Here is a 72,089-nt window from a genome sequence, read left to right on the forward strand (position 1 = left end):
TTGTTATGTGCTTATGTGTTATCCGTTATGACGGAGAACGCACGCACGTTTCACGAACTTGTATGCATGTGTGGAAGGGGTCCTTGGCAGTTCTTGAATAAGGTCATCGTCACCGCGATAAGAGAGCACCAGCAGCTCGACATGATTTGTTATCGGATTTGTTCGTGATCGCGGCTACGAACAATATAGGTGTAGTGAAATGCGAGGTATAGTAGAGCTGGTTGAAACCGCAGACGGCTGTTGCGAACAAATGATCTGTGATGCATCCTGTCCTGGACGTGGCACAGAGGCCTTGGTATGCCCTGTCCACATCCAAGCCGTCTTTTATGCCGTCTAAGAACCAGGCGTTGTTGGGTTTTATAAATCAATGCTGAAGTCACTGGTAATCATGAGGGACATGGTCCTCTCAGTAGGGTTATTGTAGGAAGCATTGACCTCGGTTTTTGCGTAATCCACGTGGTCGACGTTGCGGACCAAATGGAAGAGTGGATGGTAGACCAGCGTCTTCCAGGAGTGCTCTGTCTTCAGTTCCCTTACATTTCTTGCGTTCACCGCTGTGGTGTAGTGGTTCCGGTACTCGGCTGTTGACCCGAAGGTCGCGGGTGCGATCCCGGCCGCGGCGGTCGCATTTCGATGGGGGCGAAATGCTAGAAGCCCGTGTACTGTGCAATGTCCGTATACGGTAAGTAATACCAGATGGTCAAAATTTCCGGAGCCCTTCACTACAGCGTCTCTCATAACCATATTGTGGTTTTGGGAGGTAGAACCACACCAATTACTATTATTATCACTTTCGTTCCGTGACAGTGTGTATGTTCGCGGCAGCGCCTCCTCTATTTTTCTGTGCCTGGGCGAAGGAGCGGAGCGCAATGGGAACCGACCGTCGGCGTTAGTGCGGCTTTTAGCCGCCGGGCGCCGCCACCGTAGTAGACCAGCCCTCGCGTCGTCGCTCGCGGAAACGAATGCCGTGGCTGCATTCGAAGCTGCTGTATGGTTCAGTTTTCGGCTGTATTCGCGTTGTTTAAAGTATAATGAAAACTTGTAAACTGGAATCATGAAGCACTTGTCGTTTTGGGCAGCCAGCCCATTTCGAAGGCATGTGTCTTTCGCGGCTATTTGATCGAGACGCTCGCGCGTCGTCTGCTAGCCCGATTCCAGAGAGCGCATGCCAGTGATGCGCGGAAAATTGTTTTGTCAACGTTATGTTCGCTTGACTGAGAGTCGGTTATAGACTGTCTGAAAGTCGATTTTCGAAAACAGCGTTTGCCAAGAGCTAATACTAAAAGCTTGGGCGCTTAAAGTTCCCCGATGCGTGCTACCGTCTACTGCTGCAGCACACTATACGCAAGCCATGAGTTCATGCGCTAAATAGCATGAAATGTCATTAAGCTGCTTCCAGTGACAATGTACATAATGATTGTAGGTTGTTTCGCCGGTAGCGCATGTAGTGTCCATGGGCTCCGATTCTTCAGCTTCGGGACCTAATGTCAGCGCTGCATGCACATGGCGGCGATTGCGAGGCAGCGTTGCTACTGGTACTACATGCATTCGTTGGCTGTTCGGACGCAACACGGTCACGTTTAGGGATACTTGCCATGCTTGGTTCAGTTGTTGCCTTGGGCTGCAAGCGTGAAGGGTAGTCTGCAAAAAGTGACGCTACTGCATCCTTCGTAAGCCGCCGCTTCTTATATTCTATGAAATCTTCGCGTCGTAAACAACGGCTGCATATTCTAGTGTAGTTTCAAGATGTATTAGGATACCAATTATCCCGCCTAATTACTGCAAGCCACCTCTACCGAACACCAGTGGCAGCTGGAATTTCATGGAAGAACAGCCGAACAGAGTATTAAGGCGAAAGCCTTAGATGCCTCATCAAACGCGAAAATTGACCGTCGGCGGCGTCAGCACGAGTGATGCAACAAATAATTACGTGATGACGTCATCATATGAAGTCGCAGATCATGACGTCGTCATATAACACCTTCGCTTGGTCAAAATGGGCCGATCACGGAAGCAGTGCATGCCTCCGCTGATGTGCAGAAAGCTTGCACTGCCTCCGATCCTTGACGCTGTAAGAATTCAAATCACGTTAGGCAAAGAAATATGACGGAGGGAGGCAGGAAATGTTCAATACATTGACTAGAAGAAAAAGAAGAAGATGGCTTTCGCTTTTCAGTCGTCTTAGGTGAATGCATCAAGGACCCTAGCTGTGACATTTTCTTCTTTATCAATAATGGGAAATAAAAAGACAATCGTGATTTTTTTCAGTTCCATTTGCAGAGTGGAACACAACAGTATGACATACTAAGGCATTGGGGCGGTTGCAAGAGACTGAAATAGAAAATAAAACGCGAATACTATCAAACTCGAGTTCAAGTATCGTACCGGCAGCACGGCCTGACAGTCTGCCTGCGGAATACTTACAGCGGGGATGGAAAGACAGGCGAACATGCGGCATCTGCATTCTTTGCTGTTTCGCATCAATTTTCAAGTGCTTATAGCCTCGATGATTGATGAGAGCACGACGTCATCCATGACACAATAAAAGACCATCTAACATCTTTTTATTGCCACCACGGTTAGAGCGTAATGAAAACAGCGCGCCGCTATGTTCGCGTTTCTTTCCATCCCCCTGTACCTGTGAAAGCCTGCAAAAAGCAGAAATGCAATTAAACTCGGATGCAAACACGACTTCGTGAGCTTCGTGTTACGCGCGGCCGTTCAGCGCCAGCTTCCCGTAGTCTACTTGCACAGCGCCACCACGCGGCAGCGGTGAGCGGACGCGGAGCGCGCGCTCGACGGCCCGAGGAGAGCGTTCGCCCAGGCACTGAAAAATAGAGGAGGCGCTGGTTCGCGGTCGCTGCATTGATTGAGACTATGTTATCACCTGAGAGAGAGAGAGAGAGTACAACTTTATTGAGAGTCCAGTGCAGACGCAGAGGTTGCCCCGCGCCACCCGGATACTCCCACGTTGGGACCGGCAGGTCTAGCCTAACGGACCTGAGGCACATACCCACATAACATGAACTCTGGTATACGGGTATGTGCCACACGTGACTGAGGGAAAGGATTTCATGACGTACGCGACAGGTATTTTGCGTTATTCACGTCATGACCAGTGAATCGTGTTTGTTATACACTCATCCAATGCTGTGGAAATTTTGGTATATTACAAACCGTGGAGACGACCAGGAGAGCGCCCAGACGTAGGCGGCTAGATAGATAGATAGATAGATAGATAGATAGATAGATAGATAGATAGATAGATAGATAGATAGATAGATAGATAGATAGATAGATAGATAGATAGATAGATAGATAGATAGAAACGCCCAAAGTGCCAGAGGTTCGCTAAGAAATGCTTCGCATTTAAAAGTCCGAAAAACTGCGCATTCACAACGCTTCCACTTACAAGAACTCGTCAGGGCACAACTGCGTCGTCCTTGGATGCCAAAACAATGAACGCAAAAGAAGAATATTAGCGCAGTCTGCGATTAGCATAGCACACCACGGGAATCACGCCAGTGTGGCGTTTGCGACTTGCAATCACTTCCATCCGCAACAGAAAATGTCGAGCTTAGCGCCACTGAATAATTGCACTGAACAGGAAAAAAGTTTCTTTCTCGTAATGCAATGCTCCCTCCTAACGTATGCGATAAGTTTTATTACAATTAGCAGCCGTCCGCAACACTCTTTTTGGGAGGAATAAGCGTGGTGTCTCTCATGTCCTTTTCAGCGTTCTTCAGCCTGTAGAAGCGTCATACGATAGGACCATCATGCAATGATGGAAACACGTGTTAGGAATTCAACTTTCTCGGTAATAATAATACTAATAATTGGTGGTAAACGTCCCAAAACCACCATATAATTATGAGAGACGTCGTAGTGCATTGCTCCGGAAATTTAGACAACCTGAGGTTATTTAACGTGCACATAAATGTAAGTACACGGGCCTCAAGCATTTTCGCCTGCATGGAAAATGTGGCCGCTGCGGCCAGTATTCCATCCCGCGACCTGCGGGTCAGCAGTTCAGCAGCTTAACCACTAGACAACCGTGGCTGGTTCAACTTACTCGGAGTCGTAATTTTTCTCAAATATGGAACTCCCGATATCGACCTCAGCATATCGCTTTTAGTACGCCAGCAGGAAATATAAATGAAGTGAAGTGTAGTGCTTTCCAATTGTTTTTAACACGAAAGTTTTATGCCGGGCTCCACCAAGACGTCACATACGTCATTTCCGCCACAGAAGCGACGCCAGTAAAACAAGCAAGAGGCGCCAAAGAAAAGCTACAAGAAAAGTTCCACTCTGTGGGAAACAAACCTAACCTTCGTGGTCGACGATTGGTGCGTGGTGCTCTAACCCCCACGCCACCGGCAGACGCACGTGGATATACACAAACGCGTCCTATATCGCTCACACCTGCTTCGTTTCACTGCGCTTTTGATTGGCTGGAGAGGTGGCGCCATCCAGGAGCGGTGAAGCAAATGACTGCATCGTGACCATGGCCTACGAGACTCAGATCTCCAAATCTCGGAGGCCATATGATGACACTAACGAGCGCCGCCAGAAGAGCGTTTCGATAGTCTTCGAGCAGCGGTGGCTATCGGTGGACCGCCGTGCACGCAGCAATATCATTTGGTGGTTTCACTTTGTTACGTGCTTTGAATTTCGCGTGGTATTAGCGCGCGACGCCTTGAAACCTGGGTGGTGCAGCTGGCACATGCACCAACGAGGCGCGGAGCGCCTTCAGGCGTTCACACCTCAAGCTATCAACCCCACCGTTCGCGTTCCTGAAGGCGAGTGCGTTGCAACACAACAGGCTGCGATAATTAAGGTCGCACCTTAGCCGAAGCATGGGACGAAGCTACCTAGCGGCAGAACACCGCTCGCCAATACGACGTCGCGCGATATATAAGAGGTACTCATCGGCCCACATTTCTTGAATGACGTAGATGAGGTCAGAAGCGGCCAAGCGGTAGGTCATTGTCGTCGATGTTAGTGTTCGGAATGGAGATGTGCCACCTGGCGTCAGCGTGGTTGCATGCATTTCAATCGGCGCCATTCCGGTATGACACCGTTTGCACAGTATATGCCAGAGCCCTGTGTACTGTTTCAGTACACGGCCCTCTGTTTCAGTATATCAGTTCGCGTTCAAGAACACCAGATTGTAGATATTTTACAGCTCTGAAGTGCGCCGTACTTTATAATAATATCGTGGTTGGTTTTCGCACGCAAACCCCAGATGTTGTAAGGTATATGGGGATTGGGAAATCGCTGACGCTTAACACTAAAAACGAAACGAGTACCGGTCACTGTCTTCAGAGGAGTATTTTGTTGTCCTATATTTACCTTCCTTTTCCAGAGTAAATCACCTACTTTTGAGCCGAGTATAGTGCTGCCCCCAGGCAGGGTTATCGCACACCAGCTCAACAGAGTAACATGACTCTTGCCAAAAAAGAGTAGCAGGACAGCACCAAAATGAGTAGCAGTACACCTCCAGAAAAAATGGCTGATCTCGAGCCAATTTAGGCTTTAAAATTTCTTCTAACAGTTTTCATAATGTACATGTGGTAATTAAGACTAAATAACGAGCACTATGAAAAACGCAAAAAAATAATGTGAGCGAAAGAGATTTGAACTAACGTCTTTTCACGCTCGTTAGATTGCGAGTATCACACCACACCACATTAAAGAATAAAGTGTCGTTTTTTTTCTTCAGATATGAGTGCCTCCGTACATCCGGCGACCGAATAGAATGTAGTTATTTTTGTTATTTGTTGCATGATGTTCGTTTTTTATTATTGGCTGCCCGGGATCACAACATCTATCCGGCACATGTTACAGTAAACAAGACTATCGTAACCGGAGATGAGTGCGGTATTCGCACTGACTGGCTAAGCGGTTAGTCATTTCAATATAGGAAACACCGTACTTCGGAACTGCACATTGAACACACCAGTTTTCGTCATCCGCTTCGACATATTTTCGGTCATTCTTGTTTACGTTCCGCGAATACCGCAGTGATTGTTCGATCTATAGCTGCACCGACCTGTTATGCTTAGGGAAATAGACAAATGCTCCGAAATACTGACTTGGAAAAGAGAGCCTACTTTTAGAGCGCAGGTCTAAGGTGCCCATTCCTGCGTTGAGCGGCGTCGCCGTTGGTGTAACCGATAGAGCGAATGAGGACGAAAGAGAGCGAACGCGGTGCGCAGCGAGCCGCTGTGTTAGCGTCTGCCATGCCTCTTGCCTTCTCGCGTTTCTTGAGACAGCGCAACGCATGCCTCTTGCGCAAGGACACGAGAAAGTGGGTTTACCCTGCGAGGTTTGGGAGAAGGAGACGTGCATTGGTTGAAGGGACGCTTTGTGTATGGAACGCTCTAGCGCACTCTTAGATTTTGCGTCTAGTTTTCCGGGCGCAAGTTCGCCCATAATGAACAAGTTTCAAAGCGCAGTTCTTAGGTGCCCGTTCCTGCACTGAGCGACGTCGGCGTCGTCGTAACCATCACAGCGAACGAGGACGAAAGAGACCGAATGGGGAGCGCAGCGGAGGACGAAAGACGACGATAATGAGGACAGCGCGAAGGGGACGGAGCGACAATGGCGAGACGACAGGTTCGACGGCACCCCCCACCCGCGGCGCCACAGTAGTGTGCGGTCACCGCCTTCGTGCGGTCACCGATGACGTCGTCACTAACGTATGCGACGATGGCGTTAACCGATCCATGTATAGAAATAAAGCGCTGCATGAACGGTGGCCTGTCGGCGGCGGCTGTTGTGGAACGCGCCCACGCGCTGCCTTCAGCGGTCTGCCGGTTAGCGAGGCAGTCGCGCTTCAGCTATCGTAAACCACCACACCTAAAAAGCTACGCTCAGAATTTGCATTAGACAGTATCATAATCGTTGGTGAATTTTGTATTGACCTTTTAGGTGTGCACTAAGAAACGTAGCATAGCGAGAGCTCTAGCATGCTTTGTCGTGTCTATGAAACAATGTTCAAAACCTATCTGCTGTCAAGCGAATATTAGACTGAATTCGCTATGCAAGCTCAAGAAGGTTACCTGTATCTCACGAGCTTTCTTACGGTACGAGGCCAAGTGCCTGAAAAAAAAAAACGTTTGAAAAGCGATATGCAATAGATATTATTAGTCCGTATTATAAAGGACGTATTTCTAGGCGCATGTGAGCATTATAAAGCAAGTCCTATTTTTGGTTGACTTTTTCTTAATTAAAATTTCATTAAAAGTGGGCCTTACGCGAGCATTTCCAACTCAAATTTCACTCAGTTAAAAAAACTCGGCAGATCCCACGCCTTGTAGGAATCGGTTTCAAGCGAAGCAGTCTGCGAGTACTTCTATACTGTATTTTATGGCATTGAGCCAAGCGTTACGAGGTGGATCGACGTGTTATTGTAAGTGTAGTAGCACGTCGACAACACTGGCATTTAAAGGGTAACCTATGGTGCGACGTAACGTCAGCTTTCACGTTAGACCCCATACGTCAGTATTATCGAAACTAAGCGCACGTTATGGTGCAGTCATCTGAATATCATACGTCACTTTCGTTCATGCATTCCTCCGGGGTCGAGCAATGCTTCACTATAGCTTGCTGATCACAGGAATACAAATGTAATGCTTATGAGACTGCTATAAAAGCGGACCCAACATGGAACCGCGGAGGTTAATCTGATATGGCGCCTGTATCGTAGGAATACAAATGTAGTGTTTATTGCCTTCTTGTGAAATTACATAGCCAGCACCACAAGAACAATTGACGTTGCACTGCCATTACGCCTGCATAGGCTGTTTATTCAAACAAGTTTATAGACCTGGCGTGGCTCTGTGGTAGAATACCTAATTGCCACGCAGAATGATTGGGTTCGGTTCCTGCTGGGATACTAATATTTATTATTTCCATTCGTGGGGTCAGCGCTGCCGGTGTCGGTTTTTCTTAACGCTCTGTCATTTAAATTACCAATGTCTGTTCTCGCCGTTCCTGGTAGATATAAACTGTCATTCACTTGTGGCGCATATCCGTACACCGCGGCCCGTGGTATACGGGTATGTGCCACACGTGTCTGGTGGAAAGGGCTTGACGACGTACGCGACAGGCTTTAACCCTTTGCGGTCCGTTGTCGGGCAGCGCCCGACAACGCAACACGGCCGTAGCGGTCCGCTGTCGGGCCCCGCCCGACAAGGGTGTTCGTGGTTTAAATTTTGCTGTTTTCTCACCGCGAGTCGCGCGCATTTTTTGTATACATGAAGGGCCATCTCTTGAGGAATAAGTGAGCTTTGTTTGTTGAGGTTTTACTTTTTTGACACTAGGGTGCAGCACTATGATCAGCACGGGGCCTAGAGCGTACCCACTCGCGCGCGCGGTTCGCTGAGAAGCATGGCCACGTTTTCACCGCGTGCGTTTTACGGCGGTGCTTTTAGCGAAAGCGAGGATGACTTTAGTGAGGAAGAGAATTACGTGCCTCCACCAGACAGTGATGACAGTGATTCGACAGAAGTGAGTGACGAAGACGACGACGGCGGCGGTGGAAACCTGCAGTAATAACCCTGGCCTGCACACAGGGGAATGCTTTGAGCGGTATCATACGTTGCCCAAATATCACTAAAAGAGTTGCCTGCAGAATGCAGGAGCAAAAATAAATATCCTGTGCGTTTCTCTTCCACAGCTTGTGTTTTTATTCGCGGCGCCAGAAACTGGCGAAATAGTTTCGGACCGCTAGAGCCGGAAAGTGGGTAAAGGTTTTGGACCGCAAAGGGTTAAATGCGAAGCATTTCTTAGCCATCCCCAGCCACTTTGGCCATTTCTATCTATCTATCTATCTATCTATCTATCTATCTATCTATCTATCTATCTATCTATCTATCTATCTATCTATCTATCTATCTATCTATCTATCTATCTATCTATCTATCTATCTATCTATCTATCTATCCATCCATCTATCTATCTATCTATCTATCTATCTATCTATCTATCTATCTATCTATCTATCTATCTATCTATCTATCTATCTATCTATCTATCTATCTATCTATCTATCTATCTATCTATCCGCCTACGTCTGGGCGCTCTCCTGGTCGTCTCCATAACTTGTAACATACCAAAATCGGCATAGCAGGGGAACAGTGTATGACGAACACGATTCACTGGTCAAGACATGCATAGCGCAAAATACCTGCCGCTGACGTCATGAAACCTTTTCTCTCAATCACGTGTGCCACATACCCCCATACCAAAGTTCATGTTATGCGGGTATGTATCACAGGTGATACAGTGTCTCAACCAGCACAGTAATGGCGAACACATACATTGACATGCAAGGAAAGTGATTAATACATTAACTGTTGGGGTTTTATGCCCCAAAACCATGATCTGATTGCAAGAGACCCCATGGCAAAGGGCTCCGGCAATTTTGACCATCTGGTATTCGTTAACGTGGACCGAGATAGCACAGTACACGGGCATCTAGCATTCTGCGTCCATTTTAATGCGACTGCCGCGGCCGGGATCGAATCCGCGACCTTGGGGTCAGCAGCCGAGCACTGAAACCACTGCAACACCACGGCCGACGCAAGGAAAGTGAGGGATCTGAAGACATAACAGGCCTGGAAGACGCTCAACTACCATCCACTCGTCCACGTGGTCCGCAACGTGGACTACGTGGATTATAGTACAACCGGGGTTCATGCTTCCCTACAATAAATCTGCCGAGAGAACCAGGGCTCTCACCATTATCGGTGGCTTCGACATTGACTTATCAAGACTCAAAAACGCCTGGTCCTATACTACGACAAAAGCGGCTTGAATGTGGACAGGATGCGTCAAAAGACCTCATCAAAAGACCTCGCTACCACGTCCAGGACAGGAGGCATCATAGATCATTTCATCGTAATAGGCATCCCGGATTACCACCAGCTGCACTGTACCTTGCACTTCACTACAATTGACCCCTCGCAGCCGCGATCACGAACGGATGCCATAACAAGTCCGTTCCAGTTGCTGGTGCTCACTGATCACGGTGATGATGACCTTGTTCAAGAACTGTGAAGAGCTCCTCCTACACGTACACTTAGGTTCGTGAAAGGTGCATTCGTTCTGCGTCATAATAGACAAGTATAAGCATAACAACTGTAACCCGAGTGTAACAACTGCAACTGTGACTGTAACGTACGTGCAGTGCGCCTCCGCGTGTCACTCGGCCGCGTACCATATACCTTGGGAAACTTTCATTAATGAAGCTAAGTGGCGAGTAACGCCAGTCCTGTGCATCTGTGTTCCTTCTTTGTCCTGTTCGGATTCGCGCCATCCATTATTGAAGAACATATAAGCACTACATATCAGCTTACCGCGTCTGGTGCAGGTAACACTCATGTTGCTGTTCGCATCGTTACGCAACACTAAACAACTGGTTATATAATCCATATGCGACTCTTCGACACATTAGTGTGCGTATACCACTTCCACATATCTCTAGCGTCATTCCGTAACGTTTCGCTCAATGTGAAACATTACTCCACGGTCACCATCCTGCGCATGCTTCGCGTAAAATTCCCACGGTACATGGGATCTGCCGAATTTTTTGACGTTATTTATGTCATGACTCAGCAGTCATGTTCTTCAATTCCTCTTACCCTCCGATGCCAATTTTGGTCTACTCCAAGTTAAGGAGGCGATCATCAGAGCACCCAGACGTAGGGGACTGCATAGATAGATACGTAGGTAGAAACGCTCAAAGTGGCAAAGGTTCGCTAAGAAATTTTTCGGATTTAAAAACCTAATTTTTACATAAACAGCGACATAAAAGAAGCTTTAGCTAGTGCAATTGACCGAGTCAAATGAGATCAGATGAATATTAACAACATAGTGATCAAATAACTAAAAGAATATGCACTAGCACTAGGGGCACCTTTGTATAACAGGTAGCCATAATAAATCTTGCGGCACAAGTTTGCTTCTTGAGGTTCATTGCACACCTACTAGTGTGATAAGAAGGTGTGTCGTGTTTGAAATAATTATCTTTATTAGCAAAAAAATGATGATTGTTCGCGTACAAAAAAATACTAAATATTCAAGTTCTCAGAAAACCAGCAAAAATATTTGAAACAGGTGCATCGCTTACACAAGGTGATCAGGATCTAGTTCCGTCCTGGACCTTACTCTTTTGTGTGTTTGCTCGGGCGACAACTGGCTATTTTTTTCTAGATTGCTTTGCAACATCAATGCCGTGAAGGGATGCTTTCGCGATACGGTGCCCATCATTTGTGAGGTAATCTTTTGCAGTGTAGATTACAGACGCGATGCCAACTTGCTTAAAAATATCAAAATATGCTTCTGTTGCCATTATTGAAATGACACCAAGCGTCCTACAAAGCAAATTTGATAATTGACAGCTTCACATACGCGTCCTTCAGCGTAAAAAACACAAGTACGACGTTGCGCTTCTACCTGGTGAGAAATTTATGACTTTTATGATTAAAAAATGATGTGTTCAGAATGCTATTACAGCATTGTTATGTGTTCGTACTTAATATGATTGCTATAGAACCAACAAAATTCTACATATCAAGCTGATGTTATGATGCCCCAAATATCGCATTTTCAGTTTCGGTTTCGTAGACGATGGGTGGTGTAATATTTATGCTTGTATCTTTTGAAACAAACTGCATAGACGGAAACTTTATGCGTCAAAATGCTGGGAAATACATTGCGCATTTAGCGTAACCAAAAACAAGAAAATTATGGTTGATCCCTTTGTCATAGGAATCGGTATAACACGAAAGTAAGACGTGTCTTCACAGACATAGTTGAGCGTTTGTTGTGTATTGTTTCGCCCCCTAGGGCGATAATACGGAAAAGCGGGCTAGTTGGTTTTGCTGCATATTTGAACTTTAGCGCACACACACGAGGACACACAAGAAAGAACACACGGACCAGCGCAGACTATCAACTGATTTTTTATTCACCAGGAAACCATCATATATACTCAATTTCCGCCCTCATGAACACTGCGCATGAGCAAATTGGCATTGTACAATTTTTCACAAAAATAAAACCTTTACAAAGGATGACGTAATCTTACATCTTGTTCAACAATTCTATTTCTTTATCATGCAGCAATACTGAAGGGTGACTAACGCACATGTCCTTAAGTCTAGAAATGTGCCACGCCTCCACTATTTCTCTTGTCTTCTGATTGGGGTTTACATACATAACTTCAGTTCTATCAAACAACGGGTTACACGACCTAGAAGAACACCGCGCGCAATGCATAGCCAGATGTGTTTCTGGCCTTCCCTTCAAATTGTTCAAATGTTCTTTTAATCTCACATTCAAGCATCGGCCCGTTTGACCTACATAACAGTGGCCACAATTGAACGGAATTTTATACACTACATTTCTTTTGCATTCTACTACCCGGTGATCTTCACGTTTGGAACATTTAGTACCGATATCCTTAGGCCTTTCTTCGTACAAATTATTCACAGCCGAACACACTGTTCGGCTGTGAATAATTTGTACGAAGAAAGGCCTAATGATATCGGTACTAAATGTTCCAAACGTGAAGATCACCGGGTAGTAGAATGCAAAAGAAATGTAGTGTATAAAATTCCGTTCAATTGTGGCCACTGTTATGTAGGTCAAACGGGCCGATGCTTGAATGTGAGATTAAAAGAACATTTGAACAATTTGAAGGGAAGGCCAGAAACACATCTGGCTATGCATTGCGCGCGGTGTTCTTCTAGGTCGTGTAACCCGTTGTTTGATAGAACTGAAGTTATGTATGTAAACCCCAATCAGAAGACAAGAGAAATAGTGGAGGCGTGGCACATTTCTAGACTTAAGGACATGTGCGTTAGTCACCCATCAGTATTGCTGCATGATAAGGAAATAGAATTGTTGAACAAGATGTAAGATTACGTCATCCTTTGTAAAGCTTTTATTTTTGTGAAAAATTGTACGATGCCAATTTGCTCATGCGCAGTGTTCATGAGGGCGGAAATTGAGTATATATGATGGTTTCCTGGTGAATAAAAAATCAGTTGATAGTCTGCGCTGGTCCGTGTGTTCTTTCTTGTGTGTCCTCGTGTGTGTGCGCTAAAGTTCCAATATGCCCTAGGGCGAAGGAATGAATGCTATAGCAACAAGTTGTAATGTCACGCGAAGAACGGCAAGCAGCTCGAAACTTCCAAAGCGTTGCTCAAGCAGGAAGGACGCATGGAACGAACATACACAGGATGAACGCGAACTAACAACTGTCACAGCTCGACAGTTAAAGCGCGCTGGTCAAACACGAAGGAGGATGCACGAAACGAACGCACAAGTATACACACGATGAGCGCGAACTGTCACAGTTGTAACATTTGTTTGTGAGCAGCGCGCTCCTTTCGCAAAAGCGGCCGCTGCAGTGAGCGAAATGACCTTCGTGCTCTCTGTAACTTGAACGCAAACTTGCGGTGAGAGCACAAGACGTACAAGATAAGCGCGCGCGCAGGAGCGACCACGCCCTGTAGAGACGCACGCTCATCTCAACGCGGGGGCGACGACAATTAAAGCGCGCTCTTCGAGCCCTTCGCGCCATCTCGCTAGTGATAACGAAAACACGCTGATGTACCCTGATCTCTAAGTACCGCCACTGGCAAGTGGTGTATACAAATAGCACGCCGTTAGTATGACGAATGAGATGCCGTTTGTGGCGGAGTCGTTTCGCGCTGCGTGCTGGTGATCGAGAGGTCGCGAGTTCGATTCCAGGTGACGGAACTTCTTCTTTCTATTTTTTTCTTTGCCGTATGTTAGTCTTTATATTTTACAACGTCATATCCGTGACGGAAATGCGTCAGTGGCGCCGTGGTGGACCCCGGCATAAAACACTTTCGTGTTAAAAAATGACATTTTGGAAAAAGTTCGCTTTTTCCACTTGGCCTCATATCTTAAGTAACCTCGTGTCTACGCCCAAGAGAACTGAGCAGTTATGAAAGTCAAGTTTACAACATTTCAAATGAAACAAAGCTAGCGTCTACTTTCTAACTTTTTTCGGTTATCGCATTTAGCAAAAGCGAAAAGTAAATAGGCGACTGCCTTTTTTGTACTTCGTAAGAAGCTTGAAATTCATGACTTTCATGAGGTATTTGCGTCACGGAAATACGTCAGCCAAATGAACGCCATCAGATGGCAAAGAAAAAACTATACGAAAAAGTTCTGTTCACAGGAGTCGAACCCACGACCGCTCGGCCTGGGACCATGGCTGACGGGCGTTTAGCCCACTGAGCTACCGCCAAACGCATTACGCAGGCTACATGGACGCGCCTTTAATCTTTCACATTATCCTCTCTCAGTACCCTCGGATGACTAGATAGATGCTATGAGCGTCCCTTTTATAACGGAGCAGTAACATGTGTGCCCCCAGGCTCCATAAAAAAGCTTCTTTGCCTCCGCAATTACCTCCGGTAACGCGCCGTTGCTACGACCGTCCCAATAGGCGCGTTTCCAGTAGAAGTGTCATTTCGTCAACGCTTTAACACACCGCTAGGCGGCGGCTTTAGCCCAAGCGAAGAAAGCAAGGAAGCATCGCTCATAGCATCCATCCATGTCGAAAAATAACTCTCCGACATTCGCCTGGCTGTCGCACTGCGATCCCGCTCGCCCTGTGAGAATTAAAGGACAGGCTAGAGGAAGGGAGGCCACTCGTCGCGTTTTTATTCGCGTTTCACGACGCTTTGAAGGAGTGCGCATAGAGTATCAATGTTTGCTATGTGATTGTTGACGCCATCTTTGCGCGGCATTCACCATATGTGGTGTCCAAGTATATCTTGACAACTTCAGCTACCGCAATGTTTAAATCATGATCATGGGCGTTAGTCGTCGGTATGGAGATGTTTCCTTCTGTTTCTAGTATGTGAAACGGTAAGCGAATTTTTAAAATACATAAATATTTCCACTCATCGTATGTGACCTGTTCTGCTTAAAGTTACTCGGTAAGACAAATGGCATCTCTTAGTTAAATGTCGTGTGGCTCTATGGGTCAAACGCAGCAAGGCAGGCCATGTTACGCTTATACTAAATTCGAGTTATGAAATAATTCAGAAGAGACGCTCGGACAAAGAGCGAAGCAAAATGGGTCATGTGACAAATAAAACTATGGGCGAGGCTACTGGAGATCCGAATGAGGAAGTAAAAAAAATATGGCGATTGCAAATTCATTCGCAGTAGACCTTGTTCGAAAGAAACGCTTGGATTATTTGTCAACTATCGCTGAGGCCATGAGATCTCGCAGTTTCTCTGCACGACGGACACAAACGAAATATTAATGGAGGAGGCGGCTAAGAAACATACGTAGCTCGGTACCAAAACATGGAGACGCATAAATAAAACTCGTAAAAGCTAGTAGTGGTACTCCGGTAAAAATTCCAGAATGCCATATATACGGCATCACTACACATTGCTCTGCACATCTGCACACACATGCTCACGGGGACACGATTGTATGCAACAGGGGCTTGCTGCTTGCTGTAAAGCGAGCTAAGGCGCAGAACCATAGGGTCTCGGCGTGTAGGCGCGCATCGTGCATCGTCGTAGGCTGTCGTGACGATTCATTTGCTTGAGCGCAAGAGAGCGCGCCACCGCCTCAGCGCTCGACGTGTGGCGAGAGACAGCGAATGGCACGTGTTGACTATTAAAACACTCTTTCTGCGATGAACGCTGAAATACCAGCTCGCAAGGTACGAAAACGCGCCCTCGCCCTCGAGAGACAACGCCAACGCAAGCAGCGTCTGCTAGCGACTATCTTTTTAGAAAAAGCCGACTGCTCGCGCTGCACAACCGTTCACTGTCCACCCAGTATAATATAGGCACTGGGTCTTGATATTCAATGTAGTGCCGGTGGGAGATTTCTCTTGTGCGTAGTTCAACAAAGAAATGGCTGATCCCTCCGTCATAGGAATCGGTATAACACGAAAGTGAAACGTGTCTTCACAGAAGTTGTGCTTATCGTGTAATGATATATGAGAGCTTCTACAAGGTCTATTGGTGTTTGGCAGCTATAGCACCGTTTGACGTCGATGCACCCATGTTGACGCTTAGTAGCATGTCTCCATCGCGACTACTAACGCCTATGATCATGATTAAACCGTTGCGGTAGCTGAAGTTGTGAACATATGTTTGGAATCAGCGAATCGTGAATCGCGCGTAAAGATGACATCAACAAGCTCATAATCAACACTAGTACCCGATATGCACTTCTTCAAAACGTCGTCAATTAAGGAGAGAAGCGGCACGGTGTGCGCTTACTAGTAATGGGTTACCGACGAATGCGTTCATGCATGCACTACCACACTGCACTTCAGCAACACGGGAGGCAGAGGATCGTAGCTTGAACCGCACGCGCGTGCGTCTTTCTGGCCTCTGTCTCGCTCCACCAAGGCACGACATTCGCCCGTCGAAATCGCGCCCTTTTTGCAACGCGTATTGCAGCAGTTTTGTTAGTCGGTGCTCTCGCAATCGAAGCAGTCGGCGGCGGAGAAACCCCGTTGGTGCACGTGGAACTTGCACTAATCCGATGAGACGGCGCAGGTTAACACCAGAGCCGTATATTCCCTTTGGGAGAGTTCGGCGCTCTTTTGATCTCGCCGCCAGTCTGGCAACAGCGCGCTTCCGCGCCGCCGACACCATTTCGTGCCGAGGTTTCTCGTGATGCTGTACCCGTGACGTCGCTGTCGGCATTTATGCTTCCTCTGTGACCGACCTGGTGTGTCTTTGCTGCTGATCGTGCACGTGTCGGCTGCGTGGAACATCGTGGACCTGCACGGACGTCGCAATGGGGGCTTGCAGCGCGGTCGCTGAAGAAAGGGTTCGCCAGAGACGGAGCGTTGCGGGCGCACGCCAACGCGAGCTTACAGTGCCGCGGCACAAAATGGCGGACTGCGCCGCGCCGCCGCTAAATTTGGATGGTTGTTGGCTCCGCCCCTCCGCCGAACTCTCCGAAGGACAATACGGCTCTGGTTAACACGAAGCGAAAGGCAAAGAACTTAACTGCGTCTAGGTACTCTCGGCGACGCCAGCGCGGCAAGTGTTCCTCGCGGGTATCGAGACGCGTTAACCATGACCTCGGATAACACGCGCAATCTCGGAGTAAGCGCTAGTAAATGTCGATCGTGACGCATTACTTCTTTTTACCTCTCACAGACGGCGGCACCGCCCCGCTCCGCCTACCTACACCGCGAACAGAGAGCACCGTGCGAGAGAGAATGTGTGTGAAAGATATAAGGCGCGTTCATGGAGTGTCCGTCACCTACAAAGTTGGCTTAGTCGGTTGAGCGTAGGGCGCTTACCATCGCGGCCGCAAAGTCGTAGGTTCGATTCCCAGCGGCGGATGTTTTAAGTGCGAATGCACTTTATAAGCGACCCTGAATCCGCCGTCCCATAGCAACGGCGCGAGGAGCGGAGAGGAGCGTCTGTAGCAACGGCGCAGCGACGTCACGCCCCACGTGACTGCGCGCGCTCCTCCCTCCGCTCCGTGGCTGCGCGCGCCCCGCGCATTGCCCGTGGTGATGAAGGCCGGCGGCGAGACGCCGAACGAAAGCGTGCGAAGCGAGCCGAGCACCCCGAAGCCGATCTGGCGCGGGGACGCGCGATGCGTGAGCGAGCGCGGGCCCTCGAATTCGATCGGCCGGACGCGCGCTTCAAGCGAGACTTCCTGGACCGCAGCTTCGGATATAGCTGCGCGGTGTGCGATCGACTGTGGTTCGACAACAACCTGAGCCCTATCTCGGCCGTGCGCAGCGCCGCCAACAAGTTGAACGCGTTGCGGGTTCTTTGGAACGAGTTCGGAAGACAGATCATCATCATCAGTAAAAGTGCTTTGCACTTAAAAACGGCCAGACCTCCGTGGGTCGGCTGGCGCGTGCTCTCTCGCTGCCGTCTCCTTCGCTCGGCTCTGCAGTTCAGTCGCGCGAGCCCCCTCATAGCATCACCCCGTCCTTCGCACTTCCTCATACTCCCCTTCGGGGAAATGCGGGTTTTTTTCTAAGTTTTTGCTTTCTTACCCGTTGGCGGGTAAGAAAGTACTTGGTGGACCCCGGCATAAAACATTTTCGTGTTAAAAAAATCACAGCATATCCACGGAGTGAATGATGATGAGTGGGCGAAGCTGCGGAGGTTCATCGGTAAACCGTGAATCTTCCGTGAATTCTGCCCAGTACATCATCACCGACGTGAGATCGGGCGCGTTTATACTAAAGGTTAGATGAGTTATGACGACTTGCAGCTCACTTTAATTTTACATGTACGCTGTGAATTTTCATTGTTTAGAAAACCATTGCTTTCGAAAAACCTGGCGTCTTTCGTTAAGCAGCTGGCGTCTTTTCGTTTTGCTTTAGAAGCATCTGGCGTTCTTTCGTTTCGCTTTTACAAAACATCTGGCGTCTTTCGTTGGTTTATTTCATCAATCAACGGTGTTTTGAACAAAATTTTTATTGTTTAATCACGCACAGGAGAAATCTCACCAGGCACTACCTTGGAGGTAAACAATGGCTGCTAATGGGAATGAGAGACAGAAGAAGTCGGCTTTTAGCTAACGCTGCGAATTTTTTATTGTTCAACAACGCACAGGAAAAATCTCCCACCGGCACCACCTTGGAGGTCAAAGCGTAAGACTGGTTACGCACTACGACTACGACTACGAGGGACGAACGGGTGCCGCCTTAAGGAGCTTCGCCCCTAAAAGATTCGCAGCGTGCACGTTAACTAAAAGTGCACTGCGGGTATCTGTGTCTATTCTTTCTTCTGGCTCTCATTGCCCATTAGCAGTGATTTTGCTGTGGGAAACACCGGCGCACACTGCATGCTTCGCCCCTCCAGGGGTTTCACGTTAGTGGAGCTGCAACACTCTTCCCTACACGCTCGCCCCTCCCCAATTTTTGCTTAATAACAAAACACTAGTCATAATACCGCTTTTGCTATATTTGGCAACAAACATGACGATAAAACTAAATTTCATAGTTGTTTTGGCTAGATTTGGCTTCAATTCTGGCTCATGTTCACATGCCACTGTTTGAAGGTTGCCATTTTGCCCTGATGTATTTTCGTTGGGCCGTAAAAAATGCGTCGCGTTTGAAACGTGCTGGATGAGGAGTAAACTGCATTGGATCTCTAATGCGGGAGAGCAGGAAGCTGTCCCTTCAGAAGCTTCCCAATGGTATGCGCTTAGAGAAAGTTTATTTATTCATAGGACTCTACGAACACTTGGAAACAGTGTCCGTACAACAATAACATTAACAGACGCAAATGACTAAGCACGATGTACATGAAACGTTTTAACAGAAATGTTCAAGTCCACAGGGTGTCCCTAATACATGCTACTAAAAACTAGCATACACACACTTATCACAATATTCACAACATACATGACGATGTATATACAAAATGTACATGACTTGGTGAGCATGCCAGCAAATGAATTGTGCAGATGTTATGGTACATGTAATTTACATAATTTACAGTGTTAGCATGAAGTGTGTATACAAGAACCTACACGCCTACATGGGACATGCACGCACAGAAATAATTAATACGAACAGATCATATGCATTAATAAATCACTGTGTGATAACCTGTCTACAAGAACCAGGCCACATGAATATCTAGCCGCACACGTCCATTAACTATCGACAAGAAGTGACATGACCACTGCCGTAGAAATTTCTCCTCCCCAAGGAAGAACAATTCATCCGACAAAAGGGACAGCAGTTCGGAGTAAAACCGTTCCAGAATCGAAAACAGAGCCCGAGGACTGTGACCCGCTGCAACAGCCTCGAACCTGCTACGCCACAAACAACAAGCCCCCGCAGCAACTAGGCGTGCAAAGCGACTACTGGAGCAACGACCAGACGACACAAAACGACGAACTCCTCGGCCACGGAAAGCGGTGTTAACGGCTTTCCAAAATACCCAATTTTAAATGTGGTGTGCAAAATGTTTTGCACACCACATTTAAAAACGAAGTGTCTTTTTTTTTCTTTAGATCCGTACATGCGACAACCGAACAGAAGGTAGTTTTTTTGTTTGTTATTTGTTGCATCATATTCGTTTCTTTATTATGGGCTGCCTGGGATCATGACATCTATCCGCGACATGTTGCAGTAGAGAAGATGGACAGTAAAGAAAATGAGCGCAACCGAAGATGAGTGCGGCATTCACACTCGGCATTGACAGCGTCTCCATAGTACAAGCACCTTCTATTCCCTTGGCACAGCGATTTAGCTAATTCAAGGTTGATGGAAGTTGCCCTAACAAAAATTCGTTGCCGCGTTACTTCCCTGAATTTTTACTTGCATCGATCAGGTTTTCTAAACTCCTCTCTGTGCTCCTTCTGTAATGAGGAAGAAACGATTAGTCATTTTTTCCTATCATGCCGCCGGTTCAACACATTCAGGAAACGAATACTTGTACCACCTCTTCGAAAACTAGGCCTAGAATTATCGGAATCCATTCTTCTTTCTTTTGGGGCCACTACCCTGGGGTACAGCCACAGGGATGTTTTCTTTGCTGTTCAGGAATACATCATTGCGACTAAAAGAATATCTTGCTAAATTCCATAAGCATTAAAACTTTTCATTACTCATAATTGGCACTTTAATTCAAAACAAATAGCGTAATAAGGAGTCACAACATACAGAAAATATAGGACGAATTCACCATCTACTCGGCCGATCCCCTCCATTGGGTATGTGCCATGACGAGAGGTCAACAACAACAACAACACTGACTGGCTAAGCGGTTAGTCTTTCTACATAAAAATGCCGTACCTCTGAACTGCACACTGAACGCACCAGTCTTCGTCACGCTTAGACATATTATCGGTCATTCTTGTATACGTTTCGCAAATACCGCCGTGATCGTTCGCTCTATAGCTGCACAGGCCATTGGGCTTACACTTCAAGAAAAAAAGGTCTGCTTTGACTCTTCCTTGCCACACATGTGGCTCTCCTGTGTATAACTCTTTTTGGAGAGTCCCGTTGACTTTCTTTAGGAGAGTCGTGGGACACACGACTCTCCAAAAGAGAGTTCGCGTGCCTTTTTAAACAGTCATATACCCCACGACTCCCCTTAAGAGAGTCTGCGTGCCTCTCTAAAGGGAGTTGTAGATGGGAGAGTCAGATGCGTAGCAAAGAAGACACCTTTTTAAATGCGAAGCATTTCTTAGCGAACTTCTGCGACTTTGACCGTATCTATCTATCTATCTATCTATCTATCTATCTATCTATCTATCTATCTATCTATCTATCTATCTATCTATCTAGGCGCCTACGACTTCGTGCTCTCCTGGTCGCTTGGTTAATCGAATGTGCACCAAAATTGGTATGGCGTAACATGACTGTATGACGAACATAAATGACAAGTCATAACATGAAAATCATGACACGAATGTCATGTACAGCATGATTTACATGCTACGCTCATGGTGCGCTGGCGGCCGTTTCGCTAGCTTGATATACACCAAAATTGGTATCTTGTGACGTGACTGTGTGACGAACATAAATAACACGAGTTAACATGAAAATCATGACACGCATGTCATGTACAGCATGACTTACGTGCCACGCTCATGGTGCGCTGGCGGCCGTTTCGCTAGCTTTATATACACCAAAATTGGCATCTTGCGATGTGACCGTGTGACGAACATAAATAACACGAGTTATCATGAAAATCACGACACGCATGTCATGTACAGCATGACTTACGTGCGACGCTCATGGGGCGCTGGCGGCCGTTTCGCTAGATTGATATGCACCGAAATTGGTATCTTGCGACGTGACCGTGTGACGAACATAAATAACACGAGTTATCATGAAAATCATGACACGCATGTCATGTACAGCATGACTTACGTGCCACGCTCATGGGGCGCTGGCGGCCGTTTCGCTAGATTGATATGCACCGAAATTGGTATCTTGCGACGTGACCGTGTGACAAACATAATTAACACGAGTTATCATGAAAATCATGACACGCATGTCATGTACAGCATGACTTACGTGCCACGCTCATGGGGCGCTGGCGACCGTTTCGCTGGATTGATATGCACCGAAATTGGTATCTTGCGACGTGACCGTGTGACGAACATAAATAACACAAGTTAACAGAAAATCATGACACGCATGTCATGTACAGCATGACTTACGTGCCACGCTCATGGGCGCTGGCGGCCGTTTCGCTAGATTGATATGCACCGAAATTGGTATCTTGCGACGTGACCGTGTGACAAACATAATTAACACGAGTTATCATGAAAATCATGACACGCATGTCATGTACAGCATGACTTACGTGCCACGCTCATGGGGCGCTGGCGGCCGTTTCGCTAGATTGATATGCACCGAAATTGGTATCTTGCGACGTGACCGTGTGACGAACATAAATAACACAAGTTATCACGAAAATCATGACACGCATGTCATGTACAGCATGACTTACGTGCCACGCTCATGGGGCGCTGGCGGCCGTTTCGCTAGATTGATATGCACCGAAATTGGTATCTTGCGACGTGACCGTGTGACGAACATAAATAACACAAGTTATCACGGAAATCATGACACGCATGTCATGTACAGCATGACTGACGTGCCACGCTCATGGTGCGCTGGCGGCCGTTTCGCTAGCTTGATATACACCAATATTGGTCTCTTCCGACGTGACCGTGTGACGAACATAAATAACACGAGTTATCATGAAAATCATGACACGCATGTCATGTACAGCATGACTTACGTGCCACGCTCATGGAGCGCTGGCGGCCGTTTCGCTAGATTGATATACACCAAAATTAGTATCTTGCGACGTGACCGTGTGGCGAACATAAATAACACGAGTTAACATGAAAATCATGACACGCATGTCATGTACAGCATGACTTACGTGCCACGCTCATGGTGCGCTGGCGGCCGTTTCGCTAGCTTTATATACACCAAAATTGGCATCTTGCGATGTGACCGTGTGAAGAACATAAATAACACGAGTTATCATGAAAATCATAACACGCATGTCATGTACAGCATGACTTACGTGCGACGCTCATGGGGCGCTGGCGGCCGTTTCGTTAGATTGATATGCACCGGAATTGGTATCTTGCGACGTGACCGTGTGACGAACATAAATAACACGAGTTATCATGAAAATCGTGACACGCATGTCATGTACAGCATTACTTACGTGCCACGCTCATGGCGCGCTGGCGGCCGTTTCGCTAGCTTGATATACACCAAAATTGGTATCTTGCGACGTGACCGTGTGACGAACATAAATAACACGAGTTATAATGAAAATCATGACACGCATGTCATGTACAGCATGACTTACGTGCCACGCTCATGGGGCGGTGGCGACCGTTTCGCTAGATTGATATACACCAAAATTGGTATCTTGCGACGTGACCGTGTGACGAACATAAAAGCACGAGTTAATATGAAAATCATGACACGCATGTCATGTACAGCATGACTTACGTGCCACGCTCATGGTGCGCTGGCGGCCGTTTCGCTAGCTTGATATGCACCAAAATTGGTATCTTGCGACGTGACTGTGTGACGAACATAAATAACACGAGTTAACATGAAAGTCATGACACGCATGTCATGTACAGCATGACTTACGTGCCACGCTCATGGTGCCCTGGCGGCCGTTTCTCTAGGTTGATCGACCCCCAAGTTGGTATTGCGCGACGTTACTGTGTGACAAACATAAATAATAGGAGTTAACATGAAAACCATGACACGCATTTTCCTCAATGACATACAAGACGATGTATGCAGCTCTTTGCTGGCTGCTTCGCATTACATCGACTCCCACAATGCGTGGGATCTGCCGGCTTTTTTATTGGAGTGTAGGGCAGAATACCCAATGCGCGGTGTTGATATTGCATAAAGCGTGAATGCGGAAATACGAAGAATTTAATAACTATCAAATGCAGTTTTGACCATGACAGACTCAGTGAGGTCATACTTGCTTATTTAACTAGACATATACGAAGCTAAAACGTGGATATTAAGCTTTCCCAGTGCATTCTAGTGCGCTGAAAGGCACTGGGATGCACTGGCTCCGCTGTTTTTTCTGGTTAGTCGTCTCCAGCCCCACAACAGACAAATGCAGTGCGCTTCACTGCATATATGTGTGCGTAAAAATGAGTGGTAATCGCTGGCGTTATGCTCGCACATTGATACAGTTAGGGAGCAGGTGTGTAACTGTGTTTTATTGAATCATGCCAAAAGAGTACATGGGCATTCCACTCTCTGAAAGAAAGATGGAGTAGAAAACACCCATTTCACTCTCTGCCTATGTATTTCACTGGATCCGGTGCTTTGCAAGATTAAAACAATGCTCTGAGTAGGTACTAAACTTTTCTTTTATTCTTGCGATAGCCTCACCAGTTTTTACGGGGATTGGTCAGAAAAAATCATATCTATAAGTTGGACTTTACGCCACTACATTATTATGAAACTTCATTTCCTATTCATATTTCCCATTCATATTTCACTTTGTTCTATTGCGTGTTTTTCTTCCTAACATTATTTTTTCTCGTATTTATACGCTGCCTCAATACATTTCACATTTGGTCTCCATCTGGTGTGTCTCGATCTAGTCTTACGTGTGGGTTTTCGTGTGGAATAAGTAACCATTTCACAGTTACTGCAGGTGAGACACTCAGGTGCTCCGTCTGGCCAGTCGTGATTTATTTACATCTATGGTGTTCGAGTTAAAACACACCCTTGCTGCGACTGTGAAGCACTCCAATACGAGCGGGTTTATAAGACATTTATGTGTGTGAAATTCAAGTGTTTTATAGCAATTTCGTGCTTCACTTGGGCTGAAGGAAATAGATAAATGCTACGAAAGACTGACATGGATATAAGAGCCTCAATTTCATGTACCTTCTTTGGTGTGTCCGCTAACAAACATAGTATAGCGAGAGCTCTAGACTACTTTGTCGTGCTTATGAAACAATGTTCGATAGCCCTCTGCTCTCAAGCGAATATTGGACTGAGTTCGCAATGCAAGCTCCTCAAGGTTATCTTATCTCACGAGCTTTAGGTCACTTCCTGTGTACGCCCAAGATAACTGAGCAGATATGCAAATCAAGCTCGAAATATTTAAAATAAAACAAAGCTAGCGTCTATTTTCTAACTTTAATTTCAGTCGAAAAGATTTAGCAAATGCGAAAACTAAATCGTTGACAGTCTTTTGTACTTCGTTAGAGGAACGTCATCGCAAAGAGGGATTATTACTACAGCTGGACAACAGAGGCAAATGAGGAGGCCAGTTTAGTTTCGGAGTGCCCGAACTGCCTTTATTCAGTCATTGTTACCGATATCCATGAGACGTTTGTGCGGCCATCACGCTTGCGGAACAGGGACCTTCGGAGAGAAGAAGTCTGTCTGAAAGTTTCTGCCGTTTAAGCGGAGTACGCGTGGCCAGTATTTCCTGTGACAGCAGGAATGCCGAGGTAATATGACACTATTTCTCGCGTTCACCGGTGTCGCCTAAACAGTTTTTGCGGCTATGACGTACAAGAAGAGAATAAGTTGCAACAACGTTGCGTTTCTGCCTGCAGGCATAGCGTTGTATTTCACAATGCGTTATGCGGCATTTTTTACGTTATCGAGAAATACGAATTTGGTTCAGCAGAGAAGAACATCAATGCCTGGCTTGCACATGCTCAATTTCATAAGTGGATGAGTGTGGCCCAAAGTGCTGTGTCTTGAATCGACTAAATTTAGCACATATTAGCTTAATGCATCGCTTTCTATTTTCGTTGGTTAAGTACCTATATCCTCCAAATTCTCGGAATCTTTAATTACATGCCCCCTAAAGTTTGAGCCCACACAGATAAAGGACGAGTCACTATACAGTATCGTTTCCTTACACGAACTGCCGAATTGTGCTTATATTGCAATGGCAATAGACAGAGCGAACAGCCTACCTGTTCAGACTGGATATTTTGTGGAAACCGAAGTGTTCGGCGCGCATCGTTGATGACTAGAACCGCAACACAGTAGAGACTGGTGCACAAGAGGGCGACCACGGGCCCGAATGTATTCCGAGCAGTTCCAGCCGCAGTCCTGAAGAGAGGATACGAGGCGCGGGTGTGGAGCAGCAGGAGCGTTCTGGAGGCCTCGGGTCGAGTCGATTCCCGTCGAGCAGGTGTGATTGAGGGTACCGCCCAGAAGATGGTGTGCCCCAGCCACCGGAGTGCAGTACACCGGCGGCGTGGACGGGGAACTAACCGTCACAATCCGAGGGACGTCGGTGTCGGTCCTTATCCAGAGGCGGGGCATTGACGGTGCCTCCTCAGCTCGCCGCACCATGGAACCGGGACTCGGGCGAACCTGCAGAAGTAGGTAAGTGGATTCGTGTAGCTCTTAATGGCACTAATATGATCAATATCAACCCGAGAAAGATTGAGCGACCAACCTCACCCGTTTCTCTTCTGCTTCTCTGAGCGTGCCCGAACCTTGTGTGGTCCATCATCCTTTAGTGAATATACTGCTATTAAAAAGTTTGCATTTCGATAATTAGACTTTACAATATTTCTGCTCATGGAAATGGTGGTACATTTCAGCCGTTTTATGTTGTATTGTATGCTTTTCAATGTTGCAGGTTAATATTCAGCATTAATGGGAAATTGCCGTGATAGATATGTGTAACTAAAGAACGTAAGGTGCAGTTAGTTTCAATTTGTGTTTCCGAGCTAGGGCTGCCGGCACCAGCAGGACTACGCGACCGCATGTTGTATGACTTATCATGTGAAGAAAGCTTGCTGTCTTACTGAAATAAACGTATGAGTCTAAACCATCGTGCGTCGTATGTTTTCGTATGTATCCGGTCGTCTCAGCCGGATATTTCTTCGTTGCTGGCTAGATATTTCCTCCGGCTGCGTCGACTGTGGATCAGTGCAAATGTGTTAATCAATCCTCTATAGACAAAGCGTCACCTCCGCTTGTTTCTGTTATGCGAAACCAATAGGAAAAAGTTTAAATATATGGGAAATATTTCCACTCATAGTATGTGCGTTGTTCTGCTCGAAGTTACTCGGCAGGAGCAATGGCTTATATTTGTGAAGTGTCGTGTTGCTGTAAGGGGAAACGTAGCGAGACAGACCATTTAAGGCTCATTGTACATGACCGGTAAGATAAATTCGAGTTATGAAATAATTGCTAAGATAACGGACGCTCAGACAACGAAAGTGAAATGGGCCATGAAAGAAAATTCGAATATGGGCAAGGCTATTGGAGATTCCAATGAAAAAAAACAACAAAAAAAAGAAAGCAGATTGCAAAGCCGTTCCCAGCAGTCTGTGGCAAAGCAATGCTTGTCGAATGAGAAGAATGTCGAATAATGGGAGCGGCCGCCCCCGCTCCCTGCTTACCCGTGCGCACGCCTATGCAAAGAACTCAGTCACAGTTCATTATTATCCTCATAATCAACGGTCACACGATAAACAATGTGGGGAGTAAAGTGGGGCGAATTGTGACGTAGTGGTTGCTATATTACTGTACTTAATGCAGACACCCTCAGAGAGTTTACACCGGCTAAGGTCACCGGCATAGACGTTCTTTTCCTCACGGCACAGTTGAGATGTCCACGAAGAAGCGAAGTATGGTAACCGAAGAAGAAGGCGACGCAAACTGGCCTCGTTAAACATACCGCGTTCCACTCTTAAAGGCTAAGCTTAAGCGCCCTCCATTTTTCCCAACATAGGCTTGACTCGGTAAGATATGCCCGGGGACGTGCGCGGATATTTATGGGCCGACAATCGACATCAGTACTGATACACCACCGACAGCCAGGTCGGAAAAAGCGAATAAACCATCAGGTAAAGAAAGAGGCTGGTGATGTTTGCCTGTCGGAAGACAGTCTTCATTCAGTTTCTAATAAGGACAACCATGAGGCGTCTTGTGGACATCTGGATTGCTCAACGGGCATTATCCGTGCGGGGTACTTTCCATACGCAGGTTCTGCCGCCCTAGTGGAATGCGCCTGTCCAGTGCTTCCTGCGAGAGCGAGAATGCCGACAGAATATACAACCGTTTCTCTGGTTTGGAGCTGTCAGATGCCCTACTTTTAGGACGATAGCACAAACAGACAAATTGTTTTAAGGTGAAAGCGTGACCTCGACTGAGAGCCGCGGTGACGACAGGAAATGGTTCATCATTTAAGAAGCGCAAGATGACACGGGGACGAAGCATAGACACACACAGGACAAGCGCTGTCTAACAACTGATTTTATTATCGAAACAACTCAGACTTTTAATCCATACGGAACTGCGCAAATCACATCTACTAATGCCTTAGCGCACATCGCTAAAACAACGTAAAAAGACGTTCACAAAAAAAGCCGAAAGCAGTTGTATCTCTTTGTCTGATAGGGCTATTGAAGGATGACTAATGCAATCTTCCTTGTGTTGTGAAATGAAAAAAGCTTCAGCAATTTCTCTAGATGTCTTGTTCTGATGAGTGAACAAAGTGACGGGTATTATCTATGTTAGGGTTGCACTCACAGTTGTTGCGGTGCAGTGCTAGGTGTGTGTAGGGACGTCCTTTTAGGCTATTCATGTGTTCCCTTAATCTTGTATTCACACATCTGCCAGTTTGGCCCACATAAACATGCCCACACGTCATAGGTAATCTGTATACGACCTTGTTCGCGCAGTCAACAAACTTGTTCTTGTGCGATATGGTGCACACATCACCACTTTTTACGCTATCATATTTTCGATTCACTCTAGAGCACACACTGCCAATTTTGTTTTTGTCGAAAATATTACTTTAACACCATAATTAACAGCCACCTTTTTTAACCTATGAGACAGGCCATGAACATAAGGGATCGCAGACACTTTTGAACAACTAGCATTTTGCCTGCTAATTTCGCTTGTTGGTGGCTTATCATGTTTCAGCTTTTTCAGAAGCCTACCACACGAGGCCTGCAACACAGAGTGGGGGTATCCAGCCTTCTTTAAGCGTTCAACTTGCGAAGCAAAAGCACAGTTCACAGAGTGAACACAAGATTTCATTAAGGCTGACCGGAGGCAAGACACCGCAATAGCATTCTTCACAATTTTTGAGTGACCAGAAGTGTAGTTTAAAAGTGGTTTCTCGGCACGAGGCGAATAAGACCAACAAATGTGGTTTGGCTGAAAATTTAAGTTGACATCCAGGAACTGCAGCTTATTTTCAACCGGAATTTCCGCAGTGAACACCAGCCCTTTCCCCTTAGAAGAAAACATGTCTACAATTCTCTTTCTGAAAACATCTTCTACATTCGCAGCCTCAATTAAATAATCATCGGCATATCGGAATACCTTGCTAACTGCACCATCCAAATGTTTTTCCACTCCCCTGTCAACATTGCCCAGAAAGATGTTACTTAAGATGGGAGCAACCTTTGACCCAATGCAGATACCGTTGGTTTGAATGTACGTGCATAGTCCCTCAATACTTTTTACTGGTCACGAAACTTCCCCGTCACTCCATGGGAGAGCTTTGTGTGCCGCCAACTTTGACCGCGGGGCGGCGCCACCAGTGTTAGGTGGGCACCCGCGGCACTCGTCGAAGCAGTCGGCGAGGCGACGGCGTGGTGTGTTTTCTTTTGTGTGTCGTGCTGTATCGTGTGTGTGCGGTGCTTTCTGTGCGTCTTATCGTATTCAAACGTGACGAATACTTAGCGGCAACGTGCCGAACGATGCAGAAGACGTACTGCGTGCCGCACGGTCGCTCCGGCGAACAAGGTGCTCGTCAAGGCCAGCGCGGCGACGGCGTGCTGCGTTCGCTTTGTTTGCGTCGTTTTATCGCGTGTGTGCGGTGCTGTGTGTGCCTGTGACCATTTTCGTATGCGACAAATAGTTAGCGGCAGCTTCACGAACGATGACAAAGACATGCTGTGTGCCGCACTGTCGCTCCGGCTATAGGAACCGCTGAAAAAGTATCGTTGTTTGTGTCCCCCAGCGACCCCGAAAGCCGCGAGCAGTGGAAGCGGGCGATACCACGTAAAGAAACGGGCGCATTCTCGTTCAGTTCACCAAACGTTCGAGCATGCGAAAAACATTTCTATAACGAGGACATTATTCGCGAAGACGAATGCGTTATAGAAGAGGCTGCCGCGCGAAAGAGTTAAGCTGAGGGCCGGCGCTTTACCTCGATTATTTGAATGTCTCCCGGCTTACTTGGCCAAAAAGAAGCCGGCACCTCGGCAGTTGCCTCACAGGCGGCCGGTCAAGCGTCGTTGGGAGTCTTCGGACGATTCCAGTGGGGAAAATGCTGTGCAGAGGATCCGCGTGGACGTCTCCGACGAATTGGATGCAGTAAATCATGGTAAATATTGCAATTTTACGCGGCTTGCTCTTCTGTGTTCTTGGCACGCTGATTATAACACAAGTTGAGCAAACGTGATGGATTTCGTAAACCTTTGTGTTTTTCCCTTTGTTCTGCAGAAAGTATGCCGACGGTAAACAAGGCTGAGGACAACAAAAGCTTGCAAAACAGAGGAGGCTGTGTGCAGCGCTTCGGAACAGTTGTTTGTGCTGCTAAGTTCTTTATTGTTTGCCTTCAGTTTCTGCTTTCAAAATAAAATGATTATAGCCAGCAATTTACTGTTTGTTATGAATATATAGAATAGATGAAGCCCACTGGCTTTCACCTTTTAATAAGGTGCTAAAAGAATTGAATATTTCCTCTAGATCAAACAGCTGCACAAGACCCTTGTTCAACTTTCGTCCAAGTGAAAGAAGCTGCTGTAGAGCATGGCTGGGAAAATACATTATACAATCGCTTGGCACTTCGCAGAGTGCAAGGGTCCTTAGCCATTTTGCAAGAAAGAAAAAAAAATAAACTACGCCATGTGGCTCTGCAATGTGCCTGTAAATCTAAGTACACATGTTTTTGCGCCTCATCACCCTGGAATGCGAGCGCTTCAACAAGCATGTTTAGCAGCACACCTTAGCTGCTTAGCCACTGAGGCTGGTAAAAGAGCGTTATCAGAGTTTTCGCTCGTATTATTACAATATTGTTGTGATATTCACTTCAGAGTTTTGTACGTGCAGTCTGCCCGAGACAGAACTTAGCGACGCATGGGCCGTCTACAATTTTTTTCTCTAACGTGGTATTTCCTACGCCGAGCGTGGTGTTTCCTACGCCGAGCGTCGGTGGCGCACGGAAATGTACCAGTAATGTTTACCTCGGTCATGTATATTCAGAGGAATTTAAGCTAAGTCTTTTTTCAAAGCATGGATTAATTGCCGGGAGAAAGTATCATCGCGTAAGTTGCGCGCGTCTGTACGTTTTCCGGTGAAGAGACGAGATTCACGGCCGTCGTACGTGCGGCTGTGTTGGTCGCGGTTCTTCCGCTGACGTCGGCTGCAGCCTCGTGGAAAATAAAAAGCGTCAAAAAGGCATGACTGAGCAGTCTTTGCTAAATCAGCGTGCAGGGCGTGGCTGCACGCCGATTTCGCCACGATCGAAAGGAATAGAGCACTGCCGCAACCGAACAGACATTTATGGCCGCTACGCGCAGATACGAGTACGCTGCCTATACGCGATGGGTGATCAGTACACAAAAAAGCCACGGAAATATATCCGTGAAGCCACCAGAGCGAGTCGCCTTCGCGGAAACCTCTTGACGCACCAAAAAGCCGGTTAAGCGGCCGCGATGAAAGCGCCCTTGTCTGCACTAACGCCCCTGGCGGGAGACTATGTCCGTATACCAAACTTGGCCCGAAGTTTCGTGACCATAAAAAAGTATCGAGGGACTATGGTACGTGTCTCCACAAAAACCGACGTGAGTGTTATTAAGATAATATTCTAGAAGTTCTAAAAAGAATTCTACCGTCATTCCGCAAGTGTTCCGAAAAGCTACTTCGTCATTATCTTTGGTTATACAATCATAGACGCAGCTCATGAGCGGACCATGTGGCAACGAATAATATAAATCTTGGACGTCAATACTAAAACCCCAGCCTCCATTAACACTTTCTTTCGCCAGAAATTCCACAAGTCCTTCCGAGTTGACCAACAGGTAAGGATCCTGTATGGTCAACGAGTTTAACATTTTCTGTAAATATCCCGCCACGATAACTTGCCAAGATCCTTTCTCCGAAACTATTGGCCGAAACGGTATACCCTCTTTATGCGTTTTTCCTGTGAAAAACACTTTTAGCTTCATTCCTTTTACGTTCTTAACTTCAGACGCAAGCTTTTCTTGATTGCATTGTTTCAACAGTTCCCCCGCTCTTTTCTTTACCCGTTCCAAGTTAACCTCGGACCGACTGAAGCTCTTCCCTATCGCCAATGAAGCTTTCTCATTATACATGTCATTCGGCAAAACAACCAACATACCTTGTTTGTCAGCTTGTACAACTCGCAGGTTGTGATCATACAAATATTTGGCCGTCCTACCGACGTTCGGTCTAGTCTTAGCAGGCACTGAAGATTTTCTCACCACGTTAACACAATCTGTCACACATCTGTCCTTTTCTTTTTCTTCTGCATGTCTAGCGATGTCCCTTGCAAGCGTTAGCTTGTCAACAGTGTCCAGTTGAGGTTGCACACAAAATTTTGGTCCTAATTTTAGGACCTCTTGCTGACGTTCATCCACCACGACGTCCCCTAGTATCTGAAGTTGCCCTTGAGGAATCCTTTTCTTCTGTTTCTTCGGTAGATGTTGACGCGTGAAGATCCACAGCGATTCCGTCAGAATAGTCAATTGCTTGCACCATTCCCGGAAGGCTTTCACGTTCAATTGTCCGTGTGGCTTGGCCAGGCATGCCAACTTTAGGCACTCTTTAAAATGCCTAGCCTGGTTCCAGCTCTCGGACCTCAGAATCTTGCTTCTTTTCTTCCAGTGTCCAGCCGTAGGTGGTAACCATCCAGAGAGTGAATTTAAAGCCGCTGGGCATTGTCCGATTTTTAGATGCCAGCTCAAAACACGTGCCCTGCATTCGCAATCTGCTATGATTGGCACCAGCACTGTGGGATCAGTGAAGTCTAAGCTGTGACATGTAGACATAAGGCCAGAAGAACTAGAAATGAAGTTCAGCAAAACGGCTGTTTGACCTAGTTTGAAATGGTTCATCATTTAAGAAGCGCAAAATGACACGGGGACGAAGCATAGACACACACAGGACAAGCGCTTTCTAACAACTGATTTTATTATCGAAACAACACCGACTTTTAATCCATACGGAACTGCGCAAATCACATCTGCTAATGCCTTAGAGCACATCGCTAAAACAACATAAAAAGACGTTCACAAAAAAGCCGAAAGCAGTTGTATCTCTTTGTCTGATAGGGCTATTGAAGGATGACTAATGCAATCTTCCTTGCGTTGTGAAATGAAAATGCTTCAGCAATTTCTCTAGATGTCTGGTTCTGGTGAGTGAACAAAGTGACGGTATTATCTATGTTAGGGTTGCACTCACATTTGTTGCAGTGCAGTGCTAGGCGTGTGTATTTGTTCAAAAGTGTCTACGATCCCTTATGTTCATGGTCTGTCTCATAGGTTAAAAAAGGTGGCTGCTAATTATGGTGTTAAAGTAATATTTTCGACAAAAAACAAAATTGGCAGTGTGTGCTCTAGAGTGAATCGAAAATATGATAGCGTAAAAAGTGGTGATGTGTGCACCATATCACACAAGAACAAGTTTGTTGACTGCGCGAACAAGGTCGTATACAGATTACCTATGACGTGTGCGTATGTTTATGTGGGCCAAACTGGCAGATGTGTGAATACAAGATTAAGGGAACACATGAATAGCCTAAAAGGACGTCCCTACACACACCTAGCACTGCACCGCAACAAATGTGAGTGTAACCCTAACATAGATAATACCGTCACTTTGTTCACTCATCAGAACCAGACATCTAGAGAAATTGCTGAAGCTTTTTTCATTTCACAACACAAGGAAAATTGCATTAGTCATCCTTCAATAGCCCTATCAGACAAAGAGACACAACTGCTTTCGGCTTTTTTGTGAACGTCTTTTTATGTTGTTTTAGCGATGTGCGCTAAGGCATTAGCAGATGTGATTTGAGCAGTTCCGTATGGATTAAAAGTCTGAGTTGTTTCGATAATAAAATCAGTTGTTAGAAAGCGCTTGTCCTGTGTGTGTCTATGCTTCGTCCCCGTGTCATTTTGCGCTTCTTAAATGATGAACCATTTCCAACTAGGCCAAACAGCCGTTTTGACAGGAAATGGCCTCAAAAATATCCCGTGACTTCAGGCGGGTAAAAACTGTATGAAGCCAAACAAAACTTGCTAGTCGTACATAATAATGATCATAGTGATCGATGCAATTATGACAAGGCCACTAGCGACAGTAATTTTGTCAACATTAGCTGTTAACATAGGGATGGACATAGGGGTTAACGTTAACATAGGGGTGGACGGTAAAACAGTTGAACCGGCAATCTGTGATGCAATTAGATAGAATTGCCAGTGTAAAATGCGCGACCGAAGTGCTGAGCGACTCCGCAATGCGTCAACAATTCTTTGGTGTTGTTGTTTAGGCTTCAGAGTCTTACGGTTTGCGACATTGGGTGCTGTTCTTTCGTTGAACGATGATAGTATCAGGCGTGCCGAAATACTCAAATCATAAGTATTGGAGCGTCGCCAAAATACAGACAGTTCGCTGAGAGAAGTTGACCACAACTGACGATAAATTGTGGATAGAGCTGCACGACAGCTCACAAAAGAAGCAAGGCAAACAAGACGACCGGCTCTAAAGTAGAAAAATGATTTTGAGAATAATTACCATGCTTGTAACTACTAAATAATATTGTTCAACGGTGCTTGTGGCAAAATATATTCGCTTTTAAGCTGTTTTCTTAGGTTAAGCTCGAATATTTCAAAATTATGCTTTTGTTACTTCGTTAACATTTTTCTTAACAATATCTCCAAGATAATCAGTGAAATATTTTCTTGTAATCTGCATAAATGCATGTACTACTACACGAGAACTGAACTTATGTACTTAACAGCTGCCTGGTTACAAATTTTGAAAGATACAAATGAACAGAAAATTTAGGTCCCAGTGGTAAAAAAGTTATTATAATTGTAATATTATACTCCTCTTAATGATTCTGGTAGAGGTAAACGAACGCTATATTTAGAAGGAAATTATATACGCTTTATGTTGATGCCCTTGTCAGTTACTGAAAAAACGGTTCCTCAACATGGTCAGAAATGCATGGGACGTGTAGGGCTTACCCTGTGCCGTCAAAGCAAGCGTAAGTGGATCGTCGTCTTCGTGTAAATTGAGTAGTTTTGTCCATATCGCGGTCTCACCAAGCACGTCGACTGCACTCGAGGTGAGCTTTTGGTCGTATGTAACGTCGGTCTAGATGGTTCAGCTTCCACAAGCACAAGCCACGCAAGAACGAGACGTACACAAGACCACCTAGCAAAAAACTAACTCCGAGCCTTTATTAAGCATCGTATTTCTTTAAGCCTTTATTCAGCATCGTATGATTGTGACTGGTATGTGGCCGATGACGCTGGGTGGAGTAACTAATGCTGACCCTGGTTCATGAGTCTCGCTGCCGGATGGCTTTGTGTGGGATTGCTCACCGATGACAGGTTAGGTAGAACTCTCGGATGCTGGGTCGTTGCACATTGAGACAAGGTGTAGCCTATTACGTTACAGAACTCCCTTTGAAGTTTACCATGACGTACGACCAGGCCCCATAAGCTAGTTACAGGACCATTGCACAGCTATTTATGCCACGCATTTATACCTGCTCACTAGTCTGAAGTGGGCATTGCGTCGGAGCTGCATGCCTCCTGTTGGAGTCCCGTTCCTGCTTCCTCCCATTAGCTTTATCATCCAGTTTAAAGCACGGAGACGCGGACCAGCCCCGCTAGAGCGTCTGTGGTGTCTTGGGAACACTGGTTTGCAGGCGCCTGCCCTCAAGGAGAGGCTCAGTGCTTACGCCGTTGCAACCAGGAAGGTTCCTGTAGGCAAGCAATGCCAAGAAATAATCGCCCGCTTTTTACAATATCGGTTTTTAGAGTTGTACTGTTGAAAAGTACAATCACGTAGCTCTATATTGATATATCATATTGCACTGCATATGTAATATTATTCATAAAAAGAATTACTAAAGCTTACAAAATGTGCCAATTTTTTCATGGTAACGAAACACTTAAAGACTCAAAGCGCTCAGGCATACTTGGTTCTCATCGTCAGCGACAGCATCAACAAAGCCGGCAGTTTCGAAGGTGGACGTATTGTGTTACGAACACGTAGAGGGTTCTTCAATAATTCGCAAAATTAGGAATAGCGTAGTGGGAACTTCGCACTTATACTTGCACTAAGCGTTCTATAATAGTATAAAACGGCGACGCTTACGCGCACCGGCATTCCTTGCGCTTCGGCGTGGTTGATGTATCTACCGTGAAACGAAGTGTGACAAACAAACGGTGCCTGACTTCGCTATCATGTTCGACTATTGAAGGCGAAGCGCAAGCGCCCACCTTATCTTTTTGGGCTGTGTATACGTTATGTTATTAGTTCAAACCAGAGCATATCATTCTTCTCCGACTTCCATTTGTGTGTTGTTTTTCAAGAATACTTGCATAATTGGATACTTCCTCACACTGGAACTATGGAGTGCAAAGAAAGGCTTTGTTATGTCCTGCCGTTTCAATTCAGCAAACCTAACTTTGCAGACATTAAAATTATGTGCGTACCCATTTCCCAGCTCAGCGCATACCTAATGATTTTTACAGCGATTTAGAAGTGCTTTAAGACATGGACATTTTCTTACACACCAAGTAATATTTCTCTTCGTCCGTTTATATTAGCACTTTCACTGAAAGCACTGGTGAAAAATTTAATTTGTTTTGTATCCCTGCATAACCTGCATATGTATGTGTGATAAATTTCAGCCGGCTGTTGTTATCAATTATTGTATAATGTGATCTGTGTGTCACCGTCGCCTTTCCATGACGCGTATAGAGGGCGTGAGGACCTGGTCAAGCGGTAATCGCTTCTATTCGCACCCTCCTAATCAACGTTGCATTGGCAGAAATAAAATTAGCAGTACTAACTGGTGCGCTATTCTCCATGGACACTAAAATTTTGTAATGGCGGCATTTTATGCTAGTTAGGCTAATTAGAGAGGCCGCAGCAGCCTTCCGGGCCAATCAGAGTTGAGCAATGGCGGAATTTGACAGTGCCCAAAATACCACCACCGCTTTTCAATAAATGGGGCCCTGAAGTTGAATCTACAAACCTTCCCGTTCGTTAGTTCCGTTCACCAATACCCGACAGGCTATACTTACGATATGTCGAGCTTCAGCATTGAAAACATTCTCTTGCTGCCTGTATAAGATCGAAAGATTAAAACATATGCATGTACCTCGCGGAAGGCACCACAGGGTCTCCTTTAATCTCTTAATGCTAGATGAAGGCTCTCTCTTTCTCACTTTCTTAAGGTGCTTTTGCAAATTCAGGCCTTGCAGGCAAGTTTAGAAAACCTTTTGCTCTTAAGCAATCTGCGCTATTTACCAGGCACCGTGGCACGTGTACACGTACCACGATTGTAAGAAAGTTAGCGTACAGTGTAGTTCCTAATGACATTTGGCGAATGCGTACATTTTTCATGCGAAACGCGCCTCTATACTGGTATACTAAGTTGCTCTGCGGCGTTCAGTACCTTGCTGAATTGACCAGAAGGTCGTGGGATCGAATACCAGCCGCGGCTGCCCGGTTTTCAGTGGGAGCGGAAATGCTTAAGCCCTGCGTACTTAGATTTATTTGCACGTTAAAGAACCCAATATTGTCGAAATTTCCGGGGCCTTCCATTACGGCGTCCCACAAATGATATCGCGGCTTTGGGACGTTTGACTCCAACAATTATTAATACCTTGCTAACTTCTATTGAGCGAGCGCAAGCACATGCCTTTACTGTAGCTATCATAGACGACTTGAAATATTTGTTTTAAGAACTGTACAATAAAATGCAATGAGAGTATTTAAATAACCACAAATTTTAATTGGCATGGTCTTAATTCATTTCGCGATAACTACACATATATTTCCTAAGAACAGTGCAATTATAATGAAATTATAGGTACTTAAATAAAGACAAAGTCTTAATTGATATTGTCTTAATTCATTTGGCGATAACTACACAAAAAAACGACAATGCTAATCGCCAATACTGCATTCAAGGTGACTGGCAGTCACGTGTCTTGCGCGACCGTGGACTCTCCGTCATCGCTCATGACGTGGTCTTCTTCGGCGCCATGGAGATCGCCCCCGTCTAGGCCCGTGTCGTTCTTCGTGGGGAACACCACGTGCGGCTTCGGTGTCGACGGTGTGGTGAGAGTAGTGGCCTCCAGGAGCGTCCTGTTCTTGTTGATAATGTAGAAGGTCGCCGCCGAAGCCACAATCATGCTTATCATCATCGTGCATATTATGCAGAGCGTACTGGGTCCGCTGGAGGCACCACCACCAACCGGCTACAGAAGAAATGAGAGAAGCACGCATTCCTTTTTAATAAACGAGTGGTTATCTCGAGCTAATACAGCGAGCGCGTATTTTGTAGGTTTACCAAGATCTCAGGCGTCCGCTTCGTGATTGTTACATTAATGAAAATAATGTATACCACACAAGCACTCACGGGAACGCCTGCACCGTCGATGTTGTATTGTCTTACGGTAAATGGCCACATTGGGCGCAGCATGAGGCCAACATTATCACGATATACTAATAGCAACAGGAATGTGCTTGCCCTGTTGCTTTCTTCTACTAGTGCCGCGTTTTTTCGCGCTGTTTGTTTCCAGAATGAATTACCAACTCGCCCAACAGTATATCCTTCTGTGATACTAAAGTTTGCGCTAGACATGTATTTATTAGAGATAACGCGCGCGTCGCTTATTAAATGTATCAAAATATTCCATGCGTTTGAGGAACGCACAAATATTTTTGATTTACATACAATATAATTCGAAGATCTCTGTTTTTGAGAGGAGTCTAAGTTAGCGTTAATCCCAGGGGTCGTGCAAGTAGCTGACTCGTGTAGTATACACCTCAACGTAAGTTGCCGCCAAATCGCCGATCTTTTCTACTCTTTTTTTGCTGTGTGACATGGCCAGACCTGGAGTTATGGGCGTGATAACATTAACGTTCCGTTTTTTAGTGGCACGACCAACGAGTGACCGCATTGTTTGTATTCCAAGCACTCACTTCCGGTTTTGCGGATACTAAGAAAACGTGCTTTAAAGTACGAAGCTGGTAGGAAATCGATGACTCTGATTCAACGTACGAATTACATGGGAATCATATAATATCGGATCATAAGTTTACTTGAGATAAGGTCCAAATAACTGCCAGGGTAATTACTGAATGTTGATTGAATGAGCTCATTGAATGTGTAAACGCTTTTCTTGTGAGCAGCTTAAAGATAAGATGAGATCGTTGCTGCATCAGGCGGAGTCGACCACGCGCTACTGCCAGACACCAAAAAAGGATCAGGGTCGCCTCCACTTTTTTCCAGCTAAGCCATCTCTAGCTATACAGGTGCAAGATAGATCTATTTTGTTATAACTCAACGACGATGATGCTCCACGCATGTAAATATCCGCCCGCTTCACAAAAACCTCCAATTTTTAACAGCGAAACTGTTCTTGCTCGGCGTAAAGTGCGTGGCCGTGGTCGAAAACTACCATCATCATGAAGAGGTACGTGCCACAGACTTTGGGCAGATCCCACCACTCACCGCTACGGCGTGGTCGCAGCGGTGTGCAGAGAGAGAGAGAGACAGAAAGAAGGAGAGAGAGATAAAGAAAGAGAAAGAGCAAATTTCTTGCAGAAAAAAAAAAGTTCACGCGGCGAGATTCGAACCCGCATACCCTCCTCTGAAGGCGAGCGTCCTTACCACTCGGCTATCTAGGCACGCTAGCAGAGCATCGCACAGCCTTTTATAGTATAGTGTAGCAAGGGTTGGGAAAGGGAAGTAAGCGTGAGGAGGAGGGAAAGGAGGAGGAGGATGATGTGTCCAGATAAGATCGAACACAAGGTCCCGGTCACCATTCCAGATTTTGATGAAATTTGCTGTAGGTCTAGGAATTACACCCAGAACAATGGTTTCGAAGTTACTTTCGCGAAAAAAAAATTGTTCGCCTGAAAAAAAATATATCAATTTCAGCCGCTAAAAACACTTTTCCGCCAATTTCGCAATTTCTGAATTTTGAGCGCGCCTAGGCAAAAAACGGTGCACTTGTTTGTCACAATATGTATTCCCCTCAAAGAACAAGTGAAATAGAATCTTATAAGTCTAATATTTCTCTTGCTTGTCGAAGCACTTTTGAAGAAGAACATCGTAAACTTGGCAAATCGCACAAAATATTTGTATTTCAGGAATTTATTGCTGCAAACAAGTCAAAGTGAGGATAATATAAATGGGTCCATACTAACTTTGATACCCTCGCTCTTTTTCAAAATATTTTCGTGGTTTTATCGCGCTTCGTTTTACTCGATAATTGGGCTGAAACGTAAGCGGTTTACCAAAAACGCCGAAATTTGAAAATAGTTCTCACAAAAAAGGCAATTATTATTTTTTTTTAAAAATCGTTCTGATTGAAGTCAAGGACGTCATCTACCAATCTGCGCAAAAAACGTTGCATTATTTTGGTTGCTACGAAGTTAGAAGGCGTGAAGTGTGACCAAGTCATCCTGGCGGCCGCGTCGTTCGTTATGGTCTGAAACTCGGATATAAGTTGCTAAAAATACTTGTACGTGACATAATCACAAATCAGCAGCTCCACACCAACAAATGCGCGGGCAGGTGTCATGGTTCAGCAAGCTTTGTCTTGTGATCAGTTGCTTGACAAACACGCAGCAGCGGCCGCTCGATGCTGCGGGCGCTCACATTACATGAGTGCCGCTTCGACAGCGGATGAGCTTTGCTTGCGCGCCAATATACACTGAGAGGACGAACGAGAGAAGGAATGCATCACTATAAAAGTTAAAGGCTGCTAAGTGCCAACAAATGTTATAATATGCAACGAAAACTCTGCCGGCAACTTTCGCAGTGAGCGCCTCCAGTAGTGCGCTCGTGTTGCTTCCTCTCTTCTGGTGGTCTACAGATAATTAGGTTCACTCTATCAGCAATATATGACACAAAAGCAAGCCATTGACATCTAAAGAAAGCTGTCATGCGTGCTTCCGATGGCCCAACAACTCCAAGTGCAGTTGTTCTCCATCTCGTGCAACACTTGTGTCAACCGGCTGTGAAAAGAAGTGTGTCCAGGTTCTTTGCTTCATTAAAGCACCGCTTTTACAATACTGTATTGTCGTGCGTGTGCAGATATAATATTCAACGCAATACGAGCGTTTATCACGTTATTTAGCGGCTGCGGGCATAACAGCAGGGGAAAAAATACATGCGTGCTGTATTGAAGGTGCTCACTGCGACAGTTGCCGGCAGAGTTTCTTTGCATATTATCACATTTGTTGGCAATTAAAAGTTATGCATTCCTTCTCTCTTTCGTCCTCTGAGCATAGTTTGGCGCCCATGCGAAGCTCATCCGCTGGCGAAGCGGCACTCATGTAATGTGAGCGCCCGCAGCACCGAGCGGCCGCTGCTGCGGGTTTGTCAAGCGGCTTATCGCAAGACAAAGCTTGCTGAACCATGCCACCTGGCCGCGCATTTGTTGGTGTGGAGCTGCTGATATGTGATTATGTGACGTACAAGTATTTTGGACAATGTATGTCCGAGTTTCAGCACACAGGGAACGACGCGGCCGCTAGGCTGTCTTGGTCACATTTGACGCCTTATAACTTGTTAGAAACCAAAATATTGCAACGTTTTTTTATGCAGAATGGTAGATGACGTCCTTGACGTCAATAAGAGCAATTTAAAAAAATAAAAATGGCCTTTTTGAGAAAACTATTTTCAAAGTTCGGCGTTTTTGGTAAACCGCTTACGTTTCGGCCCAATTATCGAGTAAAACGAAGCGCGATAAAACCACAGAAACTATTTTAAAAGAGAGCGAAGTTATCAAAGTTAATATGCACCGATTTTATTATCCTCACTTTTACTTGTTTGCAGCAATAAATTCCTGAAATACGGGTATTTTGTGCGATTTGCCAAGTTTGTGATTTTTGTGCTTCGACAAGAAAGAGATATAATAGACTTATAAGATTGTATTTCACTTGTTCTTTGAGAGGAATACATATTGTGACCAAGAAGTGCACCGTTTTTTTCCCTAGGGGCGCTCAAAAATCAGAAATCGCGAAATTGGCGGAAAAGTCTTTTTTGCGGCCACAATTGATATACTTTTTTTCAGGAGAACAAACATTTTTTTTTGCGCGAAACAAACTTCGAGACCATTGTTCTAGATGTAATGCCTAGATCTACAATAAATTTCATCAAAATCGAGAATGGTGACCGGGACCTCGTCTTCGATCTTATATGGACACACCCAGGAGAAGCATAAAAGCGTAGCACATCGAGGATCAGAAAGAGGGAAATAGAAAGAAATGCAGAAAGAAAAAGAAAGTGACAGAGAGAACATCAACGAAAGCGAAAGAAGTAGAGAGAGAGAATAAAAGATACAAAAAAAAGCCGGCAGATCCCACGCATTGTGGGAATCGATGTAATGCGAAGCAGCCAGCAAAGAGCTGCATACATCGTCTTGTATCTGATTGAGGAAAATGCGTGTCATGGTTTTGATGTTAACTCCTATTATTTATGTTCGTCACACAGTAACGTCGCGCAATACCAACTTGGGGGTCGATCAACCTAGAGAAACGGCCGCCAGGGCACCATGAGCGTGGCACGTAAGTCATGCTGTACATGACATGCGTGTCATGACTTTCATGTTAACTCGTGTTATTTATGTTCGTCACACGGTCACGTCGCAAGATACCAATTTTGGTGTATATCAATCTAGCGAAACGGTCGCCAGCGCCCCATGAGCGTGGCACGTAAGTCATGCTGTACATGACATGCGTGTCATCATTTTCATGATAACTCGTGTTATTTACGTTCGTCACACGGTCACGTCGCAAGATACCAATTTCGGTGCATATCAATCTAGCGTAACGGCCGCCAGCGCCCCATGAGCGTCGCACGTAAGTCATGCTGTACATGACATGCGTGTCATGATTTTCATGAAAACTCGTGTTATTTATGTTCGTCACACGGTCACATCGCAAGATGCCAATTTTAGTGTATATAAAGCTAGCGAAACGGCCGCCAGCGCACCATGAGCGTGGCACGTAAGTCATGCTGTACATGACATGCGTGTCATGATTTTCATATTAACTCGTGTTATTTATGTTCGTCACACGGTCACGTCACAAGATACCAATTTTGGTGTATATCAATCTAGCGAAACGGCCGCCAGCGCCCCATGAGCGTGGCACGTAAGTCATGCTGTACATGACATGCGTGTCATGATTTTCATGATAACTCGTGTTATTTATGTTCGCCACACGGTCACGTCGGAAGAGACCAATATTGGTGTATATCAAGCTAGCGAAACGGCTGCCAGCGCACCATGAGCGTGGCACTTAAGTCATGCTGTACATGACATGCGTGTCATGATTTTCATGATAACTCATGTTATTTATGTTCGTCACACGGTCACGTCGCAAGATACCAATTTCGGTGCATATCAATCTAGCGAAACGGCCGCCAGCGCCCCATGAGCGTCACGCGTAAGTCATGCTGTACATGACATGCGTGTCATGATTTTCATGATAACTCGTGTTATTTATGTTCGTCACACGGTCACGTCGCAAGATACCAATTTCGGTGCATATCAATCTAGCGAAACGGCCGCCAGCGCCCCATGAGCGTCGCACGTAAGTCATGCTGTACATGACATGCGTGTCATGATTTTCATGATAACTCGTGTTATTTATATTCGTCACACGGTCACATCGCAAGATGCCAATTTTGGTGTATATAAAGCTAGCGAAACGGCTGCCAGCGCACCATGAGCGTGGCACTTAAGTCATGCTGTACATGACATGCGTGTCATGATTTTCATGATAACACATGTTATTTATGTTCGTCACACGGTCACGTCGCAAGATACCAATTTCGGTGCATATCAATCTAGCGAAACGGCCGCCAGCGACCCATGAGCGTCACGCGTAAGTCATGCTGTACATGACATGCGTGTCATGATTTTCATGATAACTCGTGTTATTTATGTTCGTCACACGGTCACGTCGCAAGATACCAATTTCGGTGCATATCAATCTAGCGAAACGGCCGCCAGCGCCCCATGAGCGTCGCACGTAAGTCATGCTGTACATGACATGCGTGTCATGATTTTCATGATAACTCGTGTTATTTATGTTCGTCACACGGTCACATCGCAAGATGCCAATTTTAGTGTATATAAAGCTAGCGAAACGGCCGCCAGCGCACCATGAGCGTGGCACGTAAGTCATGCTGTACATGACATGCGTGTCATGATTTTCATATTAACTCGTGTTATTTATGTTCGTCACACGGTCACGTCGCAAGATACCAATTTCGGTGTATATCAATCTAGCGAAACGGCCGCCAGCGCCCCATGAGCGTGGCACGTAAGTCATGCTGTACATGACATGCGTGTCATGATTTTCATGATAACTCGTGTTATTTATGTTCGCCACACGGTCACGTCGGAAGAGACCAATATTGGTGTATATCAAGCTAGCGAAACGGCCGCCAGCGCACCATGAGCGTGGCACGTAAGTCATGCTGTACATGACATGCGTGTCATGATTTTCATGATAACTCGTGTTATTTATGTTCGTCACACGGTCACGTCGGAAGAGACCAATATTGGTGTATATCAAGCTAGCGAAACGGCTGCCAGCGCACCATGAGCGTGGCACTTAAGTCATGCTGTACATGACATGCGTGTCATGATTTTCATGATAACTCATGTTATTTATGTTCGTCAGACGGTCACGTCGCAAGATACCAATTTCGGTGCATATCAATCTACCGAAACGGCCGCCAGCGCCCAATGAGCGTCACGCGTAAGTCATGCTGTACATGACATGCGTGTCATGATTTTCATGATAACTCGTGTTATTTATGTTCGTCACACGGTCACGTCGGAAGAGACCAATATTGGTGTATATCAAGCTAGCGAAACGGCTGCCAGCGCACCATGAGCGTGGCACTTAAGTCATGCTGTACATGACATGCGTGTCATGATTTTCATGATAACTCATGTTATTTATGTTCGTCAGACGGTCACGTCGCAAGATACCAATTTCGGTGCATATCAATCTAGCGAAACGGCCGCCAGCGCCCCATGAGCGTCACGCGTAAGTCATGCTGTACATGACATGCGTGTCATGATTTTCATGATAACTCGTGTTATTTATATTCGTCACACGGTCACATCGCAAGATGCCAATTTTGGTGTATATAAAGCTAGCGAAACGGCCGCCAGCGCAGCATGAGCGTAGCATGTAAATCATGCTGTACATGACATTCGTGTCATGATTTTCATGTTATGACTTGTCATTTATGTTCGTCATACAGTCATGTTACTCCATACCAATTTTGGTGCACATTCGATTAACCAAGCGACCAGGAGAGCACGAAGTCGTAGGCGGCTAGATAGATAGATAGATAGATAGATAGATAGATAGATAGATAGATAGATACGGTCAAAGTCGCAGAAGTTCGCTAAGAAATGCTTCGCATTTAAAAGAGGAAGCAAGTCTCGCGTCATCTAGCGACCAGGTACCGCACCACCTGTCGAAGCCGCACATGCGTAGTAGCTAAGCCACGCCCACCGACGCAGACATCGGGCGAAATCTTCGCTCTATAGTTCATAGCCTGGCTGCGTACTCACGAAGAGCAAGCCGCGCATCTGGAAGCTACACGTGTCGGTCAACCGAGAGTACGATCTGTAACGGGCTAGTGCTTTGCTGTGTCAAGCTTTGCGCGACCTAGTGAAAGCTATGCGCCATTTTTCTGTAGCAAACTTAGAATAATATTTTTGCAATTTAATGAACATGACCGAGAATACGATCTAGTAGCGAAACGCATCTGCATTCTACTTGCCGACGTAACTGGCAAATATTTGTGAACCAGAATACCTTGATGGCGAAGTGCAGTTGAACCAGAACAACTTGATGGGTAAGTGTAGCTGTGGTATCAGAAAATGAGGCAGCAGCAACTTTGCTTACACCGAATGCTTCCGTCAATGCTGAAACGAACGAGTGCAGCTGTCCATTTACAAGCGTAAAAATATCTATGCCACTACGTCGGGGCGGCGCGAGTCAGGAGCGAAGCCGAGCAGAAAGCGAAATGAGGCGTGGTTTCGATGCGCATCACCAACCTCTATGTCTGGCTCATTTTAGATGCAAAGCAGCTTATGGCGGAGTTCAATGCGGTGGTGGTGTACGGCGTGACCACCCTTACTGCGCATGCGCAATCTCCCTCTCCACACACCTCTCCGCCCCCTTCCCACTCTCCACTCCCCTCTCCGCTCCCTCTCCCATCTCCTTCTCTCCACATCTCCACTCCCCCTCCCATATCCTCCTTTCCCCCTCCTCGTTTAGATAAAAGGCTCGCGTTAGGTCGTTCACACGCTCAGTCACTGCGCCGGCTGTGCGGGTGTCATGAGTTCAAACGTCAACGTAGGCGCCAGTTGCAGTAATACCTTAACGCCTGCCGAGATCGCAGAGCAGCGGGTGGAGCAGCGGAAGGCTGGACGCGTCGAAGCGCAACGTAAACGTCGGCAAGCGGACCCCGAGCTCCGGGCTAGGGAAGCCCAACGCAAACGGCGACGTCGGCGGGAAAGTGCTAACGATGAAGCGCGGGCTCGACATGCCGAAACGCTGCTTCGCATCGCCTGATGGTCCCCTTCAGCGGGTATGGTGCAATTTTGTTAGTATACGCTGTAAGAAAAAATTTTAAAGTGGCTTAGCTACGCTATGCCGGGATATACGTAGCGTGAGCTAAGGTTCTGCTGTATATTCTTAGCTCTCCTGGTTGTCTAGGATTAGCTTGATTATCATGCCTACTGCTGCTCCAATGACACACACATGGTGTACGCATTATGTGACACAGGTATAATTATTTTTTGCTCAACACCATTTCTTTATTGCCGCAAAGACCTGTGGTCAGTGTAGTAACGCACTGACGTCTCTATGGCAGCGTCTCGTGCCTGATCAACGCAACCTAGACAAGAGAAGACCTGCGCACTCCCTCCGTGACATCACAGACCTTGCCCGACGGAGAGGGACGCTATCGCCCGTGGCGCAGTTTGCGCGATCATTCAGTGGCCGCAGTGGAGGCACTCGGTCAGTCGACGCTGCACACACGACAGGGACGTGATTAGCCCGCCCGCAGCCACGGGCTCATAGCGTTAGAGTGTTCCAGCGTTCCGGTGCGCCAGCTGTGTGACATCACTGCTCCTCGCGCATGCGTAGCACGGCTCTTGTACGGGCACGCGAAACCACTCCGGCTCGGCCAGTGTAGCTAAGAGTGTACGAAAAAAAAGTACCTGTTACTCTTTCGGGTAAGTCCCGACTCTCTACACGTAGAACTCTCTTTAGGGATATACGTTAACTCTCTTTTGGAGAGTTGCGCCTTCCACGACTCTCTGAAGAGATTATAATCGTCTCGAAGGAGAGTTAACGTGTATTTGTAAACATAGTCACACATCTGGAAAGTCAGGCACGAACACGAAAAGTAACAGGTACGCTTTCTTTTTTTAGAGTGTGGCCACACAGCAGGAGACTATGGCATGAATTTACTAAGCATACATCCTTTGATGGGACAAAATGTCACGTATTTGAAGAGCCGACACCCTATTCTGATTCATTCATTCATTCACAAAACTTTACTAAGAGTCCTGAAGCCCGGTCTTTTCAGACCGAGGCGGGCCGCGTCCACGTCGGCACCGTTAGGCCGAGCCTTAGGGCACCTTCGTGAACCCTCTGGACAGCCCGTAGTTGATCTTCATATGAACGGCTGGAGATCATCTTCTGCCAGTGAAGCCATTTTTCTTTGGGGTTGGCGAGAGTCGCGGGACAGCCCGTCAGCATGTGTCTGATTTCAATGATGCCACCGCATGCGTCACATTCTTTTCTAATTTCACTTTCAGGGTGAATTTTTTTTACAAAATACGGAGTGGGGTACGTCCCAGTTTGCAGTAAACGTAGTGTGACTGCCTGAGCCCTGTTCAACTTTACGTGTGGCAGTGGGAATTGTCTACGCCCCAAGTAGTAGTATTTAGTGATCTCGTTGTAGGTTAGTAAATTATCTTTATGATCCCCGGAATGGTAGTGGGCGTCGGTTCGGTTCTGACCGGCACGGCAAGCGAGTCCTCGTGCCAGATCATTCGTCACCTCGTTGAGGTTGACCCGAGCCTCATCCACTTGTCCCATATGTGCAGGAAACCATCGGATTTCAGTTTCTATAGGTTCTACATTGCCGATAAGTTTAACAGCAGTCCCAGCGACATAGCCCTTGTCAAAGCTCTTAATTGCTGATTTGGAATCGCTATAAATGTAAGACCATTTTCTGTTCCTGATAGCTAAAGCAATCGCGGCTTGCTCCGCCACCGTTGATTCCTTAGTGAACAGGGTGACGGCGTCCCGTATCTCGCCCTGGCTGTCGACCACCACGGCCGTGTAGGCCTCTTTGCCTTTGACCCAGGCGGCGTCTACGAGGGCTGCCTCTTGACCTACCTGTTCAATTTCTTTCAATAAAGCTTTCGCTCTCGCCTTTCTCCTGCTAACATTGTGCTCCGGGTGCATGTTTCTTGGGAGAGGGGTGGTTCTGATTGCGCCCATTCGTGCTTTTCGCGTCATCCACTTCAACCGAGAAAACAATTCGCACAAGCGAGGATGAAAGAGAGCGAACGAAGAGCGTAGCTCGGGTTGGATAACAGTAATGGCGAAGCCGGCAACAGCAGTAAAGCGCGGAGGAAGGTTCAGCGAAAGCGTGAGAAAGATAGTAGTGACGGAAGGAATACAGCGCAGTGGATGATGAAAGACAACGACAGCGAATAGGCTGCGACGAGGGAGCGCTGCCACCGCCGCCGCAAGAAAAATTTTAGCCACATGTATACATGTTCTTGTTTTCTTTGTAAAAATGAGCGACGAAACCGCCAGAAGTGTTTCGTCTGCTGCTGCTGAATGCACTTCCCAAGCAGAGGCTCACAGCCGCGGACGCAAGAATCAACAGCCGCGCGACGGCGAAGCAGATGCGAAGCGCCGTCGCCGAGAAGACCTTGCGGTTCACATATCGCGAATTGAGAATGCCTTTCTTGCGAAGGCCTATCGTAATTGTAACTGAATTTTTTTTACGGGGAATCATTTCATTATTACCTTTACTTTTACCTCCAATAATATGTGTACGATCACCTTAATGCTAAAAATGAGACGCACTAAGAAACAGGGACAATGGGAAAAAAACGAAAAAAGAGGCGCACACTCACAATAGGAAGTTTATTTAGGAAAGAACAAAATCCGGCAGATCCCACGCACTGTGGGAATCGATGTAATGCGAAGCAGCCAGCAAATTGCTGCATACATTGCTTTGTTTATTTTTGAGCCAAATGAAATCATTAATGACATGGCATCTAGTTCACCATATATCGCATGTTTGCCATGCACGCGTGCATGCGCAATGTGGTATATACCATGCCAATGAAACGCATATTCTGGTATATACACTGCATGACCGGTCAATTATGTTGATCACGCACTCCTGTCATGCCATACCAAGTTTGGTATATATCCAGTTTTCTAAACGGCCGGAAGCGCACCATAACAGTGTCATGTAAATCATACCGTACAAGACATGCGTAACATAAGTCGCATGTTAGGACCTGTAATTTATGTTTGTCATAGGGGCACATCGCACAACACTATTTTTGTGTATATCAAACGAGCGAAATGGCCGCTAGTCCACCATGAGCGTGGCATGTAAATCATGACATGGATGTCATGGTTTTCATGTTACCACTTGTTGTTCATGTTCTTCATACAGTCACATCGCGCAATACCAATTTTGGTGTATATCAACCTATCGATACGGGCGCGAGTGTGTCATGAGCGTGGCATGTAAATTATGTGGTGCATGACACGCGTGTCATATTTTTCATGTTACCACCTCTAATTTACGTTCGTCATACAGTCGCGTCGTGCAATACCAATTTTGGTGTATATAGAGCCAGCGAAACGGCCGCGAATGCACCATGAGCGTGGCATGTAAATCATGACACAAAATTCTGGTCCAGGCACATGCGTCAAAACGAAGAAAAAAAAAGGGGGGGGGAGCATTAAAGCGCCGCGTGTTGATGAAATAAGAGTAGTCCTTTGTTAAAGGACCCCTCACCAGGTTTGACAGTTTTGAGCGGACGAGCGCAATGCATGCACAGGGCGTTCACGATTACGTCTGCCAAAGTTTGCAACGCTACACGCCGGGTAATACCCTTGTTACACGGACAGCCTAAACCTCGGTTAGTGTAACCGCGGTTACGCGTAACCGCGGTTCTCTTATGTTACACGGTATGCGAAACCGCGGTTATGCCGCTAACCGCGGTTGTACGAAACCGAGCTTGGCGACCTCGGTTTGGCGGCTAACCGAGAAAATGGCGGCCTCCATAGAGGACGTGTGTACGCCGCGAGCGTTCGTGAAAAACGAATGGGACTGCACGAACCACAGAAAGACTGATTAGGCTTTGGGAAAACCATCAGCGTCATCTGCGGAGCACCTCAAGGAACGCGAAAGTGGACGCGGCAATAACAGCCGTGCTGAACGCCGGACTGCCGCCAGACGCAGAGCCATTCACGCCAGAGCAAGTCCGCTTTAACCGAGGTCGCTTGTGCGCCGTGTAACATCGGCGAACCGTGGTTGGCGCTAACCGTGGTTCAACGCGGTTAACCGTGGTTGGTCGTAACTGCGGTTAACTTGCCTGTGTAACAAGGGTATAAGGGAGTCAAATTTCAGGCTGAACGCTCGTTTCCCTTCTTCTCGCGCCTGCGCGCCCAGAGAATGAGGGGATGATATACACGGTGGAATGGCCCTACTTAGATAATAGTGCTGTGACGTCGCTCCTCTACGTAGACGACTCTGCTCTAACGTCGCCAACAGTAGCACGTGACACTGCGATAATTATATGACACGACGTGTAGTTAGTGTAATTTGTTGCTTGTATGAATGAATAAAACTTGAGAGCGACAATAAAACACACAAACCGAATGTGTGCGTTTTCTTTTTAGGGGCTAAGCTCCTTAGGGTGTGGGTCGTTCCCTCCTCTGTAGTAGTAGTAGTGTGTAGCCAGCTCTAGTTTAATGAATTGCTCACTAGATGAGCAATTCACTAGATAATATAATTTACAAGACATCGTAGTGTTCCTTGATTTATTCACACTAAAAGACATACTGTGCGGGCGATATACTCTAGTGAGCTTTAAACTTTTCATCCTAATGTACATGACAAAGAAATTATTTCTACGTAAAACGCAAAGCACACCTTGAGCAAGATGTTTGGTTTTGGGACGCTTTATGTGCAGTAAGATGTGTAAAGCGTCCCAAAACCAAACATCTTGTGCAAGATGTTTGGTTTTGGGACGCTTTATGTGCATTTCAAGGAAGAGCTTCACTGTTTACCGATGATGCCCTCCGGAGCTTCGCCCCACTCATCATCATTCACCCCGTGGATGGGCTGTGATTTGTTTTTAATTTTTAGTGCGAATCGCAGCGAGATTCGAGACTAATCTACATCTGTTTCGCACGCGTTCGTGCTCTCGCGCTTTGCGCATCGTGCAGATGCCACTTTTTGTATCTACCGCGTTCTAGCGCTCATTAGGCTCATTTATCCTCCCGCGTCTAACTAGATGTTCATGCGGCACACCGCGTCTCACGTCTGTACAAATGTCGCAGCTTTCGTGCTCAGTAATGGCGCGTTCACACTGAGACATACGGCGCCGCGAGCGCGCGGAATCAGCTTCGGCGGCAGAGAGATCCGCCGGAAAAGCGCTTTCCGCGCCGATCGGTCGAGGACCGATTTTTGCGGCAGCTGCCGCCGGATTCCCTCACCGCGAACCAATCTGAACGCGAGTCGAACATTCGAAAAATGGTGGCATGCTTGTCACATCGCAGTCGTCGAAGCCCGTAGCGACAGCGAAGTCTTTCGTAATCATCCTGTAGTTCTCGACAACTGCCAAGTGTTGTCGCCATTAGCATCTTTGGAATACACCATCGCGATCTCGCAGAACGGGTAGCATTACCTCGGCTCCACCAAGCTTCTCGCGTCTCGCAAATCAGGGCGAACCAACCACAACTGCTTGCGTCGTTTCTTGTTCGGCGAATGCATGTTTCTCCTTGCCAGACATCGCCAGAAAGTTGCTTTCCGGAAGGCCCAGCAGTTCGACCAGCCTGCCCCTGTTTATGCGCTTCGCCATAACGAAACGCGAACACAACGCAGAGCGCGTCGATGCCAGCGTTCACCGCGCGAAGGAACGATGACAACTAGGCGCCCAAATTTCGGCGGTGTGGTTGGTAAGTAGTGTGAACAATGCGGAATTTTGGCGGCACGAGAATTCCGGCCGCTGTGGCCGGCGGATTCCCCAGTCTGAATGAGCCATAATAGGTTGAAAGCCAACCGATCGGCGAGCGCTCATTCGGCCTAACTTGTAGAGATGAAGCGCAAAGAACGCCGCCACAACACCGCTGGCGTCTCGGGGGCTCGGGCTGGTTCGGGCACGTCATGCGCTCGTGACACTGTGTGCGCATGACGTGTTCATGCGTATGCGTTATGTGATCCTCCTGTTCGCGTGCCGAAGAGGTCATGGAAGGGATTTGGCTTGCGAAGGCTACATGGGGCGATCGGCAAGGGTTTGCAGCTCGCCTACTCGCATCATGGTTTCGTGCTGCTACAAATTACTGTTCTTCTCAGCTTCTAACTGACCGATTAGAAACATTCTTGCGGCATAATGCTCTTTGTTGGGCTCGCAACGACTTCCAATGTCTAACTAAAATTACTTATGCCACCTGGTGAGGGGCCCTTTAAGGTAATGGACGAGTGGCTGCACATAATCCCCGCATCTCTTAATATGAAACACTTCAATTAATTTACGAGTGGTTTTGCCGCGATCACTGGATAAGATGGTTTCAACAATGAAAAAAGGTAAGCAGCCGCACGTGCTGCAGTGATGCGCCAAGTGTGCACCTTCCTCTGCTGCTACCACTCCGCCGTGCTCCTGCAAGCGAGTGTTTATGCAACGGCCACTTTGGCACACGAAACGCGGTATCGAACGGGCGACCTCTTGCTCCGCAGCGAGCGGCGTTAGACGGATAGGCCAGAAGCCGTAGGTCTTTCAGCATGCTAATGGTGAGCTATTTATATACGCCATTTACTTCAGCGTGCTTTCTTGGTCACCAGAGAGATGGCGCGAAGGGCGCGAGGGGCGCGCTTTAAAGGTCGTCCCCACGCTCGTGCGGTGCGCTTGCGCTTACCGTCTCCCGCCTCGCCAGGCACCCTTAGCCCTACAGGGCGTGGTCGCCCGCGCGCGCGCTTATCTCGTGAGGTGGGTGGTTTGTATGTCTTGTGCTTTCGCCGCGATGTCCGCGCTGAAGTTAGAGCGTACGAAGGTCACTTCACTAGCTGCAGCGGCCGCGTTTTCGAAAGAACAGCGCTTTTCAAACAGATAGAAGTAACAACTGCGACAGTTGTTAGTTCACGATCGTCCTGTGTATATCTGTGCGTTCGTTTCGTGCGTTCTTGTTTATGTTTGAGCAGCGCGCTTTAATGTCGTGAGTCTTTTGCGCCTGAGCGACGCGCTGGAAATTTCGAGCTGCTTTCCGTTCTTCGCGTTACATTCCAATTTGTTGCTATCGCATTCATTGCTTCCCCGTTACGGCAAAACTGTCTATTTTCTGTGTCAATTGTTATACCTGTATTGGCTTTCCATTGTTTTATAAAACTGGCTTCGCTTGCTACGTATTGTTAGACAATGTAGCATGAAATGTGGAGTGAAATAGAAGAAATTTGACAGTGAGCGCAATTATCTGCAGCGTCACGGCACGGCATTCATTAAAGGGACACTAAAGGCAACTATTAAGTCCACGTTGATTGTTGAAATAGCGGTCCAGAAACCTCGTAGTGCTACGTTTATGCGAAGTAAGTGCTTCTTTTGAAATAAAATCACGTTTTAGTGGTCCGCATCGCGTTAGCGCACTTCAAATCACCCGCCTGAAATCCGACTTTCATACGTCACTGCTGTCGTGCCCAACGTTGCCCGCCTTTACTGCGCGGCCGCCGACACTAGTAGCAGCAGAGCGAAAGTAGCGGGACCCACAGCAGCAAAAACGGCCAACGAAGCCATCGAAGCTTGCCGCATCGCCGCAATGGACGTGGACGGAAAACTTGACAACGAGACATCGGCTCGCGACGCTGGGCTCCAATTCAGCGACTTGAGCCCCGGTGAACGCGGTATGCTGCTGAGGGCTCGTAGTGCCGGCGTCGTTGCATGCAGCATTTTGTCGAACTTTCTGTCAGAGCGACTTTAACGAGCGCGCACAACACACGCGGCAGTACGCTATCCCGAAACTAGCACTGAGACGTGACCGCATGAACAAAGCTGGGCGCCGGGCGATGCGCAGTTCGGTGACCGCCACAGAGGTTCTTTTTTCCATGAATCAAATGAAAACGAACAAACAGCATTCTATTACGCATTTTGATGCACGGAAGGTTCTTGTTTTATTGCTGCTAGTTTGATTACTAGTGATTTATTTTAGGCAGACTCTCATACGTCATCGGGATCGCTTCGAAAATGTCCCACTCGTGGCGCTCATCATGTGATACATTTAGCTTAATTTCTCGGTAAGTAGGGCACTGCTGTTGATAATATTACCGTTTTAGAAGTAGCTTTCACTCTGATGTAAATTGTTATTTGCCTTTAGTGTCCCTTTAAAAACGTAAAGTAAGATCTCCGACATTTTAGCAAATACGAGACTCGAAACGAGACTTCACATATTATGTTACTTTTTGTAGAAATAGGTAGTAACTGATGATAGTTTTAAGAAACAAAGGAAAACCAATGCAGCTATAAGAAGTGACACTAAAATGAAAACCCACCATCTACAGCTGCGATTCGAACCCGAGCCTCTTGAGTGGGAAGCAGGCATTCGACCCCTGCACCACTTTGGCAGAGCCGCGCCCAAATCTTAAACGGCGACACATCGCCGGCTACCGATCGCAGCGCCAGAAGCGTCTTGACACCCTTTGGGCTTCAGTTTTTGTAAATTGGTACTGCCGTCGTTCCGAGCACTCCCCTGTTCTAGTAAACTGTAACATGACACCTCTTTTTTTTGTAGGCACTCGGCTTTGGCTGCTATCTTCTTGTCTATCTTGCAACATACTTTGGTCAGTTTAATTGGAGCCGAAATAAACACTATTACATTGGACACATTTTTTAACCCGTGGGACATTTTCTGCGCGTAGGCAATAGCAGCGTTCTTAAGTGCGTGCGCCTTCCATTTTCTTTTTCCTGTGCACCCCAATCTGATTCTGCGCACTTCAAGATCTTCTGGGCTACCGTGCGCATGATCATGTGAGGGAAGCCCGCACCATTCAACCTTTGTAGTTGATTGCTGAGAGTCGACGGTAGCTTTTTGATCACGAACAATACATGACGGTCGCAGAGATCATGACGTCATTCACGACACAGAGAAACAGCTTATGCGTGACGCGTCTTAGAAAGAAGAGTACGTCTTCACCGGATAGTCATCCATTAAACAGATGCTCTATACAAGATAATTTTTAGCGCAGGAATGTAAGGTGGTCATGCATCGTAGAAGAACTGAACGCAGACGCTTCCTCGAGCAGAGCCGTGCCAAAGCAACAAAGATGCAGGTGGGAGGTTTCAACAAAGATGGATAAGCAAATAGTTATCAAATGAATAAAGTTCATGTACATTTCAATTGACACAGGCAGCTAGCGTGCACTCTAATTCAGTTGTCATCTAGCCGTACTGCTTAGTTCTGACTTGCTTAAATGGCCGGTGACGGCGTAGTCACGGATTCAGATGCAGAATATTTTGTCGCGCCGCTTTTGTGAATACATTTGACGGCGCTGACAAAAGAACGAACGAAACAAGAAGTACATAGGACAAGCACCGAACGGCATCTATGATGATGATGATATCTGGGGTTTAACGTCCCAAAACCACGATTTGATTATGAGAGACGCCGTAGTGGAGGGCTCCGGAAATTTCGACCACCTGGGGTTCTTTAACGTGCACCTAAATCTAAGTACACGAGCCTCAAACATTTTCGCCTCCATCGAAAATGCAGCCGCCACGGCCGGGATTCGATCCCGCGACCTTCGGGTCAGCAGTCAAGCGCCATAACCACTAGACCACCGTGGCGGGGCACCGAACGGCATCTATTACGTGTAGAACGTTTACCGCGTAATTACTCCCGTTTTCACTGTTTGAAACGCTAACGGTAATTAGTTAATCTAACTGTTCCACTTTGTAAAGACAAAACAGCGCAATAAAACGGAACGCATAGAAAGATGCACGGACACAGCGCTAGCTCACGACGATTTCATTACACTCATTTAAGCAAACGTTGTAACTTCTTCTTATGTTCACGTTCGTAAGAGTTCATACCTTGTGGTAGGATTTGTAGCACTAAATCAGTGAACGCGCAATTTTGTTGTTAGAGCAGGTAACGCCAAGAAGTAAAAGGTATGAAAGGCGTGCTTACCTGCAGAACTTGTCTCTGAGGCCTCATCATCTCCTCGACCTCGTCCTCATCCTCTACGTAGACGTGCGCCGGGGGCACGTACGCCGGAACGACGGGAGCCGCTCCCGTCGGGACTGCCACAGCCGCTGCAACTCCGCCCTCGTCCAGTGGTGCCAAGGAGTGCCTGCGTGAGGAAGCACCCGGATCTGGGGTCGCCATGTCGTTGTCGTACGGGAGGTTCGGTGAGAGCGGGGCGCGAAAACTCGAGGCGGTCCTTTGGAAGCGTCCGTGACCACCGCTGTTGAGCTTGCCGAGTGAGCGCGAGCAGCGTGCCTGATTCTCGATGATGCTGATTCCACTGAACTAAGGCACGCACCTGGTAAGAGCGCATGATGATGATGACGATGTCCTATTCCTGATGGTGCTCACCCACAGAGGGGTATGGGCCAAGAACCGGGCGGCAGGTTGCTTAAGGTGAATACCTATGAGACTAAACAAATCTTGAAATTTAGATTAAAAATGAAACACAGAATACATGAAATTGCTTAACGAGCAACGGTCAGACTATCGTTTGGGTTTAGGTCATGAATAAGGCAGTAGAAGGTGAAGGGAGAAAAAACGCGAGGCACTGCGCCGACCAAAGTGAAAATTAAAACAGACAGAAAAAAGTCACAGTTTCGCCGCAAGGGCGCAGCAGTGAATGTGGTAGCAAGAAATTGCAATGTCACGCGAAGAACGACAAGTAACTCGATACATGCAGTGCGCCGCTGAAGTACAAAGAAGGACGCCCGAAAAGAACGCACAGGCATGCACAGGGCAAGCGTGAACTAACTGTCACAGTTGTTACGTCTTTGCGCTGGAGCAAGACGCTGCAAGTGTCGACAATGTTTGTTTGTTTCCTCAAAATTATGGCACATACCTACTCCGAGGTACTGGTCAAGACTTCGTGTCGACAATGAAGAATCAGACGCTCCTAGATATTTCTTTTTCTTTTAAACTGTGGCGCGTGGAGGGACCCCTCTGCGTCCCCTACCACACAGGGGCCTCTGACCCGGTGTACCCGGCGTTCTTTCTTTTCGCTCCACATTGGCTGCAGAAAGGGGCCACTTTGTCGGCGCGTCTCAAGGGCAGTTTTCAAATTGAAAGCAAACGCAGGAGCGTTGCGTGATAGAAAACACGCTCGAGCTCCTCCGAGACCTGCGTACCCCCAGCGGCATAGAGTTTCTTACAATATTGCCTAGAGGGGAATCTGGCGCTAGTGTCTACGCGGGCTCCTTGAGTGGCCCTTCAACTACCATGGGAATGATGGGAAGTACAGGCTTCGGATTTGCTTCGAATGGATTAGGTACCTGAGATTTGCAACGCTTGTTTGCTGACAGTAAAACAAAGTGATATGAAGTTATTTCTAATTAAAACTTGCTGCATTTTCTTGTACGTAAAACTTATTGCAAAAAGTTTGGGTTACCGTCAGATGAAACTGAAACCTGGACAATTTCAACCACCAGGGTATGCATTTCTCTGCAATTGTGTTCCAGATTTGGCATCGCAAATAATGATTTATTTCGTTACAACACTTGAAACAAACGCGCTTGTATTTCTCTCGAAAGTGTGCATTATCTATTTATGAAAATAACAGTAGCATTTTGAGTGAGAAACAACGTATCATCTGTTGTGATGCCAGGTGCGTGTGTCCAAGTGGTCTGCCCCCAACACATCTCTCGTTTTGTGGTGAAGTGAAGTCAGAGGAGCGCCACGGTGCGTCTACTTAGCTTCGCCGTCGTTTTCCAGTTATTTGAAATAGTTTTGAAAAGTATCGCTTATCTTAAAACGTAAACTCTATGCAATTTGCTGCACTGGCATGGGACGCTACATCTATGCGGAGCAGTGAGCGCACGACGCTTTGGTAAACTGTCATATACAACCTCTAAAGCTGCAACATCGCAGCAGACCAAGAGATCTAGCGGTCTTCAGCCTCTTTGAACGACAATGACACTGCTTGAGTGCTTTGCAGCGCACCCCACTACCGAGGCCTCGCGAAGAACAAAACTGAAACTGTAGAAAAAGATCCGTAGACAGTTCGCTCGTTAATGAAATCCAATCCGAAGCCTGTACTTCCCATCATTCCCATGGTGGTTGAACGATCGCAGCACCAGTTTCCTCTCTAGGTTATTGTATGAACCTCTATGCCCAGCGGAAAATGGTGAACATAAATAAATCACTCGCCGTTATTTCGCTGCCGCATATATGGCGTGTGGCTGAGTTGTCTAACGCAGCACGCTGTGGAGGGAGGGGTAGCTGGTTCGAATTTCCGGTCAGTAGTTCAGATTGTTTAAATGCAAAACATCTTATGGCGGAGCTCAAACGGTGTGCGGCGTGACAAACCTTACTGCGCATGCGCAACCCTCTCCACACCCCTCCTACGTACTCCCGCTCTCCACTCCCCCTCTGAAACGCGGGCTCGACGTGCCCAAATGCTGCTTCGCGTTGCCTCATGGTCCCCTTTAGCGGGAGATGGTGTAATTTTTTCTTCTGCTTCTTTTTCTTTGTGCCATATATATATATATATATATATATATATATATATATATATATATATATATATATATATATATATATATCGTGTGAATGACATCGTACTACGATATAGGAGACAAATATTTATTTTACCCTGACAGTTTCGGCTGGAGGACCAGCCTTCTTCAAAGGATGTAAGTGAAATGAAACGGCCATTGCCGAACCCGCTGCACAAGGACCGCCCACACAGTTTGGGTGCCAGACAATACTTTCAAAAAAAAGAGAGAGAGAAAAAATAGAAAAAGGAAGGGAGAACTTTTTTTCTCTCTTTTTTTGAAAGTATTGTCTGGCCCCCAAACTGAGCAGGCGGCCCTTGTGCAGCGGGTTCGGCAATGGCCGTTCCATTTCACTTACATCCTTTGAAGAAGGCTGGTCCTCCAGCCGAAACTGTCAGGGTAAAATAAATATTTGTTTCCTATATTGCAGTACGAAGTCTTTCACAATTTTTATTACGATAGCCAGAAGCTCTCGTTATCCATATATATATATATATATATATATATATATATATATATATATATATATATATATATATATATATATATATATATATATATATAACAGGCAGCCGGCATACACTGACGGCAGGTTACCATCGCTCCTGTTGAGAGTGCGTGGTGTGGTCTGTATCACGGGCGACTCAAGATGAAGACGTCGTGACAGTCCTTTTTTTGTCTAGCGAGAATACATGCCCTCCCCCTGTCGATTGCGCGTCATTACAAGGAAACAAATTGCCGTCCCGAGCACGCCGTAGAGCTCGTTAACCAGCGAAGCTGAAACGTATGGCCTGTTGTTTATCACTGGGTTTATCGCGACGGTTCGTTAACGTCTTCCTCCATAATAGCTGAAGTCAATCTTGAAATAATAATTGGTTTTTGGTGCCCATGCGCAAAACACTTATTTCAATTTTTATTTCAAGACGGACTTCAGGTACTATGGAAGACACCAATTCTTATTCGTCATCTTTAGTGCACCAGTGGTGACTGGTGGGAAATGTACAATTTCTGTGGGACATACGGTTTTCTCGCCAACGACTTCTTCCGGTTCCGACTTGGGTGGAGCCACCAAACTGACTCTAGGGGGCCATAAGGCCCGTATGATTCGTTCATTCATTCATTCACAAAACTTTATTAAGAGTCCTGAAGCCCGGTCATTGCAGACCGAGGCGGGCCGCGTCCACCTCGACACCGTTAGGCCGAGCCTTTGGACGCCACCGTGAACCCTCTGGACAGCCCGTATTTGATCGTGATGCGAACAGCTGGAGGTCATCTTCTGCCAGTGAAGCTATTATTCTTCGGGGTTGGCGAGAGTCGGGGGACAGCCCGCCAGCATGTGTCTGATTTCAATGATGCCATCGCATGCGGCACATTCTTTTGTAATTTCACTTTCAGGGTGAATATTTTTACGAAATACGGAGTGGGGTACGTCCCAGTTTGCAGTAAACGTAGCGTGACTGCCTGAGCCCTGTTCAACTTTACGTGTTTCCTCAGGGTCTCAATAAAATTCTTTATGTCTCTCTCTCTTCCTTTTTACTGGATCAGTGTTCAGTAGCGATTTTTCTCTGGGCTACAGCAACAGGAACGTCTGCTTAGCCATATGCGAAGTTCTTGGTGGCACAAGAAGAATTCCTTGTTAACTTATTCCGAATAAAAATTCGTACTTCAGAATTCATCTAACTAGTTCACTGTTTTCGATATTATTGTAATATTCTTATCTTTCTTGCTACAAAAACTAATCATCCTTCAATTTTAGTTTAATACCCTAGGCGACCGAATAATTCCACGTACTCAGTCGGAATTCAAAAGTTCCAGCTCCGTGGCGAATGCCCCGTGGTGGGTAAGACCTGAGAACCAAGGATCAAGCAAGGAAGCTTGCCCAATTCCTGTGGCACATACGCGCGAGGAGTTTTTGCGCACATGGGACGCAATAAATTTGGTTTCTCCTAGCTATATACTGCTTCGCCGTGATATAAGACATACAGCTTCTGGGAGGCACGTAGTTGGAAAAAAGAGGAATATTTATGAGGGAACAATGTTTTGGCCCATAACTGCGAAGTAGAATTATGGGAAACTAAACTGATATATCGATATTAACATCAAGACGTGAAACGTTGCCGTGATATTTGGAGTACAAGTAAAAGAAAATACGGCGTCGATTATTATACTCCGTAATGCGAAATAGGGCGAAATAGAGTGTCACAAATGATGGTATGCATCTGAGAGAAATATTCATGCGTGTCTAGGGTGTGGGGTTGGTATCTTACTTCTGCGGCGCGAACGATAGGATCCTAACAGCGGCGGCGCTTAGCTAACTACTCTTTCGACGGATAAGGGTGGTCGGGAGGGCCCGGGATGCGTCCCGAGCTGAATGTAAAAAGGAATAACGGAGCCTTTTGTCAGCTATATTCTGCAAATGAAGACGTTTATTCTCTCTATTTCGATGTCTCTCGGTGGCGCAACTTGTCAGATTTTGGCGTCGGCGTCCGTGAGCCTCTGCTGGGGCAGCTTATTTATCAGCAGTGGCAGAGCAAGCACTTCTATCTGTAGCGTCCCTCAACGTTCATGGAGAACAGGGTGGGAATAATTTGGGGTAATGTTCAGGGAACACTGTGAGCTGCGTGGCTGGCTCGATGTTCTTCCCAACTACGCTCGGCAAGCAAGATTTCACACTTGCACCTAAAATTCAAGCTGTGCCGTCGTAGGCAATAAGGAAGACTCAAGCAGCACAGTTTTACATTTAGACTTGGCGCAGTGACCATCCCTGAGGCTGATAAGGTCCGCTTGGCGGTTCTTGTTATGTACCGCTCTGAGAGCTACGCGCAGTCGCTCCATAGTGTGAAGCAGTGGTTAACAAAAACACTCTTCCGTATTCGTCATATTACAACAAAGTAGCTGAAGCTCGTACTCACGTATGTAGAGAGCTGCTAAGTGCGGTCTTGCGGCCAGTACAGGCTCAATTTCAGTTTTGACATTCTACAGTTGGCAAAATATCATCACAGGGGGCACAAGCGGCACAGATGAAACATGTGGCATAGTTGGCGCATCACTAGTGCATCATGTTCTAAGATCTGCGGCTATTCTACCGCACGGCGGAAGGATATCATTTCTCAGCTCTGTGCACAATTTCAATAGCGGCCACCAGCGACCACCTTCGTTACATGTCTGCGGAAGCTTGCATCTAAATAATGGAACTGCAAGCCATCCACAACGCTATACAAGATTCCACAGTTAAGCCGCCTACAGTCAAACTAAACATCATAACTGGTTTTTAGAGGCTCTTGAACTCAAGAAGATTTAGCAAGGTGATAAATACCTGTGAGTTCGTATACACTACATACCGTAAAACAGCTACTTGCGTCAAGGTGCACTACATTCGAGGATATGCTGCGAGCCCTCACACCATTGCTGCTGAGCATCAGTCCCATCACTCTCTTAATAGTTGCCTCTTTCCGTCCCACCCCAACACCTTAACTCACTTTGAGCCCGAAAAACTTCTCCGTCAGGACACAAGCACTTTTATTCCACCATGTGTCTGATCCCCCCATTACACGTTTTTAGGGCGGCCGAAGTTGTGCTGAGGAGGCTTCGGACAAGACTTTACACCGGCGGTGCTTTCAACGCGGAAATCTTCGCATTTAACAGTGGGTGCTCCACGTTCACACAGCGCCGCCGCAGTGATAGAGACAGACGCGTACCACGTGACATGGACATGTCCAGAATGACAATCGGAACGTTTCTGTTTTCAACTGCAAACCGGTCTTCGCTACAATATCACGACCAGCTAAGACCGCTAGATACCTGACAGGTTCCAGAAAGCGCTGCTTCAATTCAGCGCACAAACCAGGCTTACGGGACACGTATAATACACACACACACACATAAAGAATGATGGCCTAATGCGAGTCTTCATCGCAATAAAAATGAAAAGTATATCGAAGCTTCGCACAAAAGTAAAGCGCAGAGGCGTGCGCAGGGTTCTCCTTTAGAGTGGAGGGAAGGCATATTTTACCGCACTTCCCCCCAACCTCCCGTTGCTCAAGTCTGGCAAAACATAAGCTGTGCAATTGGTGCAATAATGACAATGAAGCAATGACGTGCTTCCCGCCATCGGTCCCCGGGTTTCTGAGGGTGAAGATGACAAGTAAACAGTTATTGAAATGTAATATCAACGGCCTTCGGCTGCTATTATCGTCAATAACAGGCGTCAATAACAGGAAAGATCGTCGATCTACGAGATAGTTCACCAGTTCGGTTTCATTCATTTTGTTGAACAAATAGCCCAGGCAGAACTTAGGGATAATTCGACAGTTATTGCGCACGATGGGGGCTTTGCGGTGTTTGGGAATCAGCATGATTGATGTTTCATTCAATTCTTGTGGGAGGTTCCCAGTTTCTCAGATCTGCTTGCAAAAATACTGATCCAGTTGATCAAGGAAATCGTTATTAGGGTGTCGCTGTATGACGTCAGCCACGTGGCAGAACCCCTGTGCCGTGCTTCGCAGTTTGCGCCGCAGCGAAATATTCCACTCACGTGATCGGCGCTTCTAGCTCCAGATTCGCCGTGCTTTCGTGTCCGGGGGTTCATTGGCCGCCTCCAACGTGCCTACTTATTTTGCACGAAGGATGTTCCGTACTTCCTTCTCATGGCAGTGTCACCGTCCACGCTCCACACTATCCAGGGCACCCTTGTTTTAGGCTGCAACGTTGAGCAAGCTTCGAAATGTAACACACTAATTTGCCGTTCTTAACGTACTCCTCATATAATTACAGACCGTTACCCAGCTTTCCGCCTCGAGTAAGTAGATGAGTTAGCACGTTCCACAGCTTCACGTATGTTGAGTCGTAGTTTGCGACTGAGCCGCAGGCGCTTATAACGCTGTTAGACTACGCCTAGACTCCCTGATGTGGAAGAGGTGCTTGTCCACAACCAGCGCTTCTGATGAAGTTCCATGCGTTTCGAGACGAAACCATACAAATTATGTAAGTTGTTGACCCATTACCCCATTATTTAACATAGTTAAGGGCGGTGTGCGCTGTTTGGGAGCGTCCATATTTGGAATGGTCTGTTACCATCACCCGGCCCCAAGTCCGATGGACCTTTGGACATCACACATCAATAAGATAGCGGTTGATTCATAAGGTTTCATCGACATTTATTGAGGTGGTTTCGCGTAAGATTAACGTGAAGGTTAAGTTGCCAGATGCATCAACGCCGATGCTCTTTCCCATTTACTTAGGTGCATTAAAGAGAGCGATGAGCTGGGGCCAGTGGCTCTCTATTGCTTTCTATCAGAGGTTCCCTTTTTGAGTGTCGCGTGTGCAGCTCCAGCTTGTGTGAAGTGCGTTGAAATCACCCAGCGAATCGAGCAGAATGTCTTTAGTCACAAGCGCGGTTTCTCCATTAAGTGCTGTTTCGAAATCCATCCATTTGCCTTTGGGCGACACTGGTGTCTAATGATATCGAAGGAAATAAAAATTACATACTGTGATATCGCCCTCAGCACCAGATTGTACACTAATTAGGTAAGAAGAGAACAGTAATACTGCCCTTACACTGCGTGAAAGCGGGCGACAGTGCAAGAGCATTGGTTATATTCCCGTGTGCATTGCATGTAGGAGGTCTCTTTACGCTAACCATGCATTTCTTTGACACACTCCATTGTGGCGAACATGATCAGTGGTTTTCAGCGCAAACGACGAATACACAGAGAAGAAGGAACACGAACACCAGCGCTGTCTCACAACTAACTTTATTAGCAACGAAATCCCACAATTTAAAGCACAACCTATCCCACGTGGGCACACGTCGATGATGCCATATCAGCGATACAGTACAAATTCAAAGGTGTAACTAAACATATTGTATCACGAAGCAAAACAGTTCAAGAAAGCAATCTCTCTGTCATGTAAGGTGATAGACGGCACACTTTCACAACTAGGGCCTTTTTTGAAGATATAAAACGCCTCCATAATCTTCCTGGTGGCCTGGTCCGCATGCGCGAAGATACATACGGTGTGCTGAAACATCGGTATGCATGCGTGTTCTGTGGAATGCTTTGCCAAATGAGAATACGGATTGCCTACCAGTGAGCGCTGATGTTCCATTAGTGTAATATTCAGGCAGCGGCCCGTTTGGCCTATATATACGTGACCACATGAGAATGGAATTTGGTAAACAACGCCCACTCTGCATGGGAGCACCGGAGATATGTGTTTCACCTTGCACGTCTTTTTATTAGAACCTGTTCATTTTTCAAGCAATTTCCGATCTACAATTCCACAAATGTTCTTCATTTTGTTCGGGGCTGATAGGAGAACATTAACGTTGAAACGTCCTGCAACGTTTTTTAGACCATGTGACAGTCTGTGTGCATAAGGTATTACGACACATTTAGCTTTGTTCGTTGGCGCCGAATTTATTTCTGTGGTGCGAGTTGCTTTCACTCTTTTTATGAGCTTCTGCACACTCATCCTGAGAACATTATCTGAAAATCCCGACGCTCTGAGACGCTCAATCTGTGTTAAAAAACTGTCCGAGATTAAATGACTACATGTTTTAAACAATGCCGCGAACAAGCAGGAAAAAGCTATACCATTTTTTACAATTTTCGAGTGTGCAGAATTAAAATTTAGTATGGGTTTGTCGGATCTTGGGCTGTACTTCCCGCACACATGTTTTTCGCCTAGTCTAAGGCTGACATCTAGATATTGCGACTGTTTATTCTGCGGCACTTCATAGGTGAAATTCAGACCACGCCCACACTCATGAAAAAAGATCAAGCACGTTTTTTGCCGTCTCTGGGAAGCTGGACTCTTCAACAAAAATTAAAAAAAATCATCCACATAACGCAACACCTTGATTACATTGTCACCCAGTTTACGTTTTACATTCATGTCCACCCTTCCTATAAAAATATTGCTCAGTATTGGCGCGACATTTGATCCTATGCATACCCCCGATCTTTGTATGAAAAACTTCCCTTTCCATTCTACACTCGTTGACGTTAAGTAAAAGGACAGAATTTCCAGAAACGTGCCTACCGGAACACCACACCCACTAGCGAAGGCTATTTCATTATTATCTTCAGTGATACACATTTCTACACTTTGCATTAGGGCATCATGTGGTAAATTATAATATAAGTCTTCCACGTCTACACTAAACATATTGCATTGACCAGGGTTAGGCGAGACAAGCAAAGAAACGAGAGCATTTGAATTGCGAACAAGAAAGGGATCCACAGTTACCAAAGACTTAAGGTGTCTTTGCAAATACGACGACACACAGTATTGCCAGCTGTCCCTTTCCGTGATTATCGCTCGGAACGGAACTTGAACTTTATGGGTCTTCACAGCGAAGAAAATATCCAAATTAAGCTTTTTGTGCCTTGCCTACAGCCGAGGCTAACGTTTCCAGGTTATGGCGGCGATGTAGTGACAGTGATCGTTCCTTAATTTTATCAGGTCTCCGGTTTACTGGCCTAAAATTCTTATTAATAGCAAAAGCTGCCTTTTCACAATAAACAGTATCTGGCACTACAACAAAGAAACCTTCTTTATCTGAGGTTAAAATGTGAAGGTCATCACTTACAGCATATTGCACAATGTCCTTCACAATATGCTGTGCAATGTGTAATGTGCAATATGCTGTAATGCAATGTGCAATATGCTGCAATATGTGCAATGTGCAATATGCTGTAAGTAATGACCTTCTTTTTTATGTACCAAATTAGTAACTTTAGTTTGATATCCTTTTTTGTCTGCCAATTTTTGTTTTACTTTAGTCCAAACCAACTGCAGTGCGACAACGGCTGGTACGTCATGTTTACTGAGAATTTCTTCCATTGATGTTTCAGTAGATGGTAGCTCCAATCACCAGGGCGGGTAGTTCAAATCAGGTTGCCAATGAGTTGACGCAGGAAGCGTTCTATTTTACTGCTGGTGTACACGGTGTATTGGCGTTCGGGGACGGCTCCAAATTTGTGACTTAAGTGCATGTGAATGGTGCTTCCTGATTAGGCGAAAGAGATGCCGATGGGTCTCCACATTACGAGTCACATTAAAGTTGGTGTCTCGTGCCTCTGCTAGTGTCACGAAGCTTGACGTTGCCAGTGGAACCCTCAGACATCCGCGCAGGCTACCTGCTTGTAGCAACTGAAGTCGGTACAGTGACGTGCAGAACTGACTCCGTGTAGACAAGCTTTTGTCGGATAAGAGCGCAATAGACGTGAGGTGACAACTCAGTACGTGCTTTGCCTTTCACGTCGTGTTAGCGTGTGACTCGTCGCCAAAGTAGTCAGCTTCCACATGCACCTGTAGTGTTTCTCCGCCACCTACTGCTACAAAAGCGGTAGCATCGACTAATAAAACTGCTGGAATAAGTGGCATAGACATGCAATGACGTCGACGGGCAAATGTCACGCAGTGAGTGCTTGGTGCAGCGAGAGACACGTCAGGGGGAAGTGGAACGCCATCCATCGTTCGCCGCTGAAGCTACGAACTCGGCTTCTAGCGTTCTTAAAGCGCTGTCTGGTCGGTATGTGCATGAACACATGCATAGGTTACCCTATTATTCGGGAGCGCACACCTTTCGTATCTCTCGTCAAATGACGCTTTGAATGAGTGCATATTGAGTACCAGTGTTTACTGTGTGTTTGTTGATGTGAGCAGTGTGCGTAATTCACCATATGATGTGCCCAGCTATATGTTAAAGGGATCCTAACAGCCGATGTTTTGTTTGTGACATTTATGCTGCAATAAGTAGGTCTATGTCTTTTAATCACGGAATGACACCGAAAATGCTCCTACGTGATGTCTAATTAGTCCTAGCAGCGTTAATTATGGTCATTTTTAGTGTAGGTTCAAAACGCGCGCCGAAAGAGGATAAGAAACTAGCGCCGCGCCGTGGCGGTCGCTCCTCGGGGCACGCGTGGTGACGTGCGCTCAGTATTGGGTGACGTCAGCCACGCGCTTGTTGAGCTGCCAGTTGGAGAAGTTCGTCTGCCCGTCGAGCACGTGATAGACGATGTCATCGCTGTCAGACGCAGATTCGTGGTCCTACTCATCGTCTAACGAGTCTGACGACGGTTCGCGAGTGGCAGACGCTGAGGTTGCGAATGTTTTGAACGGAGGAGCCTGGCAATGCAGCGGCTAAAACCGAACGCTTCTCCTCGCCGCAAAGATCGCGGCTGCACTTTTTTCTAGCGCTTCGATGCGTTCGCCTATAGTGGAGTCACTATGCGTTGCTCTTTTTGTTGCCACCCGGCAGTTATTCTGATTTTTAAAGACGATAGTCTTTCTTGGGGAACTTAAACGCAGAAATTTTGATCTGTCTTTCTGTCTGTCTTTCTGTTTGTCGGCACGTCCCTCGATTCAGCCACTCGGCCAAAGTTGAACCACTTGCCCAAGGGCCAGCCGTCTTGAACTGGTATGGCTGTTCATACTTGTGAACGTTGTCGATCAAAAAGTAAATATCATGCATATCTGAGGTGCAACATCACTAGGTAAGTATTAGGTGGCGTGTTCCTTTAATAGAAAATGCATACATACGTAATTTTAAGGACCCTCGTTTCTTAAGCTGCGCTGAAAATGCATAAGAATGGAAGCTTGAGCGAGTTGGTATGCGTTCATCTTTGTTGAAACAGCGCTCACTAGACGACGACGAAGCAAAAGAAGGCACAGGACAGGCGCTGCCTGTCCTGTGCCTTTTTTTACTTCGTCGTCGTCTAGTGAGCGCTGTTTCAACAAAGCTGAAAATGCGACTGCGCTGAAATTTGCCTTCCTCCGTGCCCTTCGCACGAGCTCATTGTTGTGTTTCGGTTTCGGTTCTGTATTGCACTGTACGAATGCCATGGGTTGGTGTTGAAAAACTTTAGTTTTGAGAATGCCAAGAAGGTGAAAAAAAATATTTAAAAAATAAAAAAGCAGCCTTGTGGGCGGCCTTCAGGCTGCCGGTTGTGGGCGCCGCTCTGGCGTTCCTGTTTTACCCAGGCGACGTGTAAATAAAAGAGTGTGTGGAGAGTATTCGTTGAGTGCGGACGTTTCTCTGCTTCAGCGCTTCGCGCCAAACCGCATTTTCGGACTGGCTGGCGTCCCCGCCGGTCGCGTTGGTCACCGCCGGTCTTCGCCTGCTGCTGCGCCGGGACTACCAGCACGCAACACAGCACTCATGTTTCCCGACGTATTGCCAGATGGCGTTCATATCTCACACAGCGCCTCTTCTATCGTCTTTACACGACATTTGCAGCGAAGCACGCAGATACGCGGCCAAATTTTTTTACAAGCGTCTAGTGCTGACAGCACTGCTTAGCGCCGCTGTTGAAGAACGGTGAGACGCCGTGAGCTGGTGTATCACTGGCGTCTGAAATATGGTAGCTGCGCCTTAGTCGAAGCAGCTGTAGTGAAATATAAAGAAAAACATAAGAGTATGGTAATAAATATTAACGATTCCAGTTCACTACAGATGCCGCTTATAGCGCTTTAAATGCTATAAGCGGCGAACACCTTAACCCGAACACCTTAACTCACTCTGAGCCCGAAAAACTTCTCCGTCAGGACACAAGTACTTTTATTCCACCATGTGTCTGATCCCCCCATTACACGTTTCTAGGGCGGCCGAAGTTGTGCTGAGGAGGCTTCGGGTTACGCTTTGCACCGGCGGTGATGTCACCGTGGAACTCGTCGTATTAAGCAGTGGGTGCTCTATGTCCATACAGCGCCGCCGCAGTGATGGAGACAGACGCGTACCACCTGACATGGACATGTCCAGAATGAGAATCGCAACGTTCCTGTCTTCATTTGCAAACCGGTCTCCGCTACAGTATCACGACCAGCTAAGACCGCTAGATACCTGATATAATATACACACACACATCATGAATGATGCCCTAAGGCGAGTCCTCATCGCAATGAAAATAAAAAGTATATCCAAGCTTCGCACAAATGTAAAGCGCCGAGGCGTGCGTAGAGTTCTCCTTTAAGGTGGGGGGGAAGGCACATTTTACCGCAGTTCCCCCAACCGTTGGTCAAGTCTGGCAAAACATAAGCTGCGCAATGGATGCAATAATGACAATGAAGCAATGACGCGCTTCCCGTCATTGGTCCCCTGCTTTCTGAGTGTAAAGAGGCGAAATAAACAGTTATTGAAATGTAATATCAACAGCCTTCGGCTGCTATTATCGTCAATAACAGGCGTGGCCATAATTCTGCACAAAAAATAACGTGACGTATCCTACTGGGTAAAGGTATAGAGATTAATTGGAGCCACCCTTAAGGGGACACAATGAGCTGACCCCCTTGTGCGCACGCCTATGGTCGTTTCACTCACGCTGCCGCATATCAGAAGCCGCCGAAGGATGGCGCTTCTAATCGATGTCCGGAATTCCTGGACATGGCACTGCGCGAGCAGATGCACTGTCTGAGATCCTTCTTGTAGAGTTTCCTTGCGTGCGGGAAACCCTCGAGTTATCCGTAAGGTTATGCCTTCGGCCTACAGAACATAGCCTAAGCATGCCATGGACTATAGCTGTTGGTCAAGGTGAGCCATACCCATTTTGTACAGGAGTCGAATGACTTTAAAGCGTTCCTCTGTTAGGCATGGTTAAAGCAGGTAACCTGGTTACTCCTATGTCTATCGTAGCCGTCCGACTAATGAGGGGAAAAACAGATAATAGCTATGTCGTTTCGCCAAAAATGGGGATGTGTACTTCCTGCTGGATGTGTTCGTACCCCGTAGTATCGAACGCGCTTTAAGATGGCGATCAACAATGCATTCCGCAGACAAGGCAACGTCGCGTGGGACCTTTTCCTACAGGCAGAGGAAAACCTGGTGCTTCGAGAGATGCAGGCGTAAGCCACACATATTTGTCAGGAAAGAGCGTCGATCTACGAGAAGAAATAGCCCAGGCAGAATTTAAGGATAATTGGACAGATATTGCGCAAGATGGGGGCTTTGTGGTGTTTGGGGATAAACATGATTGAGGTTCCATTCAATTCTGGTGGGAGGTTCTCAGTTTATCCGATCTGCTTGTAAAAATGCTGAACCAGTTCATACAGGAAATCGTCAACAAGGTGTCTTGTATGGCGTCAGCAACGCGGTAGAACCCCTGTGCTGTGCTTCGCAGTTTGCGCCGCAGCGAAATGTTCAACTCATGTGATCGGCGCTTCTAGCTCTAGATTCGCCGTGCTTGCGTGTCCGAGGGTACATTGGCGGCCTCCAACGTTGCCTACTTATTTTGCACGAAAGATGTTCCGTACCTCCTTCTCACCGCAGTGTCACCGACTACGCTCCACACTATCCACTGCACCCTTGTTTTAGGCTGCAACGTTGAGCAAGCTTCGAAATGTAACCCATTTATTTGCCCGTGCTTAACGTATTGCTCATATACTTAGAGAACGTTAACCAGCTTTCCGCCTCGAGTAAATAGATGAGTTGGCACGTTCCAAAGCTTCACCTATGTTGAGTCGCATTTTGCGACTGAGCCGCAGGCGCTTATAACGCTGTTAGACTACGTCTGCACTCCCTAATCTGGAAGAGGTGCTTGTCCACAACCGGCGCTTCTCACACAACACGAAAGTTGTATGGCATGAAGGGGAACTATAATGGACCCAGGGGGCCGCAACTCTAGCAACCCACTCCGCCAGCCTGGTATGTATATGCCAGTTTGTGGTCCTTAATGACCTCACCCAAGCTTCTACTGAGGAATCCCCCATTCTCAATAACATTTGGTGTCAATGAAGTTGATTGCCCTCCCGCCACCCGGTTTGCTATTTCGGG

The 72,089-nt window shown here is 46.6% G+C and overlaps 1 protein-coding gene across 2 annotated transcripts; it reads right to left on the reverse strand.

The window, feature by feature from the left end:
• Positions 1-38,032: 38,032 nt before the first annotated feature.
• Positions 38,033-57,030, reverse strand: LOC119381382 (uncharacterized). 2 transcript variants are annotated; one of them, XR_005181424.2, is made up of 2 exons: positions 46,128-46,272; positions 38,033-38,521 (listed from the first exon to the last, which is right to left on the reverse strand). XR_005181424.2 is itself a non-coding variant. In XM_037649225.2 (2 exons), exons 1-2 carry the CDS (start codon positions 56,958-56,960, stop codon positions 38,243-38,245), a joined length of 477 nt encoding a protein of 158 aa, XP_037505153.1. In that variant the 5' UTR covers positions 56,961-57,030; the 3' UTR covers positions 38,033-38,242. The 2 variants fall into 2 exon arrangements, 1 of the variants encoding a protein (XP_037505153.1); XM_037649225.2 differs by lacking the exon at positions 46,128-46,272 and adding an exon at positions 56,763-57,030.
• Positions 57,031-72,089: the final 15,059 nt, after the last annotated feature.

The sequence above is a fragment of the Rhipicephalus sanguineus genome, chromosome 2, assembly GCF_013339695.2.
Source record: "Rhipicephalus sanguineus isolate Rsan-2018 chromosome 2, BIME_Rsan_1.4, whole genome shotgun sequence".
NCBI classification, from domain to species: Eukaryota; Metazoa; Arthropoda; class Arachnida; order Ixodida; family Ixodidae; genus Rhipicephalus; species Rhipicephalus sanguineus.

Coding starts and splice junctions, on each gene's coding strand:
- LOC119381382 (XM_037649225.2), bottom strand. CDS start 56,960: ATGGCGACCCCAGATCCGGGTGCTTCCTCACGCAGGCACTCCTTGGCA. Junction 38,522..56,762: donor CTCAGAGACAAGTTCTGCAG/GTAAGCACGCCT, acceptor TTTCTTCTGTAG/CCGGTTGGTGGTGGTGCCTC.